This window comes from Felis catus, chromosome B4, assembly GCF_018350175.1.
Source record: "Felis catus isolate Fca126 chromosome B4, F.catus_Fca126_mat1.0, whole genome shotgun sequence".
Lineage (NCBI taxonomy): Eukaryota > Metazoa > Chordata > Mammalia > Carnivora > Felidae > Felis > Felis catus.
The window spans coordinates 27,514,274-27,575,221 of record NC_058374.1 but is presented as its reverse complement, the minus strand read 5'-3'; the positions used below and the strand labels follow the sequence as shown (position 1 = coordinate 27,575,221).

Here is a 60,948-nt window from a genome sequence, read left to right as displayed (position 1 = left end):
AAGATAAAAAAATTAAAAAGTGAGAGAGAAGTATACCCCTACCCCCTGCACACACACTAAAACAATGGAATCTGTTGGCCATTATTTCTAGCGCAGTAATGTAACCACAAGGGCAAAACACAAAATGCATTTAACTCACTTGATTTTAAAAAATCACATGGGGGCTACCTGGGTGGTTCAGTCAGTTAAGTGTCAGAGACTCCTGATTTTGGCTCAGGTCACGATCTCACGGTTTGTGAGTTTGAGCCCCTCGGCACAGAGTCTGCTTGGGATTCTCTCTCTCTCTCTCTCTCTCTCTCTCTCTCTCTCTCTCTGAAAAAATTAATAATTAAAAAAAAATCACATGAAGATAAGCATGCCATAACTCTCACAGGCTGTTGAAATAACACGACCTGTTTCCTAACATGCTGTGTGTGAAGAATACTATTTCAAAGGAGGAGTGTTAAAGTGTTTGGGCGGGGAGTATGCTATTCTAGCATGTTTTTTCTACTATGCATTTCCATTTGCAATTATTATTTTTTTATTTTTTAATCCCAGTATATTTAAAAGGTTTTTTTAATTCCAGTATAGTTAGTGTACATGTTACATTAGCATCAGATGTGCAATATATTGATTCAACATTTCTGTCCATTACTCAGTGCCCATCCCTGTACTTACCTTTTTGAAGCAATGCCTTCCCTCAGCAAACAGTATGTTGTCCACACTTCCCTCACATCACCGGGACAGCCTTTTCTCTGCAGCATTTGCAGGCGATTGCACAGTCCCGGGCAGGGGAGGGTGGTGGGGGGCTGAGGTTAATAAAACAAGTGACAGGCGGCACCTGTGGGTAATCTACACAAATCCACCTGGGATTCCTCCAGGCAGTTTGGGGGAGCTGCACTGCTGAGCCTTTCTCCTCCTCTTAAAAAAATTGAAAAATGGGGGCACCTGGATGGCTCAGTCGGTTTAGCATCTGACTTCTGCTCAGGTCATGATCTCCAGTTAGGGGTTTTGAGCCCAGCATTGGGCTCTGAGCTGACAGCGTGAGCCTGGTTGGGATTCTCTGTGTCCCTCTCTCTCGGCCCCTCCCCTGCAGCCCCTCTCTCTCTCTCTCTCTCGCTCTCTCTCTCTCTCTCTCCCTCTCCCTCTCCCAAAAATAAACATTTTTTTAAATGTGAAAAACGAAAGCATTTGCACCAGCCTGAAGGACAGAGCTTTGCACAGCTCCTGGGGGGCATCCTGAACCATGTGGCAATTTCGGAAGCCCAAGATTAAGAAATGCTGTACCAGGACTTTCTATTTGGTAGGTGGAAGGGAGAAGCACAGGGCAGTTTCTATTTTCAGAGTATGGTTCCAGGACCTCAAATTTGAGGAAGTCATGGCACAAAGCAGTTAATAAAAACATAATACATGTCACACAGAATTACACAATTCAGGCACTTTGAAAGACCTACGTTTTAGCTTTCTGCACAGGAGAGCAGAAGGTCTCTGATTCACACACAGGCCCAGTTTTACACACAGCCCTCCTAGATAAACAGTGGCCACAGCTCAGAGTATTCCGGAACTTCCCCTCCCTCCCCATGGCTTACTGGGGGATTTTCCTCCCCTTCCCCCCACGTGAGGCCCCATTTTCCTTGTTCAGTTGCTGTTCCCACTTTGCATACTGCTGACCAAAGTTGATGAGTACGGTATTCCAAAAGGTGAGAAGGCAAAAAGAAGGAGGGGGACAGAGACACGGTCCCTTTCATCCTTGGCTGCACTCCCCCGCCAAGAGTCCTAGGGAGCCGGGGAGAGGGCTGCAGGAGCTGAGGGCACAGCCTTGCACACAGATGTGTCCTGAATGCATCATAGATGCTCATCCCTTGCTTCTTAAGGTAATCACGTGCGGCCCAGAGCTCCAGGGATGGAGTTTCATTTGGGATGGGTGCTGCCGGGGCAGAGCAGAATTTAATGACTCACCGTGCAGTCTCTACAGGTCTAAGGGGCATCCCTAATCCACCTCAGAGGGTGAGTGAGGCCAAGCAGGTCCACAGCCAGCAGCTGCAGCGACCCAGGCTGTGACAGAGGAATCGGTTTGTTTCAGGTACCAGAGAAGCCTGGCCAAAGGCCCCAGAGCAGTTGGCCGTGGGAGCAGGGCCTGAGGTCTGGAGGTCCCTGAGCAGGGGGAGTCAGCCCTGAATCTCCTCCTCTACTGGATACTTCATCCTTTAGGCTAATGTGTGTTTTTAGTGTTGTCCAAGCTAACTGCTTCGACAGGGCATAGCTGTTCTGCAGATTGAAGCTTTGTCACTTTGAAAGACTTAACATGAAAAAGTCCAATTAAAATTTGAAACTCTCACACTTACCATGAGAAACTTACATACGCCCACAAAGGAAAAAGAGTTACTGGACTGTTAAAACACCATTTCAACTTTAAAAATTGTTTTAAAGGTCAGGGAGCCTGGGCGGCTCAGTCGGTTAAGCAGTTAAGCGTCCAACTCTTGATTTCGGCTCAGGTCATGATCTCACAGTTGGCGGGTTTGAGCCCCACATCGGGCTACGCACTGACAGCGAGTCTACTTGGGATTCTCTCTCACTCCTCTCTCTGCCCCTCCCCTACTCGCACTCTTTTTTTCTCTCTCTCAGAATAAATAAGTAAACTTAAAGAAATTTGTTGAAGAGTATAATGATTCTAAATTTACTCACGTGTCTGCCTGTATAGGGTCTCATCCGAAGTTTATTATCAGAAGTTTGGACAGATCATTATTCAAACATCTTAAGTGGTAAATATGTGTAACTGTTACAATATAGAAAAAAGTTAAAAAGTTATGCTCATGAAATCAGTCTCAAGTTCCTCTTAACTTTAAAAATATCTTATTTAGGGGCATCTGGGTGACTCGGTTAGGCATCTGACTTCGGCTCAGGTCATGATCTTGAGGTTCATAAGTTCAAGCCCCAAGTCAGGCTCTGCTGATAGCTCAGAGCCAGGAAACTGCTTCAAATTCTGTGTCTTCCTCTCTCTCTGCCCCTCCCCCACTCACACTCTGTCTCTCTCTCTCTCTCTCAAAAATAAATCAATAATTTAAAAATATGTAAAAAAATATTATTCAAAGCTTTATTCAAATTCACAAATTATCTTCAAATACTTTGTATTTTACTGTTATTATAATTTAAGAAAATGAAACACATTTTTCACCAAGTGATCTATAGATATCCCCCAACTTATTCCAGTTAATTCCAGTATTCTCTAATCATTATACTTTATGAATATGCAAAACCTTGGAAAGCAGTGTCCTATATTCTGTTTATTAGTAGAGAGCCCCATTGAAGTTACCTAAGGTCAATGCTCTGACTGCTAATCTACCCATAGTTAATCATTTTGTTTCCATGAGTAAATGAGTTCTGATTTGCAAACTGCAGATTACAAACCCATTATTGTCCTGACCTGTAAGTGGAGAAAGCGTCAAGTAAACTGTAACAGGTTGCAACTCAATTTTAAAGTGCATTTTGTTGGCTGCCGAACAGCTTCAAAAGACCTGTTTTGTAATGAACCTCATGATGGTTTCTTGGGTAACTCTCCTATGGGTTGTGCACACGTTGGGTCAGGTGGTTTCTTCTTGTCAAGTTTAAACCTCACTTGGCGAGCAAGCTCCTAAAAAAGCAGGATTGCTTTTGCAAGACCGTGTAACCAAGTCCTGACCAAGTAAAATGCAAGGAGTCTGCAAACTTTTTCTTTCCATTCCATCGTTCTCTTTCTTCAGTCTCTTCCAGGACACCAGATCCAATCTTTGTTCGACTTGAAAAAAAAAATATTTTTTTTTAATAGACTACTTCCTCTCAATTCACCCCACCAGAGGAATTCTACCATCCTAGAAGTCATTAACAGCCAATCAGAACCTTCTGGAGCAGCCATTTCACGGGCTCCTTAAAATGCAGCTGTATTTGGGAGTCTTCTCTGTAGGAAGTACAAGGCTAATACTTAGTTCCCAGAAGATGAGGTGTGGTTTTAATGAGCTCATTCAAAGGGGTGGAGGCGGGAGTGGTTCCATGTTTCTATTTTTAAAATGCTTATAAAGATCATCCCTTGCTGCTCAAAGACAACAGATGAGGGAGAGACATCTTTCACGTTCCCACTGGAGATAACAATCGCGTCAACCGTTCCCAGAGAAAAAGCTAGAGCAGTTTCTACTTCGGTTTCTGCACACGTTGTCTCTCCCGAGTCACAGCAGCGAAGTCGGTCCCTCCCTCCAAGAGCAGAAAAGCCCGGTCGTTCAGAAGGGCTTCTCCTCCCGGCGCTGGGGACCCCCTTCACTGCCCGGGACCACCTGGACAGTTCCAGAGGTTCGCATACAACCCGCATCATTCATGTCACAGCACTGCAGTAGCTAAAATAATGGGGGGGGGGGGAGGTTAGTGACGAGTCAATCAGTCCTGCCCGTTTTATTTACTAGCTGGGCTCATTTTTACTGATGGGCTCAGCTACTTGTCAATCACTTTATCAGCCTCGTCCCTGCCTGACCGGAAGCACAAAGAGATTATAGGAGTCAAGGCCCTACAACGAGGGCCGTGCTTCCCACCTAAGCAGGCCTAGGTCCATCAGCAATTTTCACACGACTTCTTTGGATCGGAACAGCAACTCACTTTCCACAGAAGAAACATGGAAAACTCTAGAGCGGGTCCGATGCAGTTTTGAAACCGCGGGGGTAGAATGAGTGTGGGGACTGGAGAGGACAGGGCGTGGACTCAAAGTCGTGGGGCGTTTGAATCTGGGCTACGCCCGGGACCCCCAACGTCCAGGTCTGTAAGACCTAGAGAATTCCTACCTTACATTCCCTCTCTTTCTCTGGGCTGTCTTGCAGAATATCTAGCTGACAGTAGGTGCTTGATACTAGGGAAGTATTGAGGGACGAGAAGGTGGTGAGTTGCAACTCAGGTACTGTGAAAGGCCGGCAAAGTGGATTTCGTGGACAGAGGCGCTATTTTCCCTGGAACTCGCTTCCCGCTTCCCCTGGAGGAAACGCTTTCCCCTCGAGAAGGAAGAATGCTACAAACAAACTTTGATCTTTCCAAGCTGTGCAGAAAACCCCAGACTTGCAGCCGGGGTTAGGAGGTGGAGAGGAGTACAGGTATATTTCCTAATGGGACGGTGCCACCAAATGCCCAGTTCCAAGACTGCCGAGAACAAGACCAGGTTTTGCTGGCGGGGTACACTGCCCCTCTCCGGGTGCTCCTTCGCCAGGTTCTCGCCCACCTGGCGCCAACCTCTCCCAAACCTTTAAACGGGAGGCCTTGCGTGAGAACTACTACGGATCACGGCACTCATTGTACGTGGACGTGAACCGAAACCTGGCCGGGTATGCCGCGCTACCCGCAATCGGGTGCACGGACCCGGTTCTGAGAGAAAGAAATCCAGAAGCCCACCTCGGCTCAGTCCTCCCGGAACGTGGGAATGGGCGCAGGGAAGGGGTGGGGCCGCTCGCCCTCCCCGCCGCGGCCTGGGATTCCGGGGTAGCGCGGACGGCTGGAGCACGCTAGGAAATACGATCTTCTTTCCGGGACTAGGAAGGGGTGCAGTGACACGGCCGCGGGGCATCTTACGCCACCAGGTGGTCGGGTCCCCAGCCCGAGGGAAAATCCCTAGGTGTCCCAGGCCACACCATCGGGAGCCGCGGCTACAGTCCGGGGTGGGGGGGTGGGGGTGAGGGTAGCGCTCCCCAGGTGGCGTGGCGAGTCCCAGCCCCAGGAATCCGCCAGCGCCCCTCCCCTCGCGGCGCTCCGCTCCTCCCTAGTCCCGCCTTCCGCTCCGCCCGGGCGCCCCGAGGACAAACGGGGCGGGGGGGGGGGGACGGAATTTCCCAGAGCGGGGGCTCCGGCTTCCCCGCAACGCGGCAGTCTCTTTCTGTTTACGGAGTGAAAGGGGAAATGGAAAAGGCGGGGAGGCGGCGGCTGGCGTCCGCTGCACCGCCCCTCCGCCGGCTCAGACGCCGTGAGTCAGGGGCCGACGAGGGCGGCCAGGACGTGCGGCCTGAGCTGGCGGCCCCCCGCTCACTGGTACGCTCGGGTCCGGACAACGCGCCACGCTCTGGGGCCGATCGCCCTGGCTCCGGCGTCTGCTGCCGCCGGATCTCGCTGCCCCTGCGCGCCCGACTCCGGTGGGCCGGCCACCAGCGGCGCACCGAGCCGTCGTGGGGCCGCGGCTGCAGCGCTCCGTCCGCCAGGTAACCCTGCATTCGGGGGCTTCCGGGGGGGGGTCTTTGTGGTCGCAGCCCTCCCGGTGGCGCGCCCCCGGCACCTCCGACTGAAGGGCAAACTGCGGGGCTCTGGGAGGTGGGGGCGTGGCCGCCGCCCGCGCTGCTGCGCTTCCGCGGTTCGCGCGCGTCCCGGCTGCAGCCGGCACAGCTGGAAAGCACCTTGCGCAAGGGTCTCACGGGGTGCAGACTCCGACTCCTCCCCCTTCCTCCTCCTTCCCGGATCCCTAGCGCGCGAGCAGGGTAGGTCCGAGCAGTGCGCGGGGACGCAGAGACCCGCTGTCACCGCGCCTCCCGCTGCGTACGCCGCCCGGCCGGCCGCACTCTCCCCGCCGACCCCGGCGAGTGCGCTTCGGAGGCTGGAGACCTGGCAGCCGCCCGCCCAAATCGTGGGGGCTTTTATCATTTACAAGTCCTGGTAGGCTTCCCGGGCTTTGGAGAATAGGAGGAGGGGAGACGGGGTTGGCGGTTGGCGGAGCAGAGAACTTTTTGAATAGCTGAAACTTAATTTCGTGCTTATGTAACCCGGACGCTCTTCTGCGATTAAAGGGTCGTTGTAGCAGAACGTGACTGCTGGGCTTTTGGTCTAAGAGAGAGTGTTAAGGAAAAAGTTATTTCACGGATGTTTCCCGCTGGTCATGCGATATCAGGGCTCCGAAATTCTTCTGTGTCTGGGCGGAGAACGACACTTAGAAAGAACGGCGTGCATAGGATTGTCCCACAAGTTGACAAGGAAGGCCAGGAGGTGTCTTTAAGAGAAACGTCTATTTCACTTTCGGGAAGAGATTTTGGCACAGAATTAAGAAGTGCTCCTCATAAAAACAGGGAAAGAAACACTACTACAGTTGCATTAGGCGTCTGTAGCCTGAGTCTCACGTATTTGCCAAGTGGAATATAATCTGATCCCAACTCTGATGGATTGAGGTTTGTATGCCTTACTTCCGGCAGATGGCCCTTTAGGATTTTTTCTTTCTTATAAGGCAAACTGGATAGTTGAGGCATCTAGAGGTTTGGAAGCAGATTGGCTGTGCTCGTCTACAGCTAGAATGTGTAATTCTGGGGCTTTTGGAGAAGATAGATATAATAAGAGGTGGGCCCCGAGGGGCAATGTACCGAAAACTGGCAGAAAAATCTTTCGAGTGGGAGGTAACACAAGGCGTAATTATCCTTTGTTAGGCAGAGGCATATGCTGATAACCTTGGCCATTTTTCATTCACACTTGCTAGGGATTTCTCAACTTTTGTTTACATAAATAGAAGTAGCCAAGAGGGTAACGTTAATGCTTAGGATAGGATTTCCTCTTGCTGATTTCTGAAATAATTCAAAGCAAATAATTTGGGCTGTATCTGCCCATTTCTCCATATCTAAGACTGTTGTGTTTGTCCACTCCGTTGACAAGTGGGGGCGTCATGAGGATTTTTATAGTAACCTCTGTGGGGGAGAGTCTTTATTGGTGAAATAGAATAGCTTCACAAACCATGCTTTTTCTACATGGGTAGTCATCTGTAGAACTCCGAAATCATTAAGCGTGTTGTCTGCTTAATTAAGGCCTGAAAGTGCTGAGGCTTTAGCAGGGGCCTTTAGCAGGCTGCCGGGTCCTGGGGTTGCTGGGGTGCACTGAATTGCGTGGCAGGAGGCTGTGTTGCTAAGGAATTAGGCCTGGCTTCAGTGTCCTGCACTCCTCCGCCTCCCCTGCCCTCCCTCTCTCCTTCCCCCTCTCCCTCTCCTCTGCTCCTCCTCTCTTCCTTCCCCCCTCCCTCATCAGGAAACTTAGGAGTGTGTGCACTCAAACCTCGTAGGCTTCGGGTATGAATGCTTGAGACTTTCTGCACAGTGTAAAAATCAAAACCTGTCTTTCCTCTCTGGATCATCTGACTTGTAAACTGCGTGGACTTTTTTTTCTCTTTCTTTCCTGAGTCACGTTGCTACTAGGAACTTTATTTTCTCTCCAGTCAGCCATTTGCTAAGTCCAGGAGCCTTGGAACTTTTCAAGCCAGCGGGGGTCCTCAGTCAGGCTGGTTTTGCTTTAACTTCCTTTTCTCAGTAAATTCTACGGGCAGAAACTGCAACCAATGGCCCAACGAAATTCAAGGCGAATGTTCCTCCATTAACCTAAGAAATTCCTTTCATAACTCAAGACTCCAAGAGCCTGCATCACAATCTCTCTCAAAGACACAGGGAGGTCTCTGAGAGGAGCTCTCTAGATATAACTGTGGTGGTAACAGCTATCAAAGCATTTCAGAGGTTTCTACCTTTTTTTTTTTTCATTTTGTCTCTTATTCTAGATACAGCCTTTAGAACCTAGCCATGGGGGCGCCTGGGTGGCTCAGTCGGTTGAGTGCCCGACTTTGACCGCTTGGGTCATGATCTCGCGATCCGTGGGTTCGAGCCCCGCGTCGGGATCTGTGCTGACAGCTCAGAGCCTGGAGCCTGCTTCGGATTCTGTGTCTCCCTCTCTTCTCTTCACCTCCCCCACTCGCACTTTGTCTCTCTGTCTCAAGCTCTCTCTCTCTCTCTCTCTCTCAAAAATAAATAAGCATTAAAAAAAAAAAAAGTGAAGAAGCCCGGGGATTGGTAGCCACATCCCATTTGCAGATAAGAAAGGCCTAAGCGTATCTGCAAAGCCAGGAGTCTGACTCAGTACTTCTTTTATGCAGGGACCAGCAACCACAGATGACAGAGCTTATTAACCATGCAGCAGATACCTTGCACACCTGAACTTCTTTAAACCTCACAACCGCCCTATGAGGTAGGTGCTGTTATGCTTCCATTTTGCAGATAGGGGAAGTAGAGGTGCAGAGTGGTTCAGGTGCTTGCCCAAGGTCGGGAGGCAGTGAAGGAGGCGCTGGGAGCCCATCCCCAGCAGTCTGAGCCAAGTGGAGCATCAGACTGCAGGGTGTGGGATTGCTCTCTGCCGACACAACTTGCGCAGCAGAAAATGGTCACGGAGTAAGTGACTAGCGACACCAGATTGCCTGGTTCTTTTCTCAAATGAAATTCACTCCGAGGCCAGCGGTGGGTTCCTGTGTTGCAGGTGAGTCCCCGAGGTAGGACATTTCCTGGAGCTTTGTACTTGAGCTCCAGTTAGGTGGAGGCCCGTAGCTTTAGCGTGGAGTGTTGGAGGTGTTAAACGGTTGTGCTTTTAAGAACCAGAAACATGGGGGCGCCTGGGTGGCTGAGTCAGTTGTGTCTGACTCTTGATTTGGGTCCAGGTCATGGTCTCGTGATCTCATAGTTCATGGGTTCGAGCCCAGCATCTGGCTCTGCGCTGACAGTCAGGAGCCTGCTTGGGATTCTCTCTTACTCCTTCTCTCGCTGCACCTCCCCTACTTGTGCTCTCTTTCTCTCTTTCTCAAAATAAATAAACCTAAAAAAATATTAAAAAAGAAAAGAACCAGAAACATCTTTCAGAGAGGCTGTGCCTTCAGGAGCACAATAGGTCAGGGAGACATTCATGCCTCTGAATTCTCTTAGATGTCTTAAGTAAATCTTTTTATCTTTAATCCTCTGGCTAGAACGGAGTTGTTCTAAAATCCTGAGGAACAGCCTCTTTTTTTTTTTTTTACCTTTGCTTTACCTTCTTTTTCTCATTTATGGATCCCGAGGTGTAGCCCCCGATTTGCATATAAGAACTGAAATACAATATTAGCAGGTATGTAGTTAGCTGGACTTACCCGTGTCTTGCTTAAGACTGATTCGGCTTTGCAGGCCTCTCCATAACACCACAGCTTCTAGAGGGTGATCAATCTAAGTATTAGATTAACTTTCTTGGGCCATTGAGATACATGCTTTGTGCTGTTAAGGAATTCTGATCTCAAGAGGAGATGGCTGATACACAGGCTAAAAGAAATCTTCCCCTCTGTCACACTCCTGGCTGGTAGGATTTGAAGCTTGTGGTCCCCAGTCTACAGGAGGTGTTTACTCATTTGCATCAGAATTATTCCTGAAACTTGACCTATCACCATCTGTTTACTCACATTAGAATCCGTTTTACATGTTTTTGGCTCCAAAGCCTGAATTGTATTTGCCAAGTGAGCTCCTGAATTTGATAAAATTGTTCTTTTTCTTTAAAGTCACCCAAGGCTGGGAAGCCACAGAGATCTGTGCGGGGAGGGTTGGTCTCTTGGGGGAACGGTAGGGTTGGAAGCTGTCAAGGGCCAGGAGCCTTGGTATTTCCTGAAGGTTTGTTTTCAGTGGCTGTAGCTGATGCCACCAGTTCAGTGAGTGAGTGAGTGAGTGAGTGAGTGAGTGAGTAAGGAGTAAGCTCTCTGGATCTCAGGTTTCCCCTCTGTAAAGTGAACAGCTGGACTAAAGGTTATCTAAGGTCCCTTTCTTCACTGTCAACTTGAATTTACACTGTTGACACAGAGCCCTCCTTTCACCAACAGGCGCATGGAAGCCTGTTCCCAGTCCTTTTATGTCAGTGTCCCATTGATCTTAATCGCAAATACAAACACCGTCACTAAGCGTTCGTGTTTTCTTTTGCAGACTCTCTAAAAAGCGTAACAGTGATGGAGTACATGAGCACTGGAAGTGACGATAAAGAAGAGATCGATTTATTAATTAAACACTTGAACGTGTCCGATGTCATAGACATTATGGAAAATCTTTACACGAGTGAAGAGCCAGCGGTTTATGAGCCCAGTCTGATGACCATGTGTCAAGACAGTAATCAAAATGAGGAGCGTACAGAATCTCTGCTGCTCAGTGGCCAGGAGGTGCCTTGGTTGTCCTCCGTCAGATATGGCACCGTGGAGGATTTGCTTGCCTTTGCAAACCATATATCCAACACGGCAAAGCGTTTTTACGGACACCGACCACAGGAATCTGGAATTTTATTAAATATGGTATGTTTTTTCCTGATCGTTGAGTGCTGTGGGTTCAGCTTTGCTACGGCAGCTTCACTTAATGCAGAGGGGCATTTGAACCAGGCTTAGACTGGCTGCCAGGTATGACTTTTAAAAATGTGTCCGTGAGAATCACCTCTGTGTTAAAGATGCAGGAAAGGTCTTCATTAGGAGTTCCACTTAAAGAACCTTTAAGTGGTTCGTTGTACAAACAGGCCATTAAGAAGAACGTATTTTAACCTAACAATTCATTAACAAGTCCATTCGTTAGTTAGGCAGAAGAAAAAGCCTTAATGAGAATCCTTCATCTGAGAGGGGGATGCAGACTTTAATTAATATTTTTGAAAGCTGAATTTTTTGCTCGTCTCGTATCACATCTTGGGAATGTCCCGATGTTAATACTGGCTAACTTGAGTTCTTGCAGAAATGTAGTTTGCAGGCCATAAATAGCTATCCACAGATTCACTCTCTTTAATTGGCAAAGTATGAATGACAAATGAAATACCTCCTTAGTCATACGAGGTATGCAAATAATCCAAAATGTTGTGACAGTACTTTGTCACAGAAGTTGATCAGATGATGTGTTTGGGTGGGTCTGGGATTCTGGCAGTCTTAGTGGGTCAGAGGTGAATGTAGGTGCTGGGTAAAAGTCACTGAATTTTTTAAAAAGAACAATTGGCAAAGGAGGAGGTAATAACGTGCAAAATGTGTATATTGATGAAAGTAACTCCTTTTCCTTTGGTGCATCTGTGTGGCAAAATGGATAATGTCGGGGGAAGGTCAGTGTTGAATGATTAGAGTCTGGACAAAGTACTTAATTATTTCGTTGTTGGGTTTTGCTTTCTTTCTTTCTTTCTTTCTTTCTTTCTTTTTTTTTTTTGTTTCGTGTACTGCATTCAATTAAAAAAACAACACAGTAATTAAGGTCAGCTTTGTAGTATACTGTTTTGTTAGAAACCAGTCGTGTTCAGCTCTAGCTCAGTTTGGAGCAAGGTTACGTTTTGCATCCTTGCGTGACTTGCTTTGGTTCCAAGTTGTATGTAACGGTTGACGAAGTACTTTACCTTGATAATATTAGTTCTTCTTCTACATGGAGGTAATCCTCAGCTAGGAGAACTACGTGTTTTCTTAACTAAAATATAGGTGGAGAGTTCTGGTTAAAAAGTACCTATAATGAGAAATAATTGTATGTTTTTTTAATCTATGCATATGTTAAGATGGGTATTTTAAAGGAACACACGCAGAATACACAAAATTCTTTTGCTTATAAATATGTAGAGACTTAGGAACATTTCCTCCGGTCCATCAGATTGATGAGAGATGGGCCATAGAAGTTCATTGGGGGTGTACAGAAAGGAATTCAGGAAAATTATAAAGAATACAAAGAAATAGCTTCTGGAAGGGTTTGAGTGGGGGCGGGGGGAGCCAGTGCAGAAAAGGGGAGAAACAAAGACATTAAAAGGAAGTAGCAATTTTATCAGCAAAGGCTGAGAGTAGTATGTTGCCGGTCCCTGCCATGGGGCCCGTGCTCTATAAATGAACGGATGCTTATTCAGGAGAAAATTTAAGAATAGGACAGATGATAAAAGCAGGGACCTTTAAGACTTTAGAAAGCTTTTCAATTTAAAAATGATGAAGAACATAAAGCAAGGAGATTTAAAACTGGAGTAGAATAACAGAAGAACCTTAAAATCCACAGGAATGTAGACCAGGCCTCCCTGGGCAAATCAGCCCAGTGGTCGGTGGCTCTCGGGGCTGTGGTTGACTTTTCCGTCACCAGGCTTCAGAATCGGATACCTCCCGTGACTGCTGGTAACCTATGCCAGGCCTGTGCTTTATAAATAGTGGCTTAGGAATCGTGATTTGCAGTGCTTGGTCTTTGGCAGTCGGAGACAAGATGAGGAAGGAAGCACAGCTGGCTTTTGACTCCCATTCATCCTCATGTGGTGCTCCCCTGGGAACCATCCCCTGGGTAAGACCTTTGTCTTCCTGTGGCCCTCCTCCTAATACCCTTATCAAAGCTTTTCCACTCGGGGCTTCATTTGCTGCTGTCTCTTTGCTTTAAAAAACGATAGCTAATTATCTAACAGCCGGATAGCTTCCAAAGTCAAATTGATCTATGAAGTGCATCTACACATGGACCAAATGCTTTCCTTTCCAATATGCATCCATTCATTCGCTAGACGTAGGTCAAATATCTACAGCGTATCAGGTACTTTTCCAGGTGCTATAGATCCAGTATGGAAGAATCTGTGCTCTCGGGTAGCTTACTGTCTGGTGAATGTGGGAGAAAAGTAAACAGGCAATTACAATGAATGCAGTGTGCTACTTCCCAGTACAACTACACCTTGATTGCAGTGGGGCTGCTCAGACGGGACGCCTTGACTTTACATAGCCGTGAGGGTGGGGAGGGGGAAGAGACAATGCCAGACAGGCTTCTACAAGGAATTGGTGCCTGAGCTCTCTCCAGTTGGAGTCCTCCAGATAAAAGGGGATGGAGAGAGGAGGAGAGTGTTCGAGGTGTAGGGAATGGCACATACGAAAGCCCAGAGGCATGGAGACGTCGTGTGTTTCTGGCAACCAACAACAATAAAGCCCGTGGAGTTAATGAGACTGGGCGGAGGACCAGGAATTGCAAAAATATCCCCCAGCCTAGGCATCTAATTGGCCTGCACGTGTATGCAAGTGCGTGCTATTTTTCTAAAAATAATATTCATAAAGATTCCACCCACGTCCAGCAGGACCTGGAGAAGAAGCTTTTGTAGACTAACCTGGGCATTGCTTTGTATGACAGTGCTGTGAGTTGTTTACACTCCAGACCAATTCATAACCGGAGTGGGGGATGAATAACCGAAAATGGGTTGCCAACACCAGACTCATTGGTGATTGTATGGGCGCTGCAGGGCCCCAGAGGGCTCGCTCATGGCTTCTCAGGCCTGAAAAAACCCTTAAAGATACTTGAGTCAAGCCCTTTGTCTGATGCTGGAATCACCCCGGTCTATCCAATAATTGTTGGAACATTTTGGTCTGTGCCTGAAAATGTCCCGTGACGAAGAGTTGATCGCATGCTGGGGCATTAAGTTTCATACTTAGCCCATTCCGACTGTAGGAAAGTCCTTCCTTCTAGAGAACTAAAATCCGTCTCTGAGTCCCCTTAGCCCTAGTCCTACTTTTCAGCCATAAAAAAGTGTATATGTTGGGTAGTGTGAGGGTGCAGGCCCATGAATGAAAGTGCCTGGGCGTGTATTTCAGCTCTGGCTTTAGCTCTGTGATTTGGGGCTAGTCATTACACCCCTCGATGGCTCAGTTGACTCATCTGTAAAATGGGCAGCATCGTAACACTTACTCTGTGGGGGTGTCGTGTGGGACAAATAATGAAGGCACGTGAGCTGTTTATGTATTGTGAGTGTTGAAAGGATGCCAGCTGTTGTCATGGCCGTTGTTGTCCACAGCTGTTACTCTCCTTCCTTAGGACAGTCTTTCCTATATTTTATTTATTTATTTTTTTAACGTTTATTTATTTTTGAGAGAGAGAGTGACGGAACATGAGCCGGGGAGGGGCAGAGAGGGGGAGGAAGACACAGAATCCGAAGCAGACTCCGGGCTCCGTGGCGCAGAGCCTGACATGGGGCCCGAACTCACGAACTGTGAGATCACGACCTGAGCCAAAGTCGGTTGCTTAACCGACTGAATCACCCAGGTGCCCCAGTCTTTCCAGTATTTTGAAACTTTAATGTTCCCCACATCTTCTCTCCTCTGTCCCAAACACTTCTCATTGTGTCTGCTACTTGTCACTCACTGGATCATTAACTGTCGTTGTCACCTGGGCAGCACCTTCTGAACTCAAGCCTGGATCAGTGCCTGTCTTACAGCCCAGAACTTGAATGTGGCAGTCCCTTTGTTGTGTGATCAGCAGAGTGGAAAAGAGCCAGCTTTGCCTGTGTTCCCCATAATATGCCTCTTCTAAGTTGTATTCGTTTTGTAGCAGCCATAAACACAGGCTCCCTACGGAGTTTATTCTTCTTAAAATACCTAAGAGTTTTTCTCAAGTCCTGCTGCTGGGCCCAGTATTGTTGAGCGTCACTGATCTGGAGGAGATCCAAAGTGTGCTTATATGTCTGCGCTTAATGGTGGCTTTGGTAAGCTGAAGAACTGTCAAGAGATGAGCAGCTTGGACTTCCAGAAGATTATCTTGCAGGGACCCTAAAAGAAGAAGAAGGAAAAAAAAAAAAAACACATTGCAAACCCAAATAAGGGAAGGTCTAGGGCCAGGGGAAGAACCAGGGACTTTGCAGAACTACAGACTAGTTGGTGCTTGCGTATCACACTGTGTGTTTCGGGGTTTATCATCAAAGAAGAACCGGCCCTCGGAGGAGGGTCCCCAGAACATGCAAGATTGCAAAATCGGGCCGGAGGAACTCGGCGGTATTCCCTCTAAAGAGGTGAAGGCTAAGTGCTCAGTGACTTGTGAGTGCAGACTTTTAATAACTGGCTTTTGATCATGGCTTAGCTTTAATTCCAGTCTTCTAGAAGATCAGAGGCACGCAAGAGCTGTGGCTTTGGGGTCAGACAGACCTGAGTTCGAATCCTGACTCTGCCATTGCCTAGTGAGTTACTTAATCTCTTGAAACAGGTTTCCTCATCTGTAAAATGGAGATAAAAATAGTACTTACCTCACAGGATCCTTGTGAGCCTTTGATGAGGCCGCAGGACAGTGCCTGGTTTGTAATTAGCTCCCAACAGGGGCACCTGGGTGGCTCCGTCGGTTGAGCATTCAACTTCAGCTCAGGGTATGATCTCGTGGTCCGTGAGTTCGAGCCCCCTGTCAGGCTCTGTGCTGATAGCTCGGCGCCTGGAGCCTGCTGTGGATTCCGTGTCTCTCTCTCTCTCAAAAATAAACTAAAAAACAATTTTTTTAAATTAATCACCCAACATACGGCTGCTGTTATTCTCCTTTATCCCTTGGATCAGGTTGGGTTATAACAAAGTTGGACAGAAGTAGAACTTCTACGAAGGCGAATGATACCCTGAAGTGGATAACTGGAGTCTAGGTGACGTGGGATATGTAAATATTTAATAACAAGAAAGAAGCAATAAGCATGTACAGTGGAGTGCCGTGGGCATGGTTCTGTCTAAATGTGGAAAGGGACTAAATTTATCACGTTCTTAGCGTGCTGTAAAAAGAGGCCTCCAGTCACTGGAGGTGAGACACTTCTTGAAAGGAGGTCATATTTCAAACGAGGCAAGTCTATGGGCTGTTGTAAGTATTCGTATTCGATTTCCTGCTGGGGCTCCGTGCAGGAGCTGGCTCCGGGGAGTGCTCAGGAAATATTTCATTTTAAATTTAGTGACTTCACACTTCTTAGTATTGGAGCTGTCCTCTGCTTCGCTGCCTGACTAATAGCACACGCATCTGTTGGGGGGGGGGTGGTGCAGCTAAGATAGGCGGTAATGGAGACGCAATGAATAACCCTGGGATTATTAGAACTATTCCCGCGGCAGTGACCTTACGACAGGCCCACGCATCTGCACATGAATCAGGTGTTCATTCTTTTCCCATGTGGTCCACGTTCCCCTTTGGCCTCTTCTGCACTTGAAATAACTTAATGTCACAACAGTTTCATAGTTCCTGAATTCCTAAACTGAAGTCCTAATACTGCTAATTGCAGTGAGGAAAAATTTGTATTTTTGAGACCATTTATCCCTTGAAAGAATATTTTAAACCTGTTTTAGGCATGTGCTCCAGGTCATAATTCCCGTGGACTGTCTTATTACTTTGTGTTCATTATAATTATAATTATTTCCCCTTGTAATTTTTTGCTCTCTTACAATTGAGATATTCTTGATGTGCAGTAAAATACAGAGACCTTAATTGTCCATTTTGTTGAGTTTTGACAAAAGCACATACCCTTGCAGTCCACACTGCTACCAGGATGCAATTCTTTTATTTTTTTTTTTAAGTTTATTTATTTTGAGAAAGAGAGAGAGTGCAAGTTAGGGAGGAGCAGAGAGAGAGAGAGAAAATCCCAAGCAAGCTCTACACTGTCAGCTTAGAGCCTGACCCGGGGCTCGAACCCACGAACTGAGATCACGACCAGAGCTGAAATCAAGAGTTGGACCATTAACCAGCTGAGCCACCCAGGTGCCCCGGGATTCATCTCTTTTAATATTTGAATCGATTGGTTTTGAAACCTCCCAGTGTGTTTGCCTGCTCGGGAGCTCTTGGAGGTTAAGGGTCTCATAGCTGCCTCCTCACCACCGAACACAGTGGCCAGCACACAATCTGCGCTCAGTAAATTATTCAGTGGGCGAGTAGATGAGGGATAATTCTGCCCTTACTTTATTTACGCAGCACTGTCAACTCATAGCCCTGGCATACCACATTATTTTCCAGAATCGTCCACGATCACCAGTTGATTTCCACGCTCTCTCTGTATGCGTCATGTGTGAGTAATAGCTATGCGGACTAACAGGTTAGCACATTTTAATTGGAAGCAAGTCAACTTGCAGTCACAGCTTATATTTATGCAATCTTTATTTTCAGCCTTTTGGTCGCTGTAGTCATGCTCCCTTCGATAAATAATTTTTAAAGTTTTGTTTGACAATGAATTACTCACCAGTAGGTGGAAATACGATCAGGTCCGACCAGGGATGTGTTTCTGTTACATGCTTTCTCTGTCTTGCTGCAGCTCTAAATATAGTCTCTGTACACTGTTAGGATTACACAACAGTGACATTAATTTCAAACACGGCGTGGAGGAATGCAATCTAAAGTAACCAGTCTGAAGGGTGTGTCTTAGAAAAGGAGTTTGCTGAAGTTCTCACCCTCCCACCTTTTTTTGTTGTTGTTGTAGGTAATCACTCCTCAAAATGGACGCTATCAAATAGACTCTGATGTTCTCCTCATCCCTTGGAAGCTGACTTACAGGAATATTGGCTCTGATTTCATACCTCGGGGGGCGTTTGGAAAAGTATACTTAGCACAAGATATAAAGACTAAGAAAAGAATGGCCTGTAAATTGGTATGTACTTTATAACCAGACATCCTGTAAAATGGAGATAAAAATAGTACTTACTATTCGTATGTTCCTATGTTCGGCATTGTGGCTCTCACTCGTTTGCATTACTCAGAAGTTGTTACCATTTGACTGGATCTCATGTAAGGGTGCCCTGTCCAAAGGCACCTTTTTTCTTTTTCTCTTTCTTCGTCTTTCTCTTTCTCTTTTTCATCCTCTTTTCCTTTCGCTGTCTCCTTTTTTTTTTTTTTTTTTTTTCCCCTTTTGGATTTGCTTGCTGCCTGTGGCTGTTCAGCCCCTAACTCTGCTTAAGTGCATCGTTGGTTTTACTCTAGTTTGCCTTGATAAAAAAGAAAATGCCGCTGGCTTCTGTACCCGGCTTGGAGATCATCATCCCTCTTGTGGTAGGGTGGAGTGGAGGGGAGCTATCCTGCAGGAGCAAACCTGTGTGCTGCTCCTTTAATCCCACCCACTGGGGAAGGGGCCAGGTCGGGAAGCAGAAGCTGGGCAAGCTGCCAGGCTTCTCAAGACTGTAGATTAAAGGGCTGAATTTAGGGGCCCCTGGGTGGCTCAGTCAGTTAAGTGTCTGACTTGGGCTCAGGTCGTGATCTCATAGTTCAAGCCCTGCATTGGGCTCTGTGCTGACGGCTCAGAGCCTGGAGCCTGCTTCAGATTCTGTGTCTCCCTCTCATTCTGTACCTCCCATTAATGCCCTGTCTCTCTTTCTCTCTCCCTCCCCCTACCTCCCTCCTTCTCTCTCTCTCTCTCTCAAAAATAAATAGTAACTTAAAAGAAAATAAAAAATAATAAAGGGATGAACTTAAATAGGCCAATTCTTGTAACGATGCCATCACTTGTTATTAAATGGTCATTGCTGAGGTACCCCTGCTTTGGACATGTACCTGCCTAAGCTGGGCACGTATACACACCCCATGACCCAGCAATTCTGCTCCTATAGGTACACACCCCATAGGCATGTACACGTGGTCACCAAAAGCTGTGTACTAGAATGTTCATCAGAGCACTTATTTGTAATAGTCCCAAACTGGAAAGTTTCTAGATGTTGCAGCATGGTCTCTTTATACAATGGGATGCTGTACAGTGAAGAGAACATATGATTTACACCTGTAGTAACGTAGATGAAAGTCATAAAGACATGTTAAGCCAAACCAGCCAGACAGCAATCTGCTCTGTGAGATTCCACTTCTATAAAGGCCCAAAATAGGCTAAATAGATCCATGCTGCTGGAAGTCAGGATAGTGGGTGCCCTTGGAAGGCAGTGACTGGCGGAGGTCAGGAAGGGTTTCCTGGGGTGCTGGTAGAGTTTTGCTTCTTGATCCAGGTGGTGGTTACATGCTGAAAATTCGTTGAATTTGCTAGTTAACCAGTTTTGTGCTTTTTTGTATGTCTGTTTTACTTTCAAAGGTTTTTAGAAGTGCAATAAATTGAAGTCACTTTTGATTTGTTGACTATGGCCTTAGTCTATGTTATTGTAATTAAAACCTCACCAATATACTGGCCTCATTTATTCCTTCATAGAGATTTGCTAGAGTATCTGTTATCAAAAGAAAAAAACAGAGGTATTATCACAAGCCATTTGAAGGTTGCATTTAGAGGAGACGTGTCTCAGTTGTCTTCAAAGAATCTGGGGACGTTTTAGAAAGAGCTTAGAACCAAAGTGCCCTGTTGTACAGTTTTGTCAGAAAAGGCATGAAAAAATACCTTTGTTGTTCTCAGAGTACTGACATTCAATTTTTAAGCTGCATTTTTTTGTCTTAAGAACATACAGGGTGATTAACAACCCCTAGCAGATGCAAAAGAATGTAGATTGAAGAATGAGACCCCTTTGGTTGAGGCAGCTACTGTTAATGAGTTCTGTGTCTTTCCAAATGTCTGTGGACATGTGTATGTATAGCTTAAAAGTTTTTTACAAGTGGGAGCATAAAATACGTACTTTTGCATTTTGCTTTCTTTGTCTAACGCTAGATTTTGGAGACATTCCATTTCCATCTGCACTGAATGATCTACTTTTTTCTTTATTAGTAACTTTGATTTTCCATAGACTAGATGGCCAGTGCTAGAGCATGAGCTGTGGATCCAAAGACATCATATTATTTCGTGACAAGTTGAAATATTGATGCTAGAGCCTAAAAATCTAGGTGCCGTAGAAAGTGTATGTAAAATGGATGGGAAATTATCACCCTTTCGATTCAATCATGGATAATTCTTTGGTTGGATTGCTACATTTTAAATGAAAATAATACTTTATATTTTGTTATTTTCTTCTTGTGAGTGGTACAACTTTGTACGCTTTGACCACCTTCACCTATTTCCCCAAGCCCCCAGGCCCCGGCCATCACCTAAAGCGGACATAATGTAAATGCAGGTTTGAAGTCAACATTATTTGAACTTGGCAGTATAATTTCATGCAGATCCTCGAGGGATCCTTGGGGGCATTTATTTGCCTTCTGGTTTGTGGGTTGACCTCTATTATAGATATTTTTTCACTGTCCTGGGTTGGTTAGCATCTTACTGGTATTTCTGTGTTCTAGATCCCAGTAGATCAATTTAAGCCATCCGATGTGGAAATCCAGGCTTGCTTCCGGCATGAGAACATTGCCGAGTTATATGGCGCAGTCCTATGGGGTGAAACCGTGCACCTCTTCATGGAAGCAGGCGAGGGAGGGTCTGTCCTAGAGAAACTGGAGAGCTGTGGACCAATGAGAGAATTTGAAATTATTTGGGTGACAAAGCATGTTCTCAAGGGACTTGATTTTCTGCACTCAAAGAAAGTGATTCATCATGATATTAAACGTGAGTAACCTTTGCATGTGAACCTTTTAGGCTCTTAGATAGCAGGCAAATGGACTCCTCCTGTCTTTAATCCAAAGATCCTCAGTGGAGGGGAGGACAGCTGCCCTGGAGCACTTTTCACTGTCCTCCCCTGCGCTCCTGAAACATGTTTTAGAACCCAATAGGGTCGCTAAAGCTTTCAAAGTCATAAGGAAGGAGGATTATCCAGTTGTGGAAGATTAGAGCCACACATCTGTTGAGTCCTGGCTATGCCCTTGTTAATAAGGCTTTCAAAAATAGTAATTTACTTTAAACACACACAGAGTCTAGTCGTTTTTGGGAAACAAATGGCTTTTTAATTTTGAACACCATTTTGCCAATAATTCGTTAAACAGGCCTTTGCTGACTGCTTTCTAGGGGTAAGAGATGGTGGGAAATACAACACAGAGACCCACTGTAAACCCTTAACATTTAATGCTATTAGCACTAGTGAAACTATTACTTTAACAAAAAATGGGTATTTTACTTTTTCATTTTAGGAAAGTGGCATGATAATCATGTGCTTATATCTTAGAATTTGAAAGCCAAGCTCGTAAGCATTATATTTTTCCAGCTTTATTGAGATCTAATTAACATATAACATTGTGTAAGTTTAAGGTATGTGATGTAATGATTTGATGTATGTGTATATTGCAAAATGATTAACACAATGAGATTAGTTAATACATCCATCACCTCACAGAGTTATAATTTGTGTGTGTGTGTGTGTGTGTGTGGTGAGAACTTTTAAAATTGACTTGGGGTGCCTGGGTGGCTCAGCTGGTTAAGCATCCAGCTTTGACTCAGGTCATGATCTTGCATTTGTGGGTTTGAGGCCTGCATCGGGCTCTGTGCTGACAGTTCTGAGCCTGGAATCTGTTTCAGATTCTGTGTCTCCCTTTCTCTCTGCCCCTCCCCTACTTGCGCTCTCTCTCTCTCTCTCTCAAAAAGTAAAACTAAAAAAAATTTTTTTAATCGACTCAGCAACATTTAAATATACGATACAGTATTATTAACTATAGTCACCCACGGTGTATATTTTACCCCCCAAACTGGTTCATTTTACCACTGCAATTTTGTGCACTTTGACCACCTTCACCCATTTCCCCGAAGCCCCAGTCCCTGGCCATCACGATCTGTTGTCTATTTCTATGAGTTTAGTTGTTTGAGATTGCACATACTAGTGGAATTCATACAGCTTTCATCTTTCTCTGTCTGACTTATTTCAGTCATTTCACTTGGATCTTCAAGGTTCTTCCATGTTGTTGTGAAAGGCAGGATTTCATTCTTTTCTATGGCCGAGTAACGTTCTATTATATTGCATATACACACATATCATATTTTCTTTATCCACTCATCCATCATGTACCCTGAAATCGTTTCCATGACTTGGCCATTGTATCTTGAGCATTATTAGTGTGTGCAACCATTTACGCCCACATCGACTGCGTTCTTGGCATATCTAAAGTGATTTTCACTTAAATTCTCACCCAGATTTATCCTGCTCTTTTGAGTATAATATGATCATCCTGGTAGGGAGCACATTTTAGTCTATTCTGATTTGGGACTCACTGTTTTGGATGATGTTTTTATTTTATTTATAGGTATATAGACAATTTGATACTAAAAAATTGTCTTCTTTTTATAGCTAGCAACATTGTTTTCATGTCCACAAAAGCCGTTTTGGTGGATTTTGGCCTAAGTGTTCAAATGACTGAAGATATCTATTTTCCTAAGGACCTCCGTGGAACAGAGGTAATTCTATTCCCCCAGGGATGGTCGATGTCTTTTTAAGAGTAAAAATAAAAAATGTTCTAGCGTTCTTGCAGAAAGGACTGAAAAGGGGGTGAAAAACCATTGCATCAAATAGGATTACCACTGGAGCATATTTAGTGAGCACTTGCTCTGTGCCAAGTACTAATTTTAGCATTTTAAATGAATTATATTATTTAATCCTCATAACAAATTACCTCATTATTGGTAAATATTGTTCTTGTAGGCAAACACTATTAGGATTCCCATTTTATTTTAAAATAAAGGGCCCAAAGTTACTCAGCAAGTGACAGATCCGGTACTTAAACCAATTTTTTTCGGAGCCTAAATATCGTCACTTTTTACGATAACTAATATATGTATATAGTCTCAGTGTAACTTGTAATACCGTCTTGGTTCAAGCATAGCCATAACTGACGTAGTTACTAATAGTATATATTGAGGACCAACCACATTTTAGGCTTACCTTTCATTCTAGAGAACCTGTAATGAATCTCAAATTTATTGTAGTGCAAATAAATTGTATTTGAAGGTCCAAACTAGCTGTAATTAAGTCAGTGGTGAAGCAAAAGCAAAACCAAACCACAGCCGTTTCTGGATGTAAATGAGATGCATGCATGAGCTTTCAGCTAACGTATTTAATTTAACGTACGCATGATTAGGCTGAACAGTTGATTCATACAACAAGCGTCTGTTGAGCATAGCTCTGTGTCAGGCTGTTGTAGGTATCAGGGATGGACCACTGGACAAGGCCAGCAGGGACCATGCCTTTGGTGGTATTTCAGTAGCCCCCACTCTTTGGTGAAGGGACCTGTTTTAAAGTTACCCGAATTCTTCAAAAAGCAACAGTTTAGTTCATAGTAGACTATGATGGGCGTGGGGTTGGATGCAAATGGTAAGGTAAATGGGTATGGAAGCCTCCTCTCTGGTTCGTGTCCACCTCGGTAGGGTGCTTAACTATTAGAACCTCCCAGCCCCAGGTTCTCTCCCTGCTGAAAATGTCCCCAGCAAATGGGGAGAGGGCCCTTGGCTGCACCTTTACCTTAAGATCACCGGGTCAGTCTTGGTGTTCAATCAGATGACAACCGTTAGTCCAGCTGGTAGGCGCAGTGCACTGAACCCAACCGCGGTATAAAAACAAGCAGGCAGACTTCATCTTAAACCAAGATTGTGGGAGCTTTTTCGTAACTCTCTCAAAGCAAAGACTTCTCCTGGGCAGCAGCAGAAATTGCTGATAGTACTGAAGTTATTCCGGAAAATACTTGAGAAAGGATCCTTGATAAGTTGTCTGTGAGCAGAGTAATATTTAGAAGAGAAAACTGTAGACTTCTTTAAAAGAATGTTTCAGTCCCCAGATCTTAAGAACACTTCACCAGAGCACAAAATCTAATTAAGACTTAATGCTTACGACATGTTTTTTTTGGGAAATGTTTCAGCATATTTTGGCATTAGTCAGAAGTTCAGAGACGTGACATTCTACCCTTTTTCCTGGAGTCAGTTTGAGAAACAAACTATTTATGGTATTATAGATAGAAAATACCTTTCTCTTCCCGGCAGTGTGATCAAATTGAACATTTTGCAATGGCTGGAGGAAGATATGTCTTCTCTGGGATTCTCTAGCAGACAGAGTGCGTGTGCTTGGATGTGAGATAATGGCATAGCGTTTGCTCTTAAATAGTATTTGGATTGAGTTATTTTCAGCAAATGTAAATTGCTTTTTACAGAGTGCTCAACTGACTTTAATGTCCAGAGTTATCAACTTTCTTCAAATCAGCCTGCATTTACTATCTGTGTATGGTACTCACAAGTCAAAATTTGATGAGTAAGGTGGTAAAGTCACCATTAAAAGCTTTTAGCAAGACTCTTCATCTTTGAAGAGTCAATAAGATGTCATTTGCCAAAGTCAACTGAGCAGAGTTACTTTCCATTAGAACTTGATCACTTGTCGGGGGGCGGGGTGCCTGGGTGCCTCAGTTGATTAAACATCTGACTTCAGCTCAGGTGATGATCTCATGGTTTGTGGGTTCGAGCCCCACATTGGGCTCTGTGCTGACAGCTCAGAGCCTGGAGCCTGTGCTTTGGATTCTGTGTCTCCCTCTCTCTCTGCCCCTTCCCTACTCATGCTCTGTCTGTCTCTCAAAAATAAACATTAAAAAATTAAAAAAAAAAAAAAAGGAACTTGATTACTTGGCTACTGCATAGCCAGAGATGATTTCTGATCCCTGCTGTGTAACTCACAAGTGCAAACACTGGTCACCTGTCTTTGATCTCTCTCCCAGCATTCAGATTCAGAACATGGCTAATCTGGCATATGTTCAATCTATTGTTTTTTAATTACATGGCAGAGAGAAAGAATAAATAATGAATGCAAATAGCTAATTGGAACAACTTTTATAGCATGGTTCTTTTTTAAAAGTTCTTATTTCCTTCTGAGTCTGTGTTTGGTCTTACTTGATAGAGGTTAACACATTAATTATCGCGCGTGCGAGCATGCACACACACACACACACACACACACACACACTTTGCACAGTCTCTTTCTGTTTCTGATACACGTGTTGAGAGGTGAAGCCTTGACCCCCAACCGACAGGTTCCCTTGCTCTAGTGCCCCAGGCCTGAGGGGGTGCAGGTCTCCGAGAGCCTTCCATGGTTCCCACTGGGCCTGTTTCATGCTTGCCGTCGGCCAGCCTGAAGAGTTCTCGAACGCCATGCCCTGCCGCTCTCGCCCTCCTAGAGCTTGAGGAAGCAGGAGCTCTGAGCCACGGGAACTCTGGGGGACCTGCTCGGCGTGGGCAGCGGTCAGGTCGCCAGGTGGGTGGGACGCTGCATCCCCAAATCCACCACTGATAGCCTCCAGAGCTGACGTCGCCCACGCCGACGGGCCATACGTGGCCTGATCTTTGCCTAGGAGAGCAAGCCAGCAGGGAGGAGACGAGCATCCTCCATCGACAGCTAAGCCTTCCCGCTGCATCTGTCGTTTCGCTTTGTGATGATATTTAGTAAGAAAGTCTGTTGGGATGCAAAGGTGGTGCCTTTACTTTAGGAAATGCTTGAGAACAGGGAGCTCAGTGTAGCCTGTTTGGTGAGACAGACAGACAGAATGAGCAAGGGAGGCCAGGAAGTGTGTTGTAGGATATTGTTCAGGATGGTTAGGATGGGGAAACTGGGAAATTTCCCCAGTTTCTGTAAGCCAGTTGTTTTACTTATTGACTCTGAAATATATTCCAGGAACACTTATCCCTTTCTCCATATTCAAATGATGGACAGCATGAAAATTTCTTAATGCTAAATATGGATATTTACTCCATATTTATGTCTGTACCAGCCGTAAATATGGATCATTGGCTACGAGTGTTTGCTCTCTTTCTTTCTTTTTTAAGTTTAGAAGCAAACGCTTCTTAGAGAAACTATTTCTGAAACTAGCCCTGCTTTTCCAGCATGAAACCAAATAGAACTTACAGAGTGATACAATGTCACACCTTTAATATTTAGTCACCGGCTACATCGTAGGTAGAAATGAGAAGTAGTTCACGTAGGGGCACCTGGGTGGCTCAGTCGGTTAAATGTCCAACTTTGACTTAGGTCATGATCTCACGGTTCGTGGGTTCGAGCCCCGCGTCGGGCTCTGTGCTGACAGCTCAGAGCCTGGAACCTGTTTCGGATTCTGTGTGTCAATCTCTCTCTCTCTCTCTCTTTCTCTCTCTCTCTCTCTCTCTCTCTGCCCCTCTCCTGCTTGTGCTCTCTCTCTCTCTCTCTCTTAAAAATAAATAAACATTAAAAAGAGAAGAAGAAAAAGTAGTTCATATCAATGACAGGACCACTTTTACAACATTACCTGCTATTTTAAGTTTTTCTCTCCCGTGTGATGGGTGTTAATACCCTAGGTATTTCTGCTACCTTTTATTACTGCAGATCATTAGAGGGTCGGCAGTTTAATGACAAACATGAAGTGAAAAAGTGGATTTGTAGTATCCATTTAAATATGCAAGGAATTGGTGTTTTAATAGAAAAATTAAACCAAGGTGGGTGCCTTCCAGAACCTTGGCGAGTGGGTTTCCCAGGTGGGTCCTTGGCTGCCGCGTGTTCAGTGTGTTCAGAAGCGGTGCTTTTCATTAGGCTGCAGAGACGTCTCGGGCCCAAGTTGCTGGCTCCCCGAGGGTGTCTGTGTCACTCTCCCTAACGTCAGGGAACACAGCAGTGACACAGTCTTCTGAAGGACTGAAGCGTGCAATAAATACGGTAAAGCTGGAGGAGCTAGCTTCCAGAACTGGCTGAGGGAAATGGACCCCCAGACAAATGGAGGGAGTCAGACCGATGTTCTCTGCTTCTTTTTTAGATTTATATGAGCCCAGAGGTGATCCTATGCAGAGGTCATTCAACCAAAGCAGACATCTACAGCCTGGGGGCCACACTCATCCACATGCAGACAGGCACCCCGCCCTGGGTGAAGCGCTACCCTCGCTCTGCCTATCCCTCCTACCTGTACATAGTAAGTAGAGGGTCAACCGGGGCTGGGGGCGCAGGGGAGTTCTGCCCGCTCGGGAGAGCCACCGTCCCTCCTGTAGCCCACCCGAGGGGAAGATGTGAACTGGTGACCCACGAGACGGAACTGGAAAGTTCTTCCCGTGTGGAGCAGAATCCCATTCCTGCAGAGAATGCATTGCTGGGAATTTACTAAAATCTGCACCGGGCGTCAGTTGCATGCTATTCTATTATACGTGTCATCCTACAGTGCCACTTAGTGCCGTCCGAGTAGCATACATCTCCGAGCCAAAGAAGCTGTGTCTGTTCTTTGTCCACTTTCAGAAAAGACATGTTAGATTATAGATCCCCAAGCCAGCCTGGCACATAGCGAACCCTGCAACTTCCATTTTACCATCGAGAGAGAGCAGATACGTCCCCGTTACAGCTCGGTGACCCTTGAACATCGTTAACCCACAGAATTCGTTTAATTCGGGGGCTCTTAAGAAATTCCGGGCAAACGTGGTTAAAGACAGGACTGTAATGGTGCGGGACGTGCGGTGGGAGGCAAAATGCCTTTCCAGGTCCTGGTAACTGGAACGCTATTCCTGTTGAGGGTGTATTTTCGTACCACTGGTGCTTAAGAGAGCTTGTTTGCTGCTAGATCCACAAGCAGGCGCCTCCGCTGGAAGATATTGCAGATGATTGCAGTCCCAGCATGAGAGAGTTGATAGAGGCCGCCTTGGAGAGGAACCCCAATCACCGCCCGAGGGCAGCAGACCTGTTAAAACATGACGCCCTGAACCCCCCCAGAGAGGATCAGCCGCGCTGTCAGAGTCTGGACTCCGCCCTCCTTGAGCGGAAGAGGCTGCTGAGCAGGAAAGAGTTGGAACTTCCAGAGAACATTGCGGGTATGGACACCCTCCTGTGCCCGACGCCCCCCTGCTTCCCTTCTTTTTCTGTCTGCATCAGACTTCTGATGGAGTGCACGAAAGCACTCGGAAACAAAAAACTGGAGTGACTTCTCGAGTGCCATAGAGTTGTTTGAGAAATTTAAGCAAGAAGTTTAGCAAAAGCATTTACAAAAACAAAAATTGGCTAATCGACCAGCAAATCAGGGCATGGTTCAGTGCAAATGCAGGGAGCCGCAGTCCTTGAGAACTGCCTCTGACTTGCTTTTTTGCAATAGGGAGTATCATGTGCCTTTAAAAACGGATCGAGCAGGGCAGTTTTGCTGTTGGTTCTGAACAGACTTTTATTTAATTCGGTTACGGTAAAGCCACATCAGTCCTTGGTTGGAAACATCAAGATGAAATACTGAGTCTGAAGTCAACTTGCATTTTTGTCTTCCTCTGCCTAAAACCTCTTTGCCAGCTATGAATCTTTCCCACTTAGGAAAGTCAGTACGCATTCCAGGAACACTGAACATGCACGGAGAGTGTTTCTATTTTTATTATTAAAATCTGTGGCATTCTTAATCCGTTTAGGTCCAAACCCAGATGTCACGCCTGGAATGTTTATTTGCATTTCATTGTCTTCTTGTCTGACTTTACTGTATTTAAAGAGAACCATCTGGGGCATTGGAAAATACGCCAGAATTTCTAGCTAATTTCTTGTCATCGGTGACTCTTTTTCGAACCTTTTTGTCTGTGTCATATTACCAAAACTAGCCCATAATGTTCAACTCTAAGTCTATTGTTTTTTAATAAAACCATAGTTCGAACAGTTTTTTCATGAAGACCAAAGTTTCCTTGTACCGCCTCCCCCACCCCGGCACTCCCCCCCCTCCCCAGCCGGAAGGAACAGGTATTTATTATTGAACATGTCACCTGATCATTTATTTAATTTTTTTCAATGTTTTCCTTTTCAGATTCTTCATGTACAGGAAGCACTGAGGAATCAGAGATGCTAAAGAGACAGCGTTCCCTCTACATAGACCTTGGGGCCCTGGCTGGCTATTTCAACTTTGTACGGGGTCCGCCAACACTAGAATATGGCTGACTGATGTTATCATTTTCTCTAAATAATCAAGACTCAGCGTTGGTCTCCTGGAAGCTGGTCCTGCTGAGTCTACACTGGGGCTCTGGATAACAAACTGTGCCATTTGTTAGCTGGCCGTGTGGGCTCCCGCGACTCATGAATGTGACTCCACATGGCTCCCATGGGTTTGATGTGTGAAGCTGCCCTGGTAGCTGCCAGGTCTAAAGGTTCTCATTTCTCAGATGGTATGACTCAAAGGGAGCTGAGGGTTCATGGCAGGATCGTTTCTAGTGACTGATCCCATTCACTGTGCACTTTGCTCACCATGTACAAAATACCAACCACAAGGATAATGTGTTAGCCTGAAATTACCATTCTTGGTTCTGATTTAAGTACGGGAACTTCATTTAACTCAGAATAGTTGGCTTGTATATATGGGTGTATATTGTAACTCCTCGAGCCTTTGTGGGTAGATTCTAGTATAAATTAAAGTCGTCATATTTTGGGTGAATAGAACAACTTGAATCTTCTAGCAATAAGCTGAACTGGTGTCTCAAAAATGGCTCCTTATTCAGGAGCCATCTGACAGAAGCCACTAGTGACAGGTTCTGTTATGTTCCTATGGAAACATTTTGTACTGTATATGCTATGCTTAAAACATTTAAAACATGGTGTTTTGAATGTGGATAAAACTGTGTTAAACCACATAATTTCTGTACATCCCAAAGGATGAGAATGTGACCTTTAAGGAAAATGAACTTTTCTAAATTCTTAATGATGCTACTTTTGTAACTCTCCTGAACACTTCCTCGTAAGCATTTGTATATTAAAATAGCATACTGTGTATGTTTTATAGCAAATGCCTTCATGAATCTTTCTTACATGTACACATATTTTTAACATTGTAATTACATCAGTATTCCTACCTAAAGTACGTTTTTACATCAGGCAAATGAAACCGGCACTTTTATCCAGCGTGATTGGTCAAATCAACTGAATAAACTCAGTATTTTGCCTTAATTCTTGTGGAGAGTGCGATTCTCAGCTGGGACTGGGGGTGGGTTATGGGGGTTGGGATAGAGGTGGGAGGAGAACGTGTATCACGAGGAAGCAAAGAATACCTGAGCGTTTTGCAAACGGTCCGTATGCTCCTCGTCTATCACTGCTGCATTAAGCCATTGTCACCTGGGTTACACCGCATGCCTTCAGCACAGTGGTGCAGAAAAATACTTGTTAGCCCCCAGTGCAGGCCAAGCCTGGTTCTATTTTGCATCTTGTTTTTATACATTTATACTACCTTTGAATATATGCTTGCGTGTCCTATGTCTGTCGTTTGTCGGGTAAATAACTAACTTGCCTTGTGTTAGTTATTAACTAACCTTACCGTGTGAGGTAGATTTCAGTCGAGGACACAAATTCTTTTTTTTTTTTTTCAACGTTTATTTATTTTTTTTGGGACAGAGACAGAGCATGAACGGGGGAGGGGCAGAGAGAGAGTGAGACACAGAATCGGAAACAGGCTCCAGGCTCTGAGCCATCAGCCCAGAGCCTGACGCAGGGCTCGAACTCACGGACCGCGAGATCGTGACCTGGCTGAAGTCGGACGCTTAACCGACTGCGCCACCCAGGCGCCCCTCGAGGACACAAATTCTAACGACAAGTGTCAGGAGTCTGATTTGTCATTCACCGAGTGACCCGCGTGACATACTTTTACGTGTGTTATGTGTGTTAGGTTTTACTAAAGCCATCTCTGTAACCCTCACAAGCTCATGGATGAAAGATGCACCGTTACCTCCATTTTGGGGGACCCGAAACACCGTGAGGTTAGACAACTTTATGCTTAAGATCCCAGAGTGAGTGAAGAGCCAGAACCCAGGCCTTTCTGTCCCCAGTGTGTATTTTCTTCCTCATACTGTGCTGCTCACAAGTGATAGGCCATCGCAAGAGATAGATCATCTTGCGGCAGAGAAAGCACGATGCTCCCACTGGAATTCAGTTCTCCAAATAAGGGCAAAAGTGGATTCACCACCAAGCTAATGAAGCTTCAGCCTTGGGGCCCGTCACTTGCATGCCGCCCCACGGCCCTGCGCCTCCTTTTATACTGCCTAGATCACGTCCAACAAAACCTGGACCCATCCCTGGGGCAAGGTGTGTAATTTTGGATGATTTGCATGAAAAACTAAAACAGTCCGTATGAATTGAGTTCCAGTTAACAAATTCCACTCGGAGGAAAAACATGCTCTCTAAGTAAATTGGAGCTCTCATGGAAAGATCTGGGAATGTTTGCCAAAAGATGGCCGTAGGCAGTGGTGGCTGAAAAAGTGGTCATGAGGGCTAGCAGGGCAGGTTCGGGGCTGAGACCTGTGCGCGGAGCACCCGAAGAGCTGTTGACCTAGGAAGCAAAGAGTTGCAGCCTGGGATGGGCCACCAGAGTCAGCTTGAGAGAAGGAGGAGGCCCTGAGTTGGTTCTGAGGAAATCCAGCATTTGCTTCCTGAGAAGGCAAGCAGTGGGGCTTTCGGGCTTGGATGTAGCGGGGACAGAAGGATCATATCCTGAGAGCTTCTGTCCTTCCCTCCCCCCCCGCCCCACCCCGTCCCCGAGAATTCCTGTTTCAGGCAGCAAAGCTTTCTGATTGTGTAGGGTCATTGGAATGCTTCATGGAAGACAGATGGGGGCCTCTCCAGTTCGGGTCCTGGAGATCACCTTGCCTCAGCCCCCTGTTGGATGGGTTAGTATATACCTACACTTGCTCGTCATCACATGGCAAATGCTAAAGCCATGTTTTCTGATTATCACCAACCCCCCCCCCCCCACCTTGTACTTGCCTCGAGGTCTGTAAAATGACCTGAAACATGATGATGAAGACTGCCTACCGGGAATTTGCTGGACCTCATGGGGATTTGCCCATCCTTGAACAGATCGTTCCCATCTGGGGTCAGCCAGTGACTACATCGATACCTCTGGAGCTAAGTCGTCACCAGATATCCATCATGGCGCTAAGCACCATGGTAGGACTTAAAATCAGTGACACTGACTTCTGTCAGCTCCCGTGTTCCTCCCTAGTGCATGCCTACTATCTGCCAGACTGAAGCCAACCCATCTTTTATCGAGAGCAAATCTCCGCAGCGTAACTTAACATGAAAGCGATTTGCTGTGTACAGACGTGTTATGATTTCAACTCCATGTTTTGAAAGCTCTTTATGGACAAAGTTGTTTGTGGTTTGAACTTGTTTTGAGTCACTTGTTTTGGTGAAATTGTTTTGAGATTAGATATTAGGACTTTGCTCTCAAACTCTCACACTTGGCGTGGGAGGGACCGTTATGTTATTGACACCAGAGTGACAGCAGTGGCGTCTGTCACTTGAGGGACTTTTAAACTGCAAAAGCCAAGAGGTTTGACCAGCTATTTGAGAGCGTTCGGCCTTGACGAGAGTACTTTTCCCTGATCTGATTAGCTCTCTAAAGAGCTTGAGACACTTGCTCCTACTGTGGCCAGAATATTCCTGGTCAGCAGTGCTGTTGGACCAGACAACAATCTCAGGAAGAGACGGAATGTCTACTCCCGTCTTGGCGACTCTGTTCCTTGTAGGCAGTAGTACAAGCTGCGAAACAGTCGCTGGAGTTGTAACCAGTGGGACAGCGCCCCCCCTTGCCTTCCAGTGATGGTGCCATCACCCACCAGCTACACGCCCCGACGATGAGGGACCTCATCTGGCAGCTGATCCCCAGCTTTTGATTGGAAGGACTGAGTCCACTGAGAACCAGCTTGTAGAAAGGTACACCTCAATGAAATTTGGCCTTTCTTTCTGTCACCTCCCCTTTGCCTGGAACCACAGTGTAATTAATCTATCACTGGTTTGGAGTACGTTCTTTCTTTATTGCCTTCTTAAGAGGCATTATCTGGTGTGCTATTGGCTTGTGAAATAGTATAGTAATTCCCGTAATGAGCCTGTGTCCAATAAACCATTGGCAAAGAATCTCAGTCTCTGAGCTTAATTTGCCCTGAACAAAACTCCAGTGTTTTTCTAGAGGGCCCGGGGGGAATTTTTTGTGTAGCTCTGCAGTGTGATTTGGAGTAAAGATTGCTCGATGCCACGGGTCCAGGGCCAGGCCCTCCAGGGTATCCAAGAGGGAAGGCACCGGGGGGAGAGCAGACCTATCTAGTGGAGGACAGGCCGACTCTGGTGGAGCGCTGAAGCCTTACTGGGGACCCAAGCTGGGCAAAGAACTGTGCTCGTCCCTGCAAGGGGCGTAAGTGAGGGCCCAGCCCCTCACGAATCCAGTCCCTGCTGAAAAGAAGCGCATTCCACCTTGCAACTGTTCGAAGATTCTTTGTTTTGACATACGGGCCCTGCCGTGTCAACAAAGACTGTTCTGGCCAAGCATTCGCTTGCTGTTTTACCTACTTCCTGCGAGCTAGATTTTTAAATGTCGATGTAATCACAAATGCACCAGAAAGCGATGATTACAATAACATGGTTTCAAAAGCCCACTTTGGGCCAGGGAGAGGAGAGATGCAAAGTAGCTGCGCACAAAGCACTTTTTGTACTCATCTGTATGCGCCCTCCCCAGGATTTTTGCTGGGCTCCCTGGAAAGGGTGTGCAGGGCGGAGTGAAGAGGGAGAGAGCTTGGTGTGGTCGGCAATCAATGCTCTGGACTCCACTGCTCAAGGGCCCTCAGCCTGGGAGCAGACAACTGGAGTTTAGCTCATCCCTCCACACGGACTACAATGCCCTCCCATGTGACCCACATTTAACCTCGCTGTGGGTCATCTGTCCCATCTCCCTTCAAATCAGAGTTAGACAGGAGCAATCCCTTGTGAGATCAGTGCTGGTTTAAGTTCTGGGTACTTAACCAATTCAGACATATCTGTTGAATCACAAATGATGGAGAGATAAGAGCTGCTTATCTGGCTGCCCAGAGCGCAATAGCTGATCCCGTGAGGTCCTGCTCTTTCCGGTGAACAGACCCGGGAAGGGGGAAGCCGACTGGAAATACAAATCACTGAGGCATCAGCCAGAAAGCACAGCGTCCTCTTATTACAGTTCTGTGTCTACAGGGAGGTGCCCTGAGTCGGCCTGGTAATTGTGTCATCACACAAGTAACACTAAGGATTAGAGGAGTCACAGAATTCCCGTACAAACGTTGGCTGTAACTCATGCTGAATTTTCTCTCGATGAAGCTTAACATACCTCGGGCTTACCTTTCCCACCCGGGCACGTAGAACTTCAAAGGGCAGGGACTGTCTTGCTTATTTCATTGGCACAGGAAACAAGTAGAGGACCATTTGTAAATTTCAACAGCCTTCTTGGAGCTAGGAGTGGCGTTGACTTCCCATTCAGTATCGCTTTTTCTGAAAGCGCCTGTGGGGACTGGGTGGCTGTGAGCCCCCGGGCAGTGGGGGTAACGGATAGGTTACGGGATAACAGGGAGGCCATCAAGGTCTTCTGACAACTTCTGGGCTTGTGTGAAAAGGCATTGGCATTACCCCCACTGGCACAACTGCCCCCCTTTCGGCCCAGGCATTTCTTCTGATCGGAAATTCGGGTCTTGCCCAAGTTTGGGTCCCAATAAGACAGAAGGCTGGGAGGGGACTCGGGACCGAGGGGACTCTCTGTCACTCTTACAGCTTCCCTGTGTGGACTTAACATGTGCGTCTATGCCAAGGGCCAGCGAGCCAAAAAGCCCAATTGTTTCTATCTTAATTCAGTTACATAGGAAAGAAGGAGAACAAACGTGGCAATTGATTCAGAGTTTCTCACTGAAACCCAGCGTTCCTTTTTTCGTCTGGCCGGCGGGCAAGAGCGAACAGAAAGATTTGGCCGGTGTCTTCCTCATTCACCATTTCAGCCTTGCCTCTCGCCCCTGACACCTCCGCGCCTCCCAGTTGCCGGGTTCTGCTCTCCAGAAGCAACTGCTGCTCGCAAAAGACGGTCTACGCAGCTACAAACATGGGATTATATAACACCCTTCTTTGTAAAACAACAACAATAAAATCTGCACCTGGTAGCGTGGTTTACACATAGTTTACATCTTGGGTTTTTTTTTGACAGAATATTTCCCAGAGATTACGGAAGGAAGTATTTTAATAAGAATAATCTCACTTAACGTAAGTCTTGCATTTGTCTTAGACGAAGCCTCTCGCGACCACTTCTGCCACGAATCTGGCTCTCCTTATTCTTTTCTTTTCTCCTCTGGGAATGAGGGGCAGAACTACCTGTTAATGCTGCTTCGGGCCATTGAAACGTGTAGAATTTAGTTTATGGGAAAGGAAATGGAATGGCGAAAAGTTAATGGATCTGAGGTCTGAGTGTAAGTTGTTCAGAGAGCAGGGATGGGAACCAAAGCCCTGCCCTGACTTCCCCGTTGTGACCTTGCCACCAAGAGCACACTGCAGTCTGCCACACTGTTGCCTTCTGGCTGTCAAGGGCCCGGGGAATCCCACAGCAGGGACAAGACAGCAGTTTACATCCATGTTAGCTTTGGGGCATGGGGAATAGATAGGAACTATCTGTCTAGACTGATCAAGTTTCCTTTCTCCTGATACCAAGAGGCTGGATCCTGTCTCTAGTTGATGTCATGAGATGTGATCTACGTGGATGAGAATAGGTTCTGGGATAAAGGAGGCAGGGGAGAAAAGATTCCACACCTAGAGACAGATTCAGGGTGATGGTAAAGGAGAAGCATTGATGGTGTTTGAAAGCACGGAAATTAAAGCCATGAGCTGCTCAATAACGAATGTCGATAACAAAGCGTGTTGCTGAGTGCCAGCTGTGAGCTCAAGATCTGGGGATGTAGCTGTGGTTATAGTCATATTCCAATGAACTAACTCCATGGGAATCAAACTCCTTCCCTGTAAACCATACCGTAATTTTGGCATTTAACCAAACTCTAGTCACCAATTCCGATGTAGAAGGTGGTTTCCCCACAACATCAACAATTCTCAGATACCCTCTGGGCACCCTATAACTCAACTCAGTTCTGACACATCCTTCCTGGAGACAGCGTCAGATCCTACAGGGTAAGGGTTCAGTCCGACTAAACTGTCCCCCACCCCCCCCACCCCCCCACATACAAACATGCTTCAGATGCCAGTTATAAGACCAGGTGGTTACCCAGCCTGCTGACTTACTGGCTATAAATCAGAGGTCCCCATGACCCACTCCATGGGTTCGATTAATACAGCGGCTCAAAAAACTCAGAGAAACATTTTATTTGTTAGATTACCAGTGTATTATAAAGGCTATTAAAGGTGATGAATCAACAGCCCGAGGAAGAGATACATAGGGTGAAATTCTGAACAAAGGAGCTTTTTTTTTGTCATCCTGGAGTTTAGGGCCTGGCATGGTGGTGCCTAAAAGTGTCTGACACAACTCGTGCCTGAGTGGCTCAGTCTGTGAAGCGTCTGACTCTTGATTTTGGCTCAGGTCATGATCTCAAGTTTCGGAAGTTCGAGCTCTGAGTTGGGCTCTGCGCTGATAGCACGAAGCCTGCTTGGGATTCTTTCTCTCTGCACTTCCTCCTCACAAAATTAAAAAAAAAAAAAAGCTTTAAAAGTGTTCTGGTATACCAAGCTGGAAGCTCTCAGTATCCTATCCTTTTTGGGTTTTATAGAGGTTTTATTACACAAGTTCAGTTGATCAAATCTTTGTCTATTGGGGATTGGTTCCCCTTTGGCCCCTCTCCCCTCCTGGAGGTTAGGGAGGGCGGGACTGCAATTTACAACCCTCTAACCACACGGTTGAACCTCCCGGCATCTGGTCTCCATCCTTAGGTACTTTCCAAAAGTGTCCTCATTAACATAAACTCAGGTGTGGTTGAAAAGGGTTTGTTGTGACTATCAAGACACCTTTATCACTCTCATCAATTCCAAGGGTTTTAGGATGGGAAATGGGGACAAAGACCAAATATATATTTCTTACTATAAATCCCAATACCGCAGCATTATTATTTCTGGTTAGAATCAGTAGAATCCCAGAATCAATTGTGAATTCAGCAAAGTGATGCCAAATGTCCTGGAAGCAGAGCTCCTCCAAACTCACTTTAAGCTTCGAGTTGGCAGGTATGTTGCGAGTGTGTTTCTTTTGTCACGTGCTTGGGTGGCGGAGCCTCAGAACGCAGAGCCCAGAGTGGATCGTGTTTGTTTCCTGGAAGCCGACCAGAGCCCTGGCCTGGGCAGGGGAAGGCTGTGCTCAGGATTTACAAAGTCTGTTCACTCCGAAGTGGCCCCAAAGTCACTGAACCATGGTTGTGTGAGGTTTCATATTGTCAAGTAAGGGAACAGCCTCGCAAGAAATGTAGGCTGACATTTACTGAGTGCTGGCACTGTGAATGACATCTGGGTGATCACGTCTAGGCATGTTAGTAAATTAGGGAATTGAGACTGAGAGGTTGAGTGACCAATGTGAGGACACGCTGCTAGAACATGGCAGACCTGAGATCTGAACCCCGGTCCCTTGGATTCCAAAGGTCATGCCCTTCTCACTAACCCCAACTGCTTCCCCATATGTCACTGGAGGGATGAGAAGCAAGAAATTCATCTACGAAACCTCATTACGGTGAGAATCCAAATCCTGTGACTCCTACATTATGGCTACCTCTCGAAATAAAGTCACTTGAATTATTATAGTATTTGTTACTGGGGCACATCCGTTTCTCCAGCACAAGTAGAACTGTAGAGAATGTGGTCTTAGCTCATAAAAAACTTTACTCCGTGGATTTGAGAATTTACCTGCATGGAGTACTGCACGAGCCCACAGCGAATATAAAGTTAAAGTAACAAGAGCTGTAATGAGAGAAGGAAGGAGTCTGCATCAGCTAGGGTCTTTCTTGGGGACCAGGCTCCCTAGGAAACAGAGCATGAGGCAGAGTCTACGTGCCGATGTTTTATGGGACACACAATCCTAGAGCCGTGAGAGTGAGGGAAGAGGGAAGAGAAGGAAGAGGGCAGTAAAACGGGAAAGGCCGGGAAGCGATAAACTGTAATATCACTGAACCGGCCACAGCTTTAGGAAAAGACACAGCTCTCCTGGAGCATCTTCAGAGGGGCCCTCCCCAATGCCACGTCCCAGAACAGCCCTCTGAAGGGATGATGGGAAAGAGACTCATTCTCTCTCCCTCCTATCTCCCGTCTCATTGGCCAAGGTTGCTGCATGGGAGTCAGCTTCCCTGCATGTCTGGGTTGTGGCTCCAGACACCTTTGGGCAGTTGCCGGGAAGCCGGTTTCCCTGGGCTGCAATTGATCATTTCATCTAAACCCATAAGGGAGGGGAGGGACCGGAGCCTCTTGGGTCCTGTCCGGCGTGGACATCGGAGCTGCTTGTGGCTCCCACCGGAACAGGAGCAAGAGAGGCCATGTGGGAATTTGGTGGAGACTTGGAGGAGGTCAGGGCGGTGGTAGGGGGGAGTCTCCATGAGGAAGAAACCAAGGGCACTGGAGACCAGCGGAGTCGAGTGAATCTGAGGAGGTGTGTAAATTGTTATCTGATACTGAGTTCAAAGACAAAAGAGAGGGGATATTCTAGAGTATCCTATTCAAGAGATAAGGTCATCTGAGAAAAATTTATTCACAGTGACAGTCTTCCAGAGATAGCAATGTAGGGGAACCACGGGGGATATTCCTTCACTCTGTTATCAACTCCAGGCTGGAAGGAATTAGGGGAGAGAGCAATGACTAAACTCAGAAAGATAGACATGTAGCAGAGGTCACCTTGAAGGGATCAGTGACCTTTGGTCAAAAGACATGGCCAACCCCAGGGCGATATCACAAAGGAGTCAGAAAGTATCAACTCCAATCAGAAGCCAGAGAATGAGAGTCTATGGAGGTAGTCCAAGCAGGTCACCCCTCACCCCTGCTCTGCCCCGGGGCTAAAAGCTGGGTGGAGAAGTGAGGACTTTGGGTCTGGAGGGACATTTGGCAAATCTATAGCATAGGGTTTCCGAGAGCACTGGTCTAGGACTCTCTCACTCCTGCCTTTTTTTTTGTAATTAGATGAGAGATGATGTAGCTTGCTTGAGGTTCTAGCACTGGGAGAGACCTTTGCAGGGTGATGTGGCTGGGCGCAGGGACGCTAGCCACAGGCAAGGCAAGCAGAGGAAACAAATGCCCAGGGGCAGGGATGGGCAAGGCAAGTTTGTGGAGCACCAACGGGGTCATCCTGACCCAACAGAAGTCGAAGGATTGTGAGAAATACTGGTAAATGGGTGGGATCATCCTTTGAAGGGCACCAAAAGCAGGCAGGGCCATTTCCCCTTGGTGTGGCAGGAAAGAGGTTGCTATTGAAGGTTCTGAGATGAAAGCAGGACTCAGTAAGATCAGCCGAGGCAGAACAATGAATCCATTTTACAAGAAAGGGGAATTGGATCCAGGGTGTCTGGCTGGGAAACTGTTACATAAATACAGAATGGAGTGATGTGAGGCTAGATTCGAATATGGCAGAGGATATAATCATAAGACGTGCGTCAAAGGGGAAATTGGTAGGTGGTGCATATCGCTGGAGGAACGAACAGGTAAAACATAAATGGTTAAGTCTGGGTGACGGGAAAGGCATTGCGCTTCACCGAGAGAGGAAGGTGACGTGGATGGTCCTCTAGGGCAAGCATGGGGACAGAAGTGATGATGGGTGAGACATGTTGACTTTGGGATAACCCACTACTTAATCGCCTCTTCTTCTTGACTTGTGTGACCAAGGTCATCACCCATGAAATAACAGAGCAATGGTGCACCAAGGCTGGGCCAGCAGTGTGGGGGGGGGGGCTGGGGGGCTCCAGAGCACAGGGGACAATGGGGTGCATCTATAGACAACTGACAATCATGAAATCAACTAAAAGTCTATGTGCGTTTGATTATGAGTATGCCCTGATCAGTGATAAAATGCTCCTTCGTTGGTCTAAATTCTAAACAACTGCTGTGGTATACTATTGACTCTTAGCAACACATATGAGCTTAATGTTAACACATTTTAATCACCTATCCTTTTTTATTTTTTAAAAAATAATTAGTTATTTTTAGGGGTTCCTGGGTGGCTCAGTCCGTTAAGCATCTGACTTCGGCTCAGGTCATGATCTCACAGTTTGTGAGTTCGAGCCCTCCACTGGTCTCTGTGCTGACAGCTCAAAGTTTGGAGCCTGCTTCAGATTCTGTGTCTCCCTCTCTCTCTCTCTCTGCCCCTCCCCCGCTCATGCTCAGTCTCTCTCTCTCTCTCCAAGCAAGTGTTCAGCACAGAGCCCAACATGGAGCTCAAGCTCACAAACCTTGAGATCCTGACCTGAGCTGAAGTCGGTCACTCAACCGACTGAGCCACACAGGCACCCCTCACACAGCTCTGTGCTTAAACAGGAGACTCAAAATGAACAATGATTGATAGCTCAACTGTTTTAGAGAAAAAGAAAGAGGACTTGAGACACTTTAATTCTGTCATTCTTTGTGACCATTTGGAATTCTTATTTCTGTTTAAAATTTTTAAAGTAGCAAAATAGAGGGCCCACTGTGAGCTGAAATAGTTTTGTTTGGTAAGTGTAAACTTTGGCTCATACATGAAATATTTTAAATTTGAATGACATCTTTAAAATTGAAATCAGGGCCGCTCAGTCGGTTAAGCGGCCAACTTCGGCTCAGGTCACGATCTCGCGGTCCGTGAGTTCGAGCCTCGCGTCAGGCTCTGTGCTAACCACTCAGAGCCTGGAGTCTGTTTCAGATTCTGTCTCCCTCTCTCTCTGACCCTCCCCCATTCATGCTCTGTCTCTCTCTGTCTCAAAAATAAAATAAACGTTAAAAAAAATTTTTTTTTAAATTGAAATCATTTTCTAGTTCCTAATTGTTAGTTTTATTTTTTTTTTATGGAAGCACAATGGACACACAGTGTTACATTAGTAATTGTTGGTTTTAAAACTAAAAAAATAGATGGGGCACCTGGGTGGCTCAGTGGGTTAAGCATCCAACTATTGGTTTCTGCTCAGGTCATGATCTCACAGTCGGCAAGATGGAGTCGTGAGCTGAGCTCTACACTTGGGGTTCTCTCTCCTCTCTCTCTCTCTCCCCCTCCTCAGCTCGTGTGTGCACGCACGTGTGTGTGTGTGCCTATACTCTCTTACTCTCTTTCAAAATAAATAAATAAACTTAAAAAAAGAATAAAACTTGGGGCGCCTGGGTGGCTCAGTCGGTTGAGCGTCCAACTTCAGCTCAGGTCATGATCTCACGGTTTGTGGGTTCGAGCCCCGCGTCGGGCTCTGTGCTGACAGCTTGGAGCCTGCTTCGAGTTCTATTGCTCCCTCTCTCTCTGCCCCTCCCTATCTCACACTCTGCCTCTCTCTCTCTGTCAGAAATAAAATAAAACATTAAAAAAAATTTTTTTTAAAAAGAAAGAAAAACTTGTGAAAAATTTTGTATCATCGGTTGAACCAAATTGTGTTTTTAGCCCAACCAAACTTTTTTTTCTTGTGGTTTAGAAGCAGATAGGTCATCCTGAATCAAAAGAAATTTGTTGGCTCCGGTGGGTATTTCCAGACTCAAATCGCAATCTGGTTTTGAAAGAACATTTCGTAAAAAGTAAGCACACTGTTCTTTCAGAAGAGAGCTTTATTTCACGCACATTTCTGAAGTATTCGAAATCAATTCACTTACCTTCTGGGAAATGACATCAAGTTGAAAAGAGTGGCCAAGGTTAAGAAAAAAAGCAGAATATCCTGGCATTCTGATACTTTTCACTTATTTAATATCTGAAGTGATCAGATGTGTCCTTATTGGAGATGGAAAATTGCTTTACAGTAAAGGAACCAGTTTTGAGCATCAGTTGTGTTTCAGGGAAGATTGCTACTGAACACATCAAAGAAATCTTGGAACAATGGATCTGGGTGAACACACCCAACGTGGCATCGGTGTTCAGCAAAGAGCTCAGAGATTGATCGGGTTCTTATTTGGGTCCTTCTGCACATCATCCTCTGCACCTTTGCAGCTTACACTTCGGGACATGTTTTTTTCACGTGTGATCCTTTTTGGAATTATGGGAAATCTCATTCATTCTTAGTAATCTCACCCATCGATTAAAAACTCTGCAGACAGTAGGCAACAAATCCCCAAAGCCCTTCCCAGATAAATAAAGTGCTCGGTATGAAGCTGTGCATATCACAAAGACTAATTTTGAAAAATGAATCCCAACTTTGATGCTGGGAGGATCAGTTTAGATTGTATGAAGGAGGCCTTTAACCCTGCAGCAACAAAATGTGACCAAGTCTTGTTGCCCCAACAAACAGAATTAGGGGCACCTGGGTGGCTCCGTCGGTTAAGCGTCAAGACTCTTGATTTCGGCTCAGATCATGATCTCACGGTTCCGTGAGTCTGAGCCCTGCATCAGGCTCTGCGCTCACAGTGCAGAGCTTGCTTGGGATTCTCTCTCCCTCTCTCTCCGCCCCTCCACATCTTGCACCCACATGCACAAGTGCCCCCCCCTCTCTCTCTCTCTCTCTCTCTCTCTCTCAAAATAAATACATAAAATTAAAAAAAAGAAAATAGAATGAAATTTTGAAGAAGATGTGGAGAAATGACAAAAGATGCTGGCCTTCCATGGCCAGAAGAAACCCAAAGGGCAATGTCTGAATGTCCTAACTGTTTGCGCCAAGAGCTAGACACTTGTTCCAAAGGAGTAGATCAGATCATGTCAATGTTCATGCTCTGATTTTTGTAGAAGAAGGAAAACTTTGAAAGTTTTTAGCACACGTAGAAAAAAATCTATGACGAATTTTCTGGAGAAGATATTTGCAAGAGAATGGAAATTTTTTTAATGCGAAGACTTTTGAAAGTCACCGGGACCAACCCCCAAGGGAAAAAAAAAATGGACGGTATGCTAATTTCTGAAATTTATCGTGAAATGCCATTTATATGAATCTCTGTTAAACTATAGTTTTGTAACTGGGTGTATATCTGTTATCTCAGGCAGAAGAAACTTTCCAGAGTTAAATTAATAAGTTTTGTTCTTCAATGAACTATGAGTGAAGAAAGATGTATAAATCTGACCATAACATAGAGTATATTGCATATAAATATGCAAAGAAGATCGATCAAAGGTCAATCTGTCATTGGATGATTTGCATGAGTTACAGCTGGAAAACAGAGACTGTAATTTATTATTCTTTACTGAAACAGAAAAGAATATAGTTTTTTCGGAGCGCCTGGGTGGCGCAGTCGGCTAAGCGTCCGACTTCAGCCAGGTCACGATCTCGCGGTCTGTGGGTTCGAGCCCCGCGTCGGGCTCTGGGCTGATGGCTCAGAGCCTGGAGCCTGTTTCCGATTCTGTGTCTCCCTCTCTCTCTGCCCCTCCCCCGTTCATGCTCTGTCTCTCTCTGTCCCAAAAAAATAAATAAACGTTGAAAAAAAAAATTAAAAAAAAAAAGAATATAGTTTTTTCTTCTTTCAAAGATACACTCATATAATTAAAGACATTTATGTTTTACATTTTTCTTTCTTAAATGTAATATTTATTTTTATTGATTTTTACTGGCACGGTTACATAGTTGAAGTTTAATAAGAAACTCTTTTCATTGTCTAGGCTTCTTTTCTGGTCACAACTACAATTTACTTCATTTTACGATCATGACTGAAGATGATTCTGTCCTAGAGAGGAAGTAAGTGTTAAAAAGTGATCTGCTCTGGGAGTGATGTTAGGTCTGCCATTGTGATAGACTCATCTTTGCAAGTTGTACTAAGAGGTCCTTTTCTGCCAAGGTATTCATGGAATAACATAGAATAGCTTCTTAACTCTTTAAAGTATTTTTTTAAATGTTTATTTATTTTTGAGGGAGAGAGAGAGAGAGAGAGAGAGACAGAGCACGAGCAGGGGAGGGGAAGAGAGAGAGGGAAACACAGAATCCAGAAGCAGGCTCCAGGTGCCCAGCTGTCAGCACAGAGCCCGACATGGGGCTCGAACCCACTCACGAACTCTGAGACCATGACCTGAGCTGAAATCGGACACTTAACCAACTGAGCCACCCAGGAGCCCCATCTCTTGATCAGATTTTAAGACTAAGGCTGGGACTTGAATCTTGTTTTGCTTTAGCTAGATTATGGTAGAGGAGAGGGTGTATCACAAAGCTCACGCATAGTAGGTGCTTTAATAAACATTTCTTGAACAAATGAGTGAACGAATAAGTGAATGAAGGACTCTTCTATCTGGCAATCCCCCTCTGCACAAAGGAGCATGTGGAATCTTAATAGGACTTTGAAGGGTTTTATTTTATTATTATTATTTTTTAACGTTTATTTATTTTTGAGACAGAGAGAGACAGAGCATGAACGGAGGAGGGTCAGAGAGAGAGGGAGACACAGAATCTGAAACAGGCTCCAGGCTCTAAGCCATCAGCCCAGAGCCTGACGCAGGGCTTGAACTCATGAACCACGAGATCATGACCTGAGCCGAAGTCGGACGCTGAACCGACTGAGCCACCCAGGCGCCCCTGAAGGGTTTTAAAAATATACTAATAATCTACCAAGGATGAGATAGTCTATTAGCATAAGGTTTCCAGAAGATTTATAAACGTTGGTGTGGCTTTTAATATCTTGGTTGTACACAGCCTACTTAGCAAAAAATTATGAACTATAAAAACAGACTGTTTCCTTAATTTGAGAGGAAGCCCAGTGGTCAAGAAAGAGAGGCAAATAGCAAAAAAAAGTTTGCAATGAGTAGGAAACATGGCAAAGAGGATACCACCTTACCTAAAGAGTTATAGCCAATACGTGTTTTGGGCTCTTTGACACCCAAACCGGAGAAATGAGGTTTAGTAATTTATGACACTGGTATAAAGCTTCATAAAACTTTTAGTTCAAAGCTTCAATTGTGGATCCATCACATCTGACCTAAAACAGCTGAACTACTCAAGAAGGGTGGTATTTGCTTCCTTCCCCTTCTACACTCACTGATGGTAATTAAGAACGAAGCTGGGATAACTAAAAAAAGGTCAAAAAAAAAAAAAAAAGAGGAAGTGTGTGAAAATGGTTAGCGTGAATTTTCAGTACATTTTTGGACAGTGTATATGCTGGCAACTTATATCACTGTGCTTTCTCCCCACTAGGACTCCCAACTCACTTCAGAAACACATGCAGTCTGGTCCATGGGGCTTTCTTTTTGATGTGAAATGCACCGTCTCTCCTGTGATAGGGAGTGCTCCGTTGGAAGTTTGGTAGTGGACGTGGGTAGGTAGGCATCGATGGTCATGAGCCAGGTGGGACGGCCTATCTAGCTGCTATTCCTAATAGGCCCTGCTAAATTTGCAGACCAGGGCAGGGCTCGAATTGGACGCATAAAATATGAACTGCAATTGGAAAAAAGAAAAGATAGATAGGGCTGATTACATAGAAGAGGTTGTTCGGTTAGGCATCCAAAAAGAGTTTTAGTTTGCGTAGGAGAGAGGCAAAGGGAAATATGTTCACTGCAACGTAATTGTAAAATGTTAATAACAGCAGGGAAACGATGAAGTAAATATGGGACGTTTATTTATGAGTCTTGTATTATCAGTAGAAATATGTATTAGGAAGAGTTAGTAATTATACAAAAGAGTTCATCTATGCTCCATTACTGTAGCTAGCGATGTCTGATCAGAAAGGCTGATTATGCTCAAAAGGAAGTCTTCATTGATCTTAGGATAAAATTCAAACTCAGTAACCTAGTTTATATGGTCTGTTATCTCTAGAATCAACCTTCAAACCTTCTGTCCCGCTTCCCTTCTGTCTTGCATGCATGCTATTCTCTTTGCCTAGAAGGGTCTTTCCTATTGCCCAGGCAACTCCTGCTAATTCTTCAGATCCTGGCTTGGGTCTCACTTCACTCAGAAAGCCTTCCCCGACCGCCTTCTCTGAGACTAGACCGGGGCCATGGCACTTGCTTTCTGCACAGTGTCATAACTGTCCCCTTACTTCTGATAGGAGACAGTAGGCTGGTGAGGGTCAGGAGACTTGTATCCCTAGAGCCTGACACAATCCCTCACGGATCAAAAATGCTTAATGAATATTTGATGAGTCAGTTGTCATCCCGAGTAAAAATAGAAGGACCCACACTGTATGCGTGATAGAAAGTATTTTTTTAAAACTATACCTTTTAAACAACAGGAAAGACATACCTTACGACAAGGCGCTAATATTTTAATTACTAAATTTCTATCGCAACCATGTATTTTTTTTTTTACAACGACAAAGAATCACTTTGCAACGACAAAGAATCACTTTGTTATTTTTAAAATGTAACATAAAAGAGGAAACTCTTTGAATTCAACCATGCAGTTGAGAGTTAGTGTTTCAAGCATAGCGCCAGTAACTGTGACTTGAATTAAGAAGAAAAAAAGCTGGGGTAACCTTTGGGTGGAGGGAAGTGACATTTATATAAACTACCCATGTGCAAGCCACAGGAGAGGTAGGCACGGAGTGAGATGGGAAATGAAAGCCAGAGCCTGATAGCACCTGCTCACAGGGCAGGCAGGAGACCACTTGGTGAGAGGGCAAAGCCTGCAAGAGAGGTTTTCGGCAGAAATGGGGATATACCAGTGGATGCTGAAGAAATGTGAAGGGATGCCAGGGGTGATGTGGACAAGTCGCAGGAGCAGCCTGGAGCCGATCATCCCCACGGGGACAAGGATGGCCTTGCTTGGTTTAGATCCACAGAGAGAAGGAGGGAGGCGGGATGAAGGGGGATCTGAAGAAATCGAGGCTGTCGTCGGTGGTGGTGGTGGTGGTGATGCGTGGTGGGGAGCGTGTGGGTGTGTGGATCACAACACAGGCAACGAGGCCCTCAAAAAAGAGCCCCAGGGAAATTCAAAGAAAGGTATATGCAAGTTGACAAAAGGGACCATCCAGTTTTATCAAAAAAAAAAAAAAAAGAGCAAGGGGCCAGAAGTAAAGGTGTCAAAGGTGAAGAAAACTTGGGACTTCATCAAAGATGAATAAGTCACCATGAGGTGACACTCAGTTGACTAACCCAGCATGTGAGGGCCACAGTCCCGCCCAAGGAGGCAGGAACTGGAGAAGCCGGCAAGGGCGTGGAAGTGAGAAGTTGTTTTGTTGTGCTGGAAGAAACTGGGTGGAGGGGAGTGTCAGGGACAACTTCTGGCTTGTTTGGTGCTAGGCTGGGGCAATCATGTAATGACAGCTTGTAAGGACCTTCCTAAAATAACAACCTCGCAGCAGCTGACGAGAACAAATGAAATAAAACACCACCACCAAAGGAAGCTGGTGGGAGTTCTACTGACAGCAAGCTTCGTGCTGGGCTGGAGAAAGCACCCCCTAGGCGGTGGGGCGTGAGACGTGGGGCTGCTGGGAGGGCTCCCCCAGCTGAGGTGGCTGGCTCCCCAGGGGTCCAGAACACTCAGCGTCCAAGGAGCCTCGGGCCCTCTCAGTCTGGCAAATCCGCCTTCTGGAAACCGCCCCTGTGCCTCTCCTCCAGCTCTGGCTGGTGCGTTTAGTTATGTAAAGTCAGAGCCAAGCTCTGCCTGGATCTTTGGGCTGGAGACCCACTGCCATGAAGTTAGTTCCCTCGGGGTCAAAAGCATTAAGGTGTGCCGGACACTCAGCAAGCACGTCAGCTAAACAAAATAAGTTCTGAGAATCTGAGAAGGAGCTGAAATCACCAGGGTACCAGTGTAGAAAACCTATTTCTCGCAGAAGCCTTAAGTAACCAAGGCAGGAAATGTCTTGGAGAGATCTCTCCCCTGTATCCAAGCAGAGATCTCACCAATACTCTTAAGAGGGGATATGCCTACACCTCCTGTGTCCTCCTAGCCCTGTGTGACCTCAAGGGCTCCAACTTGTCATGCCCCGACTTCATGCGGAATTGATGGAAATATACCTGTGGCCGTCTGCACACGTGCGTGCACACACACACACACACACACGCACACACACCACTAAGGAATAACACTTGAAAGCTCAGAAACCACATTTCCTGCCAAATGGTAATGCTTGCCATCATGGACACTGAAGCTGGTGTCCCCAAATAGGACAAGAGACACAGACAGAGTCTGGGTGCCACTCGAGATCTCTGGTTCCGGTCTTCCCTCAGGCTCCGCTGCATCCCTGACCTTCTTACTGTCAAAAATTTACTTAGGTCCTTGAATCAGTGAATCCCCCTTTGGAGCTAAACTGGCTTGACTTGGGCGTCTATCCCCTACCCCTGAAACAGTACGCAGGGGCTGGTGGAGGCGGGTGGCACTTGCCAGAAAGGATCTAGCTGCCGAGGAAGAGGGACGGTCCGGGGATTCATGACCCACACGTTCTTGCATGTGACTTTGGGAGTGTCCTGGTGTCCTGGTGGATGTTGCTGCAGGTGCCTGGAAAGTTGGGGGGAGGGTGGGTAAGGGAAGCAGCGAAGAAACCTGGGGAGGGGGAAGGGAGAGAAGGCGAGGAGGCACGTGCTGCTGTCGCTTAGCTGAGGAATTTGTCATTTAGACGGGGACAGTCTGAGACATGCAATCCATGTAACTCAAGAAACCATACTGTCAAGAACAGTGATCAAATCTACAGGATTAGGACATAAATGCATCTCATAAAAGAAAATTATATGAAATCTGCGTGGGCTGGTAGGTCGTATGTCTGCAAACACCGGGGTGACCATAAGACCCCATTTGGGACAGTCCTGGTTTACACCTAGTGTTTTGGCACGATGACTGACGGCACCCTCTTTCTGACTCAAAAGTATCCTGGTTTGAATGGTAGCTTCTGTGGTGGCCTTAGCGAATAGCTCACTTACCACCGTGTCACAGCTGAAGGGAGGGTTGGGTTTAAGGTCCCAACGTGGCCGTTGTTGGTAACTTCTGCCAAAAGGGAGCAGCGAGAGGCAGAGGAGGAGGAAAGTGGCAGCTTTGGGAAGCGAGGGGGGAAGAAATGAAGCTGCTGCCCACTGTTGGCAGGGAAAAGAAGAGGAAGCTATAAAGAAAAAACGAAATGATACGGGAAAAAGCCAGCAGCCAGCAGAACACTGTTGAGGACAGGACAGGTGGAGCTGCTGAGGAGGTCTGATGAGCTCAGAACCACAAGGACATGTGATCCTGGGCACTGCGGGGATGACCTTGGAGGACACTGAAGTGTCACAGATGGAGCCCAATGAGTCATGGAGGTAGAACCAGACAGGGCAGAATCCGAGGCTGAGTAATTTGCTGCAAACAGTCGGATCAGCATGCATCCCTGCCAAGGACCAGAGCTGTGCAGAGCTGATGACAAACAAGCTCAGGACTAACCAAGGTCAAGGGGAGAAGACAGACACCCAAGGGGGCTGTTGCTCTGAGGTTCTCTGAAGGATTCATGCTTTGTACTCTGAGAAATCCAGGGGTGCCGGTCAACTCGGCTCGGGGATAGACCTTGAATCCTGAAAAGATGACCATCTAGGAGCAACTCCTTAACTTGGGCAGGCAGTGCGAAGGAGATCCAAGGGTGTTAAGCCGCTGGCCGTGTCCACGCGGGGTTGAGTTCAAGAGCTAGAACTGCGGTGGCCCGATACTCAAGGCGGTGCTCAGGTGTATTTTAAAGAACACACTGCTCCAGGGGCGCCTGGGTGGCTCAGTCGGTTGGGCGTCTCACTTCGGCTCAGGTCGTGATCTCGCGGCTCATGGGTTCAAGCCCCGCATCGGCCTCTCCACTCTCAGTGAGGACCCCATTTTGGATCCTCCGTCTCCCTCTCTCTGCCCCCTCTCCCGCTTCCTCTCTCTCAAAAATAGACATTAAAACAAAACAAAACAAAACACTGGCCCATGCAAGGCTGCTGAGAAGCCCTCTATTTTGGAAATTAACCATGTACACTAGGATAGTAAAGGGCTTCACAGACCTTGAAGTGAAAAATGGATGTAACCCAGGACTTTCTGAACTTACTTGACTACGGTACCCGTTTTCTAGGCGACGCAGAACTTTTTGTGATGTACATCTAAGAAAATGCTTTGGAAATGCAATCTATCTAGTCCTTGGCTGCTTAGAACACACCCACTTTCTCTGGGGTTGAGGGTGCCTCTTTGCCTTTGCTTCTAGAAGCCTGTGCAATAGGGGTGTGAACATGTGGCCGTGCTCTTTTGGTTAAGAAGAGTCTCTAGTAGGGAATCCCAGGGTGTGTGTGTGTGTGTGTGTGTGTGTGTGTGTGTGTGTTTGGGTCCTATGGTCCTTATACCATGGATTCTCCAGGTGCCACTCTAGTGAGTGCCCTCTACTGAGAGGACCGACCTGTACAACCACATTAGCGTGCGTGGCCTCCCTTGTCACCCTCCTTCCTGGCTCCTAGTTGCATTTGGATGAAGAGGGCCAGTGGGAGACGAGGAAAAGAATAAGCTCAGGCTCTTAGTTCCTTGGCTCTGCTCGTACTAAGATCCCAGGTGCTGCCATATGGCCCTTTTCCCCTAGCTTGCTCTCTCTCCAGGCTCTGGTGACCACTTCCTCCGCGTCCCTTGGGCCCTTCAGATGGTAATGGAGCACCCACTTCTCCTCACCCGACAGACTGCACTACACCTTCTGGTTTCTCTACCCTCTTTCCACGTCTGGAAAAGCGGTGACTTCGTTAAACTTCCCTTCGTGTCAGTTTGTCATTGTTTCCAGCGGGGGCCTTGCGACCGCAGTCCTCTTTCGTGGAGCCTTTGGGTTCATTATTCGTTCGTTTCTTTGGCAGATGGCAGTTGGGGCCTGCAGTGTGCCAGGCGCCGTGCTAGGCACAGGGATACACTGGTGAGCAAGACAGAGCGGATCCCTGCCCGCATGAAGCGAAATGAGGGAGAGAAAACCGAGAAGTCAGTCAGTGACTAAACCGCATATCGTCCCGAGTACGAGGAAGGAAACAGGCAGGGTGCTGGCACCGAGAATAACAGCTACCCCTATCTTGTCAGGAAGGTCGGGAAGTCTTCTCTGCAAAGACCAGAAGAACGAAGTAGGTGGCAAGCCAGAGAATTTTCCGGGCGGACGAAATAGCGATCGGCGGGGCCTCGGGTGGGAACAGAGCTTGGTGTGTTTGACGTGTTGTTTTGTTTTGTTTTCGCTAAGCAGATGCTTGGATGGTGGCATCTGTCCAGCGCGTGAGGCCCAGAGGGAAGGGGAGCAAGTGTCCACACAGTGTCACCTGGCCGTCAGCGAACAGGTTGTGAGTGACGGAGCCTTCGCGTGGCTTCCGTGCTTTGCCGGGTACCAGGAGGCTCCAGGCCACCTCCTCCCCGGCCTCCTCCGCACCCTCTCCCTCCTCCGCGGGGGAGTCCTGTCCTACTGGGACTCGGCCACCAGGAGGCCCGTGGGGCTCTTGGCCTCGTGAAGCCCATGTGGTCCACGCCCCTGCCCACGTGCCAGTGCTCCAGATGCACGGGGACGGCTCCTGGATGCCCGCGCTATTGCTCATGAAGGTGGGGGACGTTTTTAGCCCCCAGGGGCAGGATGTCACAGACAGTTGTTTTCACTTTACTGGGGACTCGCTCAGCAAAATACCTGCTGTTCCTGTTTTGGATGTTAAGCATCTGCTCATCTACCTCCCTCAAGGGCATGTGGCCCCTGACACAAAGGCCACGGTCAGGCGGCAGCCAGGGGGCCGGGGTCATAGGCAGCCATCACGCTCCTGGTGGCAAACATGAGCTGGGTGAGTTGGGGGCGCATCAGGGCCTGGTACTGTTGGCCACCCTGGGCTAGTAAGAAATGGCAGCGGCTCCTGGGGCGGTCCTGCTCGGGGGAGTTAGGGTGGGCGGGGGCCAGGTCACAGAGGGCCGCCAGCTCTGGGGAGAAGAGCCCTTGGTTTACCTTCTCTGCACCCACCTGTCACCACCCCATCTCGGAGACCTAACTGGGTCCCTCCAGCCCAGACTCCCTTCCAAGTTCTGTTCACCCCCACCCGGATCATCGAGTGTGAGTCACGGATGGATCAGAAGGAAAGTTTTCTTCTTTTCTCCTTGGCCCCACCTCCTCCCACAAAGGCTGTATCTTCTGTGTCTGAATTGTGTCACCCACCCCTGCACTGCAGCCTTTGAACCTGTATCAGACTCCCCTCTGCTTCCCTCCTCCCGCCTGGGGACTCCTGGCAGGCCTTGCCGGCCATGGTCCTTCTCAGCGAGCCCCTCTGTACTTAAGCATGACGGCTCTCCATCCTTTCCACACAAAATTAAAATTCCTTAACCCTGCACGTAGTGCACAATGACCTTGCCTTGGCACTTCTCCAGGCTTGTTTCCTAACACCCTCCTCCTCGTGCCCTTCCCATTCCAGCGAGACTCATGGCAACCAGCTCTGTGCACGCTTTCTCTTGTGTCCTGCCTTGACCAAGACTCATTTCTCTGCGCTGAGTGTCCTTCCCACCCGCCAGCCCCTCCTCTGCCTGGTTAACCGCCACGCATTTGGGTTCTTAGGAAACCGCTCAAGCGTCAACTTCTCTAGGAAGGGTCCCTGCCACCTTCTGTCTCTCCCCTGTGGCTTGTGTTCTTTGCGCTGTGTGACAAAGACTGGTCCACCCATCCGTTACCCTGAACTGTGAGTCCCTTAGAGGAAGGCTGCGCCTTTCATTTCTGTTTCCCCTGAATGTACTACTGTGTGTTCTGGGAATTCATTAAGAAATGAATGTCTCCGTACTAAGAGAAAAGCAAGGGTAAGGAGTAGAAACACAGGAAGTGGCATGAAAGGGGGGAAAAGAGAGAACAGAAAAATCAAGCAAGGGCCTAAAAAAAAATTAACTGCGAAGAAATGGTGAAAGAAGAAAGAGGGTTGTAAATGCGCCATGAAGGCTAGAGGCACAGGCTGCAGGGATGGGGATGCGAGACGGGAAAGACAGAGCATGGTCACGTATTCGGTCACGGGAATTGGAATGAATCAGTTGGAGAAGACTTTCGCGGGGTTAGTGAAGATGGCTTCTCCATGCCACGTGCATGGAAGGAAACAAAGATCTGTTTCCTTTAAATGTACCAACTACTGTGGAAAGCCGAGGAGCTAGGATCACATTGAGTTATGTAATCAGCCTGGCACGGTGAGAGCGCTTATAAATGAGAGGGCAATGGAGATATTTGCAGGAATAAATAACGTAGAGAGGAGCGAGCTCCATCGCAGTGCCTTCCCCGCGACTCGAGAATGTTTGGACCTCCTTGTTTTGCTGGCTTTCACTCCCACCTCCAGTGAAACTGGAAGCTGGAAGCAGCCAAGCCTACGTTGAACAGGTGTGACTTCCTGATTTTCACGGCGACGGTTCCTTCCCCAAGGTCGATTTCTTAGGAGCTTTATTTGCAATTTCTGGTCATTTCCGACATGAAAGCTACACTCAGAAGGAATCTAACTCTGTGAGGAGGAATTAATACAGCAGAGACACTGAAGCACCAGAGAAAGAAGGAAGGAACACGTAGTCACTGAACGCCCGTGAAGCCACAGGTACCACGCGAGATGCTCCTCCGTTTTTCTATTTGGTGTCTTTCCTTTGCCAGATTGTTTCCAAATCGAGGCCATCTTTGCGAGATGCTTTAATGATTCAAGAAAACACACCCACGATCTCAGGCTTTCCTTTGCAGTGGGAGTAAAGTGTGCGGCATAGGGATGGGGCTGGTTCCGGGCAAATCTGTGATGTGGGCAGAAGGCTTGCTCCTAGTGAGACGTCACCTCCCCCTTCTATCTGATCTGTGTCCCCACAGCCTTCCCTGCTTTTTGGTACCACGTGGTAGACTTATTCATAGTAAAGTACCAGGGAGTGAGTGTGATCTATTTTCCGAGAGTATTTATAATTCGAATGAAAATTGGAGAGAGGGCAATGCTTGACGAAGGAGAACAAATGACGGGCAGCAACATTGCAGGCATTGTAGGGAAGACTGTCCTGCAGGAAGAACAGAGGAATGATTATCCTTCTCAAGCCCTTCGCAGCACACTAGGTTGGCAACCGTATCCCCACGCATCTGCAAGGTCGGTCCACGCTGAAGGAGGTGGGGGGGTCTCAGATCTCCACCGGGCACCTATAGGATTTCTAGGCAACTCTAGGCTTCCACTGGGGTCCAGGACTCTGCTGGGTCCGTGCCGCTGCCCAGAGTTCTGTGGATTTCCCCTGTCTTCGTCTTCCTCACTGGTCTATGTCTTCAAGTTTCCCTAAAATGTTAAATATTGAGCTTGGGTGTACCTTGGAAATAGTTTGTTTGATTAGCCAAGCACATAAAAAGGTCCCTGAAGCAGCTGAACTCTGCGTGGCTCCGCTACGCCAAGACTTGCAAGCACATCGATGCCCTGTTGCTCTGGACGGCTGATCCGTTTGCATTTTTATGAAGTTGCAGGTTTGTAAGTACACGAGCTTCTGGATTTGTACCAAATTTCGTTCAAAGCCTTACTGCTCGCAAAGCTGAAATTCCATTTCAAAAGGAGAGGAGGGGAGAAAGAGCGAGAGCCGCTCCCCCCGCCACTTGATGGGAACCAGTTGGTCAGTCAAGGCCCACAGCGAGGTCTCAGTGGAGGGCACCGGGGACACTTCTGGAAGAGGTGTCTAGGGGAATCACTCTAGCGTGCTGTCCTGTTTGCAGGGCCCGAGAGAGAAATTCCCCTGGACTTCACTGACCACTGTTTACCTTGTTGAGTACACTACCGGTAACTTGCCCTCACCACTTCCTTCCCACGCCTTTTCTTTCTTTCCCTGCCCATCTAGAAACATGATAGCATTGGCATCTAAGTCTTTGGAGAAATGAGTTTTCCTAGTCTGAAAAACAGTGTTGATTCTAAACTGCTGCATTTAGAATTAGCTAGCCAGGACTAATATCGGGATTCAGAACTAAAGAGAATGCTTTAGCACCATTTTGAAAAAAGTCTAAGGCTACAAAACCCTTGAAAAGCAAATAAGGGGGAAAAGATCACTGACTTTCAAAGCAAAAAAGAGACCTTAGGAAGGATTTAGTAGAATTCTGTTAATTCAGAGCTGCTGGGACCATCTTCCAAGATGGTCTAAAAGACCATCAGCTGCCAGGAGTCAAAACCAGAATGAAGACTTAGGTTTTTCTGACTGGTTCTGTCCTATTTGTACAGCAACATGGTCCAAAAGACACTGAAGAGAAGCCTCTTATGTCATAGTTTACAATGGGAGGATGAGGCCGGATGGATTCAAATTATAGATATTTTTGAAAGTGAGATATAAGAAATATAATTGGATCAGTGATAGGAAAACCACAAAGCTTTCAGCCTGGTGAGTTTTTCTTAAACAATTTAATAGAATCTTCAATGGAAGCCCATTTGGCTGGAGAGATTCTTAGGGGACAAACCCTGTCATCCAAGGGTGTTGCATGCAGTATCCACCATCAGAACTTGGACTTGTGAGCTCTGGAAGAGAAGCAGGCATTTGCTTCTCAGCCTTTTGGCTAAGGTCAAGTAAGGTGTGGTGTCCCCACCTGGGACACTCCGATGTCCAAATACAGACTTTTTGAAAGACAGTACTCTGGTTGAATCTGAATAAAATGATGCAATCGGAAGACAATGTTGTATACAGAAAAGGATTGTGAACTTTGGAATCGGACAAACACGGATCCGTAACTTACACCAGTGTGAACCCGGATGGTCTGACTCCCCAGGTCCTTACCTGAAAAGGTGATGTTAAGAGTATTTATCCCATGCATGTGAAGATCAGGTGAGATGATGCATACAAAGTAACTGAGACACAGTACATGTCAAGGTGAGATCGTTCGCCACCCTTTTAACATCTTAAGGCATAGAAGCCATCAAGGGAGAGACTGAATGAAGGAGACAATTGAAAACACCTTCTTTCTGGAATGCAAGCCAATAGTGAGTGCTGAAAGGAGTTGAAATAAGACAAGCACGAACAGAGTCCAGGGGAGATAACACAATTTTTAGGGTAGTTTCCCTTAATTTGTTATTGCCTTTGATAGAGACCAGTCTTGGCTATGTTCTAATCGAGACCACGTTAGATTTGATTCGATACGGTGGGTGCGACCAGGCTTGCTTTCAAGATGGGAAAAAAAAAATTGGCCTTTCTACTCTTTATTGGTAGAAGCTATAATTTGGCTCGTAATGATAAGAGAATGCTAATGACGAGAAGTTTGACAAAGCTTTCAAAGCCAGGTATCCAATAGTGATCCTTATGCCCATGAAATCCATTGAGTGAGTTTGTGAAAGTGCTCCCAACAGATATTGTAGCTTAAGGAAGTGTTGAGATCTTAAAGGATCTGTTCATCAAAGGAAGCAAAGGAGGAGGAAGGAGTAAAGAAAAGAAAGGAAGAAGGAAAAGAAATAAGCAAACAAGGAAAGAAGGAAGATCTGTGTAATTTGCGCATATAGAGAGTTAACGAAGGGGTCAAATGGGAACCAAATGGAAGAAAAGACCCAGAGAGAGAGAAAAGGGACATGGGAGTGCAGAATAGGAAGGCTTTCTTCTGGAACAACTGCAGCCTGGAATTACCAAGGAGTCTTTGAAGCTAGAAATAGACTGCTAAGGGAGTCTGCGTGTTTCTGATACATTGCCCTAAGTACCGCGTAATGTCGTGTTTTTCATACTGCGGGGTTGTCTTACTCGGCCAGGGAAACTGTACCGAAATACCATAGACGGGGTGGTTTAAACAGCAGAAATTTATTTTCTCACTGTTTTGGAGGTTGGAGGTGAGGTCAGGGTGCCGGCAGGGGTTGGTAGCTGGTGAGAGTTTTCTTCCTGACTTGCAGAAGTGTGCCTTCTCACCTTCTAGCTGTATGGTCACATGGCCTTTCCTATGTGTGTGTCTGTTGGGTGAGAGATGGGGGAGAGATCTCTTCTTGTAAGGCCACCAGTCCTATTGAATTCAGGCCCCACTCTGATGACCTCTTTTAACCTTAATTACCACCCAAGTACCCTATGTCTGAATACAGTCACATTGGGGTTAGGGCTTCAACATCTGAATGCTGGTGGTGGCGGTGGGGGACACAATTCAGTTCATTGCGTGAGTTATGAAGTCCGTTTAGTGGTTTGCGATTCGCATTTGCAAAAATTTAAATTAAAAAAAGACAATAAGGTGCACTGTAGATAAGGCAGCTAGGTACGGTTTTGTAGGGTGTGCACTGCACATTTTAAGAATGTCATTTGCATTTTAGTTCATGTGGATGACACCCCCTGTGTTTTTTGTGTATCACCCAAAGGTCATAAGGTGGTGGTCTGATAAGGAATGATAAATGTCATATGAAACTTTCATTTATATGCATGGGTATGAGTGTGTGTGTGAGTGCTGATGTGTGCTGTAAATGTGTTTCTTCTTAGGAATCATAGTCAGAAAACTTTGAAACATGTTACGGTGATCACGTCATTTTTTGGTTGCCCGACATTGGAAAACCCTTTCTGGTGTTGAGGAACAATTAGAATCCAAAACTACACAATCCAAAATGGAAGAGAATATTCTATAGCCTCTCTTCCTGGAGTCCAGAGTATGAAATCATTAGCAAGGTTAGCACAAGTGGATGTTCTTACCTGAAACTTGGGATCTTGAGGGGTTGAAGCGGAGACTCAGGGCAGTTGGAGATTACTAGAGTGGCAGGATGCGGTTGAGTGGTGGGAGGATGGCCAGTCAAAGGTGGAAAGTGACCAGGATCTGGTAGCAAAGGCCAATGGCAGAATTCTAAGCAGCCTGACCCTGTGGTTTGCTCAGCTGCCTGGCCTCCTTTGGCTGCTAGCTGTTTTCTGATGCCGAGAGCCATTCGCTATGTTTCCAATAAGTTTTGCGTAAATTTACCGGAGTCACTTTTCATCGTTTGCCACCAAGAACCGTGATCAAAACACACAGTTCTTTCCAGGGAGCTGAACTTTGGATGTGAGTCACCCATTGCCTCAGCCTACATTTTCAAGCCATGGAAATAATGAAATGCAAATGAAGGAGCCAAGGAATCGATGAGAAGAGAACAATATATATTGCTTTCTTTTTTTTCCCCAAAGCGTTATTTAACAAGCATTGTTTTGGGAAGGAAAAAGAAAAGAAGGAAGCATTTCCTTTGAATTGCAGCACACGACCATAGAAACTGTGGCCAGTGTGGTCAAAACCACTGTTCTCTGATTTTTCTGATACCCTATTTTTACTCCTACGAGTTAGCATACGAGTTAGTATGAAGCAGCCTTCCCCTGAGGCATTTACTCTTCATTTACGATCCACAAGACAATATGCAGAATATATCCATACAGTCCTTCCAGAGAGCAGAAGTTTGTGCGCACTGAGCTGTGCTGATTTTTTTTTTTCCCTAAAGGAAAATATTATCACACCTTCCAATCAGGTTTTTTGATGTTGTTTTGTTAAGACAGTGTGTAGAAAAAACAGCAGTTGATCAGACTTTTTCAACAAAGAGCTTATTATCTTCACACTTTTAAAGTAGGTATTCCAATGGGGCATAATATTATTCGGTTACCCTTTCAAGAGGGCTTGTGTTTATGTTTTTACCTGAGTAGAAAAACATCTCATTTCTCAGCCTTAGGAAGTGGTTTCAGCAGTTGGAAAGACCTCAGTCACCGAGTGTGATAAGGCACACGGGGCAGAACCGGAGGCTCTGACAATACTTACCCCAGGCCACCCACTGGTGGGAGGAACTCTCCAGAAATGACACACGTCAGTGGCAAGGGTAAAGCAATGTGAGAATTTGCATCACTCTGACCAAATGAATGACAAAGAGCCAAAGAACTCACACACAAATTAGTTTCTATGCATCAAACGGTTTCTTATAAACCCGTTGGCTACCACAGTTTTTCACCTATGAAGTTGGGTGTCAAAACGCGCAGAAGTTGAGTGAGTTTCTAGTTGGTCACAACCTCTTTTCTCTCTCTCTCTCTCTCTCTCTCTCTCTCTCTCGTTCTTTTTATTTTTCTGCATCATTTGAACCTTCTTCTTGTGCCCCAGCCTTTGTGACCAGTAACACGCTTTTGGGACACACACCTGGTGGGGGACTCTGTCCTCCCGCCATTTTTTTTTTTCAATGTTTGTCTACTCCTGAGGCTGTTCTCTCTCCGTGGCTGAACTTCAGGCCTGAGAGTTCCATCTGGATGTCTGAACTGTGTGTGTGGTGGACCCAGAGGATCTTCCCATGCTTCCAGCGAACCCTCCAATGGTTCCCTTCTTCCCCGCCAGTTTTTCTTTCTCTGTCTCCTTTGGTGGCTCCTCCAGCACTCAACCTTTCTATCATTGGCACAACACAGGGCTCCACTCAGGGTTTCACTCCCAGCTTTCTTCCTTAAGCATTTCCCCTCTCCCACGGATTTTAATCACCATCACTCTGTACGTCGATGACCTTCAAATCTGCACGTGTAGGCCAGATCTTTCGTTAAGCCCGTGACCTGTGATTCCAATTGCTTACTTGACCTCTTGACTTAGATTCCGATACCTTCAACCCATCATAACTAAAACTGAGTTTATCTTTGGTTCCACATCTGCTGCTCCTCAGCATAGGCCTCGTGTGCTTTACCAGTAATTCACTGCCAATCCCCCCAGGGCCTCAAGGAAGACAACCGGCCATCATTTGGGACAGCCCCCTCTTCCTCACCCTCCCGGATTCGTGTCTCCCTCCAACACATTCTCAGCACCCTTGACAGTGATTTTTTTTTTTTAATGTTTAGGTGTTGTTTTTTTTTTTTAAGAGAGAGAGAGAGAGAGAGAGAGAGCAAGCGAGTAGGGGAGAGGCAGAGAGAGGGAGACACAGAGTCTGAGGCAGGCTCCAGGCTCTTAGCTATCAGCACAGAGCCAGACTTAGTGGACTTAAACCCACTCACCATGAGATCATGACCTGAGCCGAAGACGGACGCTTAACCAAGAACCCACCCAGGCACCCCCCTCATTGGTGATCTTAAACAGTAATGTGAGACATCCTCCCGCAGAAATCTTTTCAAAAGTCTTCCCGTGGCTCCTAAGATAAGGTCCTGTGATAATGTGGCTGACAAGGCCCTGTGTGTCCCCACCTGTGTGTCCAGGGTCATCTTGTGCTGTTCTCCTCACTGCTCACCACACTCCAGCCACGCCGACCTAGTGTTCACTCTATTTCGGACACAGCATAAGCTGTTGGTTCTGGCTCCCAGGCCTCTCTCACCCACCTCGTCATGGCTGATCCTTCCCTCTCTTTCACGGTCTGCTTAGGGCCTTCCTCTTACTTCACACCGAGCTTCCCTACAGTGCATTCTTTTGTTTTGCAATGTATTATTTCTTTAATATTTATTTATTTTTGGAGAGAGAGAGAGAGAGAGAGGGAGAGAATCCCAAGAATCCCAGGCTGCGAGCCCCAAGTTAGTGGGGCTAACACAGGGCTCAATCTCATGAGCTATGAGATCATGACCTGAGCCCAAATCAAGAGCCAGATGGTCAACTGACTGAGCCACCCAGGTGCCCCAGCAATGCATTTTTTTCATGAAAGTGATAGTTGGGCATAGTTTAAGAGTTAAATTGTTCTTTATGGTTTTTAATGCAAAAAAAACCACCCTAGTTTCCTAAACTGCCCCCTTTCATTATCCGTTCTCCAGGGGCAACTACCTCCAACAATTCTGATTCTTTTGGTACCATTCACCTCATTTCATTGTGTAACATACTTGTTGCTTCTTCATTTTCCTGCTGTAGGCATTAGCTATTGATTTCTTAATATTCAAGCTGAAGGTTTAGTTCTCTTTCACAACTAATCCCTACCGCGTTTTTGGAAATTTCCTGTCGCTCTGTTTTTCCAACGTAAATTGTAACTTCAGGTAGATTACTGTGCGGTGCTTACGTTCTTATTCTGTTCTGAGCTGTGTCATGCAGCCAACTAGGCTTTTACTCAGTGGAGTTAACTACTGCTTTTTGTGGGGTGGGAAAGAGGCTAATCGTCGATGTATTTATCATTGATTATTCCCAGATCTCCGTTTGTATTAACGTTGTTCACTGAAATCAAATACATTGGGTATTCTAATACTATGATCTCTTTTTTTGAG

The 60,948-nt window shown here is 46.3% G+C and overlaps 2 protein-coding genes and 1 long non-coding RNA gene across 9 annotated transcripts; 1 reads left to right on the top strand and 2 right to left on the bottom strand.

The window, feature by feature from the left end:
* Nucleotides 1-3,059: 3,059 nt before the first annotated feature.
* On the bottom strand, nt 3,060-6,612 carry LOC123386483. Its single transcript, XM_045061068.1, has 2 exons — nt 5,380-6,612; nt 3,060-4,343 (listed from the first exon to the last, which is right to left on the bottom strand). The coding sequence occupies exon 1, from the start codon at nt 6,610-6,612 to the stop codon at nt 6,004-6,006; it is 609 nt and encodes a 202-aa protein (XP_044917003.1). The 3' UTR covers nt 3,060-4,343; nt 5,380-6,003.
* MAP3K8 (mitogen-activated protein kinase kinase kinase 8) lies at nt 4,339-30,136 on the top strand. Of its 7 annotated transcripts, none has more exons than XM_045061067.1 (9): nt 4,339-5,084; nt 8,864-8,955; nt 10,695-11,053; nt 17,908-18,075; nt 20,622-20,883; nt 22,550-22,656; nt 27,012-27,164; nt 27,801-28,047; nt 29,007-30,136. In XM_045061067.1, the coding sequence occupies exons 3-9, from the start codon at nt 10,718-10,720 to the stop codon at nt 29,135-29,137; spliced, it is 1,404 nt and encodes a 467-aa protein (XP_044917002.1). In that variant the 5' UTR covers nt 4,339-5,084; nt 8,864-8,955; nt 10,695-10,717; the 3' UTR covers nt 29,138-30,136. The 7 variants fall into 7 exon arrangements, with proteins under 7 accessions (XP_044917002.1, XP_011281959.1, XP_006933403.1 ...); XM_011283657.4 differs by lacking the exon at nt 4,339-5,084 and adding an exon at nt 6,039-6,176; XM_019834137.3 differs by lacking the exon at nt 4,339-5,084 and adding an exon at nt 6,337-6,449.
* Nucleotides 14,641-24,217, bottom strand: LOC102900406. Its single transcript, XR_440685.5, has 5 exons — nt 23,717-24,217; nt 20,603-20,779; nt 17,671-17,764; nt 15,727-15,952; nt 14,641-15,256 (listed from the first exon to the last, which is right to left on the bottom strand). It is a non-coding gene; the product is annotated as an uncharacterized LOC102900406 (long non-coding RNA).
* Nucleotides 30,137-60,948: the final 30,812 nt, after the last annotated feature.

What these genes read in the sequence shown, in the direction of transcription:
- LOC123386483 (XM_045061068.1), bottom strand. Translation starts at nt 6,612, where the DNA reads ATGATAAAAGCCCCCACGATTTGGGCGGGCGGCTGCCAGGTCTCCAGC.
- MAP3K8 (XM_045061067.1), top strand. Translation starts at nt 10,718, where the DNA reads ATGGAGTACATGAGCACTGGAAGTGACGATAAAGAAGAGATCGATTTA. An exon ending in CTGGAATTTTATTAAATATG is followed by an intron (nt 11,054 to 17,907) that starts GTATGTTTTTTC and finishes TTGTTGTTGTAG; the next exon opens with GTAATCACTCCTCAAAATGG. An exon ending in ATCCCTCCTACCTGTACATA is followed by an intron (nt 27,165 to 27,800) that starts GTAAGTAGAGGG and finishes GTTTGCTGCTAG; the next exon opens with ATCCACAAGCAGGCGCCTCC.